Here is a 72,089-nt window from a genome sequence, read left to right as displayed (position 1 = left end):
GAACTCTTAGGGATGCGAGAGCTAAGAATAAATATCGCGTATGTTATTAATTTCCCGCTGAAGTTTTCTAATAACTCTATCATATAAAAGTTAATCACTACCACTGAAGTGTTCTAACATTTGGGTAACTATATACTTAGGTTCTTTTCCGGCTAAATAAAAATAACCCTAAGTCTATGTGGTTTATCTATGTATAACTCTTATAAATGGACTTAAACTTACGATGTCTAGGTGATAAACGCTTTTATTACCTCACATCGTTCATGGATACTCATAAAACTGGGTACCAATGCTCAATTATTTGGCCATAATCCCCAGGTAGGAGGTGTTCCGTAGACCGTCAACTTAAATGCCCCCAACCATTGACATAATTATATATCGGTTGAGTTTATAACCCTAGTTTTACAAGTTTAACGAACTATTTTAACTAATTAAAACAAGTGGTTAACCTACGTGGGCATGCAGTTGTTCTTTGTTATGGATTTTAAATGTCTAACCCAATTTTATAACAGCTTATAAAACTTTAGACATGCTAAACATCCAAAACATACAAGCATTCAATATCTAATATAACACTTATATTAAATATAAGAAACCCTAACATGCATACTATATATTATAACAAATTATAACATACTTTCAATGCATGTTGCACGCTTCCTATAGTGGGATTTTAAATTTAAATGGCAGACTATATGCACATACAAGATTTATTTAATTATAACATGTTGGGTTTTATGTCCTAAAAACTCGCAGTTTGTAAAATGGTAAACATTTTCTATTATCAATATACTTTTATTGATCTCATAAATTGTATGAAAGTCTAAATCCAATAAACTAAGACCCATGACTATTGTAATGAGTACTTGAACTTTATGTGGAGACATAAGAGTGGATCGGGTTCGAGTAAATAGTCAAAATGGATTCGATGGTACATGAATTGAGGTGGTACCTTATTCTTTAACACCCATTGGTATGCGGCCCACTCTGTAGTTGATTACAAAGAGTGTAAGTGCTAAGCATACGATGTAGACTCCTAATTCTACATGTTATGACATGAGGCGTGGGCGTCTCCTATGCAAATGAGTTTGCATAAGACCGGACAAGAGAATAAGCATCTTACATTTATAACGTTGTTTACCGTAAGATTGCTATTTCACCTAGATGACCTAGGTAACTCAATCTTAATCTTGAGCCTAACTATAACTCCTTTTATTCAGAATCTGCCCGTTAGATTTGCATAGATTGAGGGTTGGCCAACAGTGCCAGCTCAATAAGACTCTCATTTCAGAGGTAAGAACCGGAGATAGCTGGGGCATAGGGTGCAGATGGAGTTCAACCCTACCCGATTTAGGATTAGAAGAAAAGGTTGTTCTTAAGTACTGAATCCAAGGTCTGAACTAAGGGCCCCACTCTCATGGCGGAGAGATTTGTTAGGTGATTGATCACAAACCAGTTGATTCATAATAGAGGAATCAGTAGAGACTTGAGGAATAAGACGTAATTCAAGGAGTAAAACAATATTTAACCCAAACCGTATACGAACAACCTATTGTGACAAGGTCGACTTGCTTGATTATGGTTAAATCAATGTGGAACATAAAATATATTTACAAGTGAAGGGAGTGGCACTATAGTGGCTTAATGTAGTGACCCAGTTAACGAATGAAGATTAAATTTTGTCTAATGAGTTTAAGCCAATTAATCTCGGATGTTGCAAGGCCCATGATCTGTTAGGTTCGATCCGCGATGTCCCCTACTAAGCTCGTAACGACTAGCTCAGTTTTTTAGAATAGCGTATAAGTTGAATTTTGAAATGTTCAAATTAAGAATTAAGGGATTAGTAATTATATATGAGTATATAATTTAGTATTAATGTTAGAATTAAACGGAAAAAGGAAACTTATATATTTAAATGTATTTAAAATATAAAAGATGGTATGTGTATAAATTAATTTAATATTGATATTAAATTAATTAAGTTTTATTTAATAATTAATTTATTGAAATGAATGATTTTTCATTTTTAAAATCAAATAGATTTTTAAATAAAAATTTGATTTATAGATAAAATTGAAAAAGGGAAAGAAAACTAAAACACAAATGGAAAAATGGGTTTTTCCATTATCCATCTTTGAAGTAGCTCACACATGAAGCAACCATTTGCCTTGTCTTCTCCAAGCATGAGCTGCAACTCATGCAGTTCTTCTCTTTGCATGTTGATCTGCAATATAATAAGAAGACTGGAGTGAAAATCGGGCATGCAACCTACAAAATTTTGAGTGAAAATTCGGTTTGAAGAAGGGTTCTTCAACAAAGGTTGCTGCAATGAGCTTTTCTCCTTTATCCCTTTATTCAAGCTTGTTTTGAGTCGCACAACTCAATCTAGAGCACCAAGAGAATAGTGGAGAAGATCTTGAGGTGATCTACAATAAGATATGGAAAAGATATCAGCTAGAGATGGAGCTTTGAAGAAGTTCTACAAGAGGTATGTCTTGAAACCCATTTTTCTACAAAAGCATGCTTTATATTTTGCCAAAATTAGTGAATTTGAATGGTTAGATGATCCTTGTGCTTCTGCTGCAATCGATACAATCCTAAAATTGGTATCTGAGCATCAAATAAGCATTCAATTCGGTTTAATTTTGGTTTGGTAGGTGTTTTATATGAGAAATATGAAACTGGTGCACTGATATAGTTTTCTGAGTTTTGACTAGTTAATTCTCTTTAATTTCTCGTTTAAATTTATAATTTTCTCTTGCTTGGTGAGCTTTAATGTGTTTCCAAGAGTCTGTAATTTATTTGGAGTCATTAGAATTGAAATTAAGTTGTAAATCGAAGAAACAAGCGAAGAGGCCGAGTTGCAGTTCCAGAGAAAATCAGCCTCTGTTCTTATTGTCGCTGTGGTTCCAGTTGCTAAACGATCGTCTAGCTCCAGGTGCTACATGATGTGAAGAAAAGCTAGACGATCGTATAGAAATAGGTGTTGGTCGTGGTGATGTTGAATGCTAGATGATTGTGTACCTGCGGGAGCTAAACGATGCGTTCAATTTGATATACGATAGCATTAAGCGATTGTTTAGCTTTGGGTGGGAACTAAACGATACGTTGAATTTACTATACGATGGTACGACATGATCGTTTAGCAACGATGCGCTCTAAGGATTGCGATGAAGTGCTACGCGATAGCGCTAAGCAATCGTTTAGATGCAGAGCTAAGCGATCGTGTAGACGAAGTGCTAAGCGATGCGTTGAAGTTTCTATGCGATGGAACTAAACAAATCGCTTACTTACGATGCTAAACGATGCGATGATGTCCTATACGATGGAGCTAAGCGATCGTTTAGCTACACGACGTATACTGAATGATGACATGCAGCACTAGACGATGGTGTTAAGGAATCGTTTGGTTCTATATGATAGAACTAAGTGATAGTTATAAAGAGCTATACGATAGCCCTGAGCGATCATTTACTACATCGTTTATCTTTGATCTAGAGTTAAACGATATGTTGAGTTGCTATGTGATAGCACTATGCGATCGCATACCTTTGTGCGGCAGCTGGGCGATGCATTGAATGCTATGTGATGGCATTTGATGATCGTTTACCTTTTCGCGCGCTAAATGATCAAGCATTTACTGAACGATTTGGCAAAATGCTAGACGATGGTCGTCATTGCTAAACGATAAGACTTAACAATATGTTGAACATGTGCAAGGGATGTCGGTTTGACCGGTTCTCTTGTGGTCTGGTCTGGTTCAGCTTCAAATGGTTATTGGCTGGTTCGATTCAGACTTGGCTGGTCCGATTCAGACGGTTCGGGTTCGGTTCAAGCTATTTGAGTTTGTTTTGGAGCGGTTCAAGCGATCTGGAATCTGTTTTGTAATAGTTAGGCTTTTGTTTGCTGGTTTTTTTGCCAAAACTAGAACCATATTAGTCTGTATTTAATTATTTATGCATTTGATATATGTTATAATTAAATAAATCTTGTATGTGCATATAGTATGTCATTTAGATTTAAAATCCCATCATAGGAAGCATGTAACATGCATTGAAAATATGTTATAATTGTTATAATATATAGTATGTATGTTAGGGTTTCTCATATTTAATATAAATGTTATATTAAATGTTGAATGCCTCATGTATGTTATGGATATATAGCATGTCTAAAGTTTTATAATGTGTTATAAAATTGGGTTAGACATTTAAAATCCATAAACAACAGCTGTATGCTCACGTAAGTTGACCACCTATTTTAATTGTTAAAACTTATAAAACCTAGGTTACAAACTCAACCGGTATATAATCCTGTCTAAGGCTGGGGGTACTTAAGTTGACAGTTGATGGTTTATGGAACACCTCCTACCTAAGGATTATGGCCGAATTATTGAGCGTTGGTAATCAGTTTAGCAATGATGACCATCGTCATGCAATTGGCTTGATCGGTTTAGTGTTTGCTTGATCATTTAGCAACCAATACCATCGTTTAACAAAGCTACACGATCGTATAGTGTTCGCCTTCTATCGTATAGTGTCATCATCTAGCGCTGGAGGATGCTACACGGTCGCTTAGTGTCAAACACTATCGCATAGCTCCATCGTTTAGCACCGTGTCTTGATCGTTTAGCACGCGCCCGATGTAAGTGATTGCTTAGTGCTATCGCATAGTAATCGATGCATCGCTCAACTGCCGTTCATAGGTAAACGATCGTGTAAGTGATCGCACAGCGCCATCGCATAGCTCTTCGCCGCATCGCTTAACTCCCGAAAAAAAGTAAACAATCGTCTAAGCAATTGCTCAGCGCCATCGCTTAGCTCCCACCCGAAGCTACACAATCGTATAGTGCCATCGCATAGCAAACAATGCATCGTTTAGCTCTCGAGGTACACGATCGTCTAGCGCAAAAGACCTAAACGATTAACGCCCGAAACTACACGATCGTTTAGCTTTTCCTTGATATCATCTAACGCATGAAGCTAAATAATCGTTTAGCTACTGAAGCTTAACAACGATATGAACAGAGGTTGATCGTCTGGAATCTGTAACTCGGCCCCTTCGCTTGTTTCTTCGAATTACAGCTTAATTTCAACTCTAATGATTCCAAATAAATTACAGACTCTTGGGAAGACATTAAATCTCATCAAACAAGAGTCAATTACAAATTTAAATGGGAAATCAAAGAGAAATTAAAGGCCAAAACTCAGAAAATCATATCATTACAGCAGTTTCATATTTCGTACAAAACACCCACCAAACCAGAATTAATCTGAACTGAATGCTTATAAGATGCTCTGATACCAATTGTTGGATGGACACCAGCAGGCAGTGGAAGGGAATCAGGATCCATAAGCATTCTAATTCATTAATTTTGGTTGAAAAGAAACATGCTAAAAAAGGAGTTTAATGGGTTTCAAGAACATACCTTGGCCGAACCAATGAAATCTCCATTTCCAGCTGCAAAATCCTTCGAATCTTTGTGTAAACCACCACAAGATCTTCTTTACTATCCTCTTGGTGCTCTAGATTGAGTTATGGGGCTCAAAATAAGTTGGAATCAAAGGAAATATGGAGAAAGCTCACTAAACCAACCCATTGAAGAACACCTTCTTCATCCGAATTTTTCAACAAAAATTCAGTCAGTTTTTTTTTTCATCTTTTTCACTCCAATCTCTTCAATATATTGTAGACTATCATGAAAAGAGATGTGTTGCATCGGATGCAGCTCATGCTTGGAATAAACCAAAGGAGGAGGTGGTGGGTTTTTTGTAAGCTAGTTGAAGATGAACTTTGAAAAACCCATTTTCAAGTTTTGTGCAATTTTTCAATTTTCAAAATTTATTTTGATTTTAAAGTCATATTTTATTTCTAAAATCAAAGTTTATTAATTTTACAAATTAATTTCATAAATTAATTTTCGAATAAAATTAATAAATAATTATTTGAACAATTTAAATAATTCTAATTAATTTAATATCCAATATTAAATTAATTTTTACACAAATTCATCTTCATATATTTAAATCATATTTAAATATAATTTCTCCAATTTCATTTGATTCTAATTTGAATATTTCAAATTAACTTATCACGCTACTCTAGAGTTAATCCATTTCCAAGCTAGTAGGGGGGACCTCATGGACCTATAGATCACGGGCTCCAACGATCCGAGATTAATCGGCTAAAATCATTAGACCGATTTAACCCCCATTCGTTAATTAATGGGTCACTCCACTAACGCCCATAGTTGAACTCCCCTCACTGTAGAAATATTATGTCCACTCGATATAACCATGATTAGTAAGTTAACCCTTCACAGGTTGTTCGAAATAACGGTTGGGTCAAATCTCTGTTTTACCCCCGAAATTACCTTTTGTTTCTTAAGTCCCTACTGATTCCCTAATAAAATATTGTTTTGTGATCCAATCACCAAACCGAGTCCTTCTCATGCCAAATGAGGGGGCGAGATCCCTTGTTCAAGCCCAGAATCAGCACTTGGAACGACCTCTCTACTATTCCTAAAGTAGGTAGAAGTGAATTCCCTCTTGTACCCTAAGTCCCCAGCTATCTATCCAGTCTTACCCCTGAAATGGCAATCTTATTGAGCCGGCGCTGTTGAGCCAACCCTCACCTATGCAAATCTAAGGGCAATCCCAGATAAATAGGAGTTCATTGTTTGCTCAGGATTAAGGTCAAGTTACCTAGGTCATCGCTTTGAAATAGCCAGTCTTAAAAAGTAAACAATGTTATAAAGTAAAAATGACTCATTTCGTGGGCCGATCTTGTACAAACTCTTTTGCACAAGGACATCCCCACTCCTCATGTCCAACATGAACGAATTAGGATCATTTCGTTTGTAGCACTTTACAATTCCTTATAACAACTACAGAGTAGGCCGTATCCAATAGTGTTACCAGAATAAGCTACCCAACCTTATCCATGTACTATAGATCATTTTGAATATTTACTCGAATCTGATCCACCTTTATGTCTCCACATAAAGTTCAAGTACTCATCCAATAGTCAAGGTACTTTTAGGTTTATTGGATTTCTATTTAAGCAATAGATCTATTCAATAACACCTTTATTCAATTTTCAGAATAAGCTCCATTGTTTACATACCACGAGTTTTAGGACATAAAACCTAACATATGGGATGCCCTAGTTTATTGTATTTCTTTATAAAACTCAAAAACTCAGTCTTAAATTACCACTGGAGTTTTAGTCCAAGTGGGAGTTTGTTGGGTTTTATATCCTAAAACTCGTGGTTTGTAAACAATAAAACTTATTCTGAAAATTCAATAAGTTGTTATTGAATATATGTATTGCTTATTAGAAATCCAATAAACCTAAAATACCCATGACTATTACATGAGTACTTGAACTTTATGTGGAGACATAAAAGTGGATCAGATTCGAGTAAATAGTCAAAATGATCTATAGTCTACGAATAAGGTTAGGTGCCTTATTCTGGTAACACTATTGAATGCGGCCTACTCTATAGTTGTTACAAAGAGTTATAAAGGGCTACAAATGAAGTGATCCTAATTCGTACATGTTATGACTTGAGAAGTGGGGGCGTCCTATACAAATGGGTTTTACAAGATCAGACCACGAAATCAGTCTTTCTTACTTTATAATATTGTTTACTGTTTAAGACTGACTATTTCAAAGCGATGACTTAGGTAGCTTGACCTTAATCCTGAGCTAACTATGAACTCCTGTTTATTCAGGATTATCCTTAGATTTGCATAGGTGAGGGTTGGCTCAACAGCGCCGACTCAACAAACCTCCATTTCAGGGGTAAGACTGGGTAGATAGCTGAGGACATAAAGTGCAAGAAGAAATTCACTCCTACCCACTTTTAGGGGTAATAGAAAGGTTGTTCCTTTAAGTGTTGACTTCGGGTCTTGAACAAGGGACCCACCCTCTCATTGGCTCGAGAGGGATTCGGTTTGTTGATTGGATCACAAATCAATTGTTCATAGAGGATCAATGAGACTTAAGAAAAAAGAGGTAATCTCGAGGGTAAAACAAAAATTTGACTCAGTTGTTATTACGAACAACCTGTGAAGGGTCAACTTACTAATTATGGTTAAATCATGTGGACATAATATATCTACAGTGAGAGGAGTTCCACTATGGGCTTTAGTGGAGTGACCCATTAGTTAACGAATAGGGGTTAATTCGGTGCAATGAGTTTAACCAATTAATCTTGGATCGTTGGAGCCCATAATCTGTAGGTCTACGAGGTCCCCCTACTGGCTCGTAAATGGATTAGCTTTAGATGAACGTGATAAGTTCATTTGAAACGTTCAAATTAGAATTAAAAGAATTAGTAATTATATGAGATATAATTACACGTTTAATTTTAAAAATTAAACGAAATAGAAGAATTAATAGTTAAATATGATTTAAATATATGAAGGTGGATTTGTGTAAAATTAATTTAATATTTGATATTAAATTAATTATAATTAATTAAATTATTTAAATAATTATATAATAGAAATTAATTTTGCAAAATCAATAAAATTTTCAATTTTTTAAAATCAAATTGATTTTTGAAATCATTTAGTAAAAATTGAAAAATTTGAAAAACACAAAAATAAAATTATGGTTTTTTCTAATTACACCTTCAATTAGCTCACACAAAACCCACCTAAGTTTGGCTTCAATAACTCTAAGCATGAGCTGTATCTCATACAACCATCTTCTTTGCATGAAAGTCCTGCAATATATTGAGAAGATTAGAGTAGAATTGAGGTATGCATCTATAGAATTTTTGCTGAAAATTTGAGTTGAAAGAAGTTGTTCTTAAAGTGGGTTGTTGATAACGGGCAGAAATGCACATTATTATAGTGCAAAGTTATAAAATAATGCAGGATTACGATGATAAAAATATACAATATTGCGTCCAAAAGCATTAAGTTCACAACATTGCAATCGCATGCGGTCCATTGCGAGCAAACTTATGTATTTTGTGCAGAAAATGCGTTGACGCAAGGCGGAAATGTGATCCAAAGAAATTAATGTCCGAGCGCATTAAGAGATTGCGATCGCAAGGCTATGTGATCGTTTGCGCTTCGCGAATATCTGCTTAAGAAGGTGGCCGCATCTGGGTGAAAGCTTAATAAATCAAGATGGGACAGAAAGCTGATGACGGCCGATTTCGAATTAAGTTGACAAGCCGTTAATGACCTACTGTAGCAAGTACACTCAACTTTTCGGCGACAAATATTCGGCGCATCAGACAAAGAATTAATATCGTCCCATCAATCATAAGAGAGAAAAAGCTCTTCACCCTGAAGCTCTATAAATACTGGAGGCCATTTGCGTTGAAGAAGTTCGCTCAGTTTACAGAATTTTCCCTATAGATAGAAGTTAGCCTTGTTCATAGTTTTTCTTTTACTTAGAAGGCAGAAGCGAGTAAAGGGAGATTACATCGAGAGATCATTCCAGTGAACTCAAAAGAGTGTTGGGAGCGTCGAAATCAGAGAGAGGGTCAACTCTTGCGGTAGCAAGAACATCTTTTGGGCAGAATAGAGATAACGCAGTGTAAAAGCCTTGGGAAGCAAGGAATTGCTACCAGGCTCTCTACCTTTATTTTCCATTGTCATTTTGTACTCTGAATCTATTTATAAAAATGGAAAGTGCATATTTATATCTGTCCACTCTCTTTACATTACGCATGAGTAGCTAAATCTGTTGAATGGGTTGAGGAGCACTTAGCTAGCATAACCTGGAATCTTCATCCTATACGATCATCTTGTATTATGTATGCGTCATTCGCCCATTAGAGATATTCGGGAGGGTAGTCTAAGGATAGAATGTAGGCTTGAAAAAGTCAGGTTAGAATCTAGGCTCGGGAGATTCAGATTAGAAACGCATAATCAAGAGATATAAGCTTAGAAATAAGCTCTGTTTGCTATTAACGCATCGCATGCACCCTAGAGATAGGTTATCATTGTATGTAGTCACCTTGTCCTTATGTGCATCTTGCATTATCGCATAGGCAAGAAGTAGGGACTTAGGAATAAGCTCTATAGACATTATCGCATTCATCGCATGCATCTTAAAATTATGAGCCATCGCATTTACATTGGAAAATGATTTGCTGTCGCATAAGGGTAGTATGATTGCATAGCTTGAACGCATTCTCAGAAAACGCTAGCTAACGACCTTCTCGACCCGTTTCGCCACATACTCAGTGTATCTTTCGCATAATTACTCTTTTCTCAAATCCGCTGCATACCTTTTATACTTTAAACAACAAACCAACCAAACCATTGATTTAATTGTTACCGCAAAGTGATCTAAAATTACAATCGCATATTGTCTTCCTTAGTCCCTATGTTCGGCCCTGAGCTTACATGGAAACTCAGTAGGATTTATACTTGGGTCTTACTGAGAAAACTTGCGTGCTCAACGCATTTTCCACCAACGCATTCTACACCATTATTTCATCACATAAAATCACGCATCAAGTTTTTGACGTCGTTGTCGGGGACTTCGACAACACATTGTGCTAACGGTAATTTTCTTATTTTCTTTGCAGCTTTCAATCTCTGGCGAAATATGACCCAGAGATTGAAAGAATGTTCCGACGAAGATTAAGAGATAGCCACCAACAACAACAACAAGAGAAAGATAACATGGCAGAACAACTAGGAAATGGAGCACCAAATAAAAATAATGCCATGGCGAATCCCATCCTATTGGGGAACGATTGTAATAGGCCATTCGAGACTATGCGTCGCCCAACCTCTACGATTTCTCCCCAGAAATCATGAGTCCTGCTCTTGATGGATCGAGATTCGAAATGAAGTCAGTGATGCTGCAGATGATCCAAACTGCCGGATAGTTTGGTGGAAGGTGTGGCGAGGATCCACACACCGACCTCCAGAGTTTCATCGAGATCTGCAACACTTTTGTGTTCCTTAACATCTCCACTGAGGAGGTTCAACTAACTTTGTTTCCATTTTTGTTGTGTGACCAAGCACGAAAATGGGCTTATTCTCTCAAGCTAGGGGAGATTACCTCATGGGAGCAAGTAGTAGAGAAGTTTATAAAGAAGTACTTCCCTCCGACAGAGAATGCTAGAAGAAGGAAGTTGATCACCAATTTCGAACAATATATCGACGAATCACTCAACAACCCCTGGGCGAGGTTTAAGAGGCTGGTAAGAGGTTGCCCGCATAACAGCTTACCAGACTGCTTACAGATGAAGATTTTTTTATTACGGATTAAACCTTACATCGCAGACCGCTGCTAATGCAGTAGCAGCTAGAGGTCTGCTGGATAAAACTTATGATGAGGCCAAGAATATCCTTGATCGAATTTCCAAAAATCATGAAGACTGGATAGAAAGCGATCAAAGATTGAGAATCAAGGATAGTGACTCGAACAATGGTGTCATCGCATCCCTTCAGAGTCAAATGTCTGTGGTGATGAACTTGATACAGGGAATCGCAATCAATAGCCCAGCAACGCATAGTGGGAAGTCAACGCAATCAACCAGACGATCGCAAGTTGTGTTACTTGCGGTGAAGGACATCAAATGGAGGAATGCCCGCGAAACCCACAATCAGTCTATTTTGTGAAGAATAATCCGTTTTCTAACACGTACAACCCTGGGTGAAGAAACCACCCCAACTTCGCGTGTAAAAATCAACCGCAAAATTTTCAATCCGTGGCACAAAAAGAAGAGCCACCCGGATTTTTCTCGCGAACCAACGGTCAAACGAATAATCAAGCCAGCAATTTGCAGGCGCCACAATCTTCCTTTTTGGAGAGTTTGTTGAAGCAATATATTGAAAAGAACGAAACAGTGCTTCAAAACCAAGCGACATCTATCCACAACCTGGAAATTCAGATAGGCCAGATTGCGGATGAACTCAAGAATAGACCGTAAGGGGCCCTTCCGAGGTCAACGGAACTCCCACGCAACCTAGGGGGTACGGGTAAAAAGCAATGTCAAGTCGTGACATTGCGGAGCAGAAAGACTATGGCAGGGGAGAAGAAGAAGCTTAGTCGGACTGCTCCAACTGCGCTGGAACCAGAGATCGCGTTAACTCGAGGAGAAACAGAAGAAAAAGGGGCGATGGAACCAGAGATTGCGTCCACCTCAGAGCCGAGAGGACAAGGGACAGTGAGAATACAACTGCCACCATTCCCCCCAGAGACTAAAAAAGAATAAAAATGACGAGGTACAGTATCAACGCTGCATGAATATGTTAAAACAATTACACATTAATATTTCGTTCACTGAAGCAATTGAGGAGATGCCCGCATATGCGAAGTTTCTAAAGGATATGGTGACAAAGAAGAGAGGCACTGGTAAGTTCGCAATAGTGGCATTGACGCAGAGTTCAAAATCTATAATCCCACCGAAAATACGCGACCCAAATTGATGTACACAAAGGAGAGATCAAGCTAAGCGTGAATGGACAGAAGCTTAGGTTTGACATTATCCAAGCCATGAAATACCCTGATGAAGAAGACCTTAATGAATCCGACAATGATCCAAGTTTGAATGACGAAGAGAAGCCTGACGATGAAAATGAAGATGAGGATGCGATCGCATCCATTGTAGCATGCAATGGGATCACAAAAAAAATAACCAAAGAAGATGAGATGATCGCATCCCAAGAAGATAAGTCGACAATGAATGAAGAAAGAAAACCAACAAAACCGCCCTTAGAACAACCACCAACAATAGAGCTGAAGACCCCCCTTGCTAACCACCTGAAGTATGCATTTCTGGGGCAGAATGAAAAGCTACCAATAATCATTTCCTCTGCACTTAATGAAGACCAAGAAAATGCGATGTTGAGCATTCTGAGAAAGTATGTAAAAGCAATTGGTTGGACGCTCATAGACATTAGAGGAATCAACCCGCATACAGTAGGCATAGGATTGGTCTCGAAGAGAATCATAAAGGAAAGATCGAACATCATCGCAGAGTCAATCTTGCGATGAAGAAGGTCATAAAGAAGGAGATAATCAAGTGGTTAGATGCGGACATCATCTATCCAATAGCCGAGACACGTAGGTCAGCCCCGTGCAATGCGTGCCGAAGAAATGAGGGATGACAGTAGTCCCTAATGCAAAAACCAAACTGATATCGCAAAGAACCGTCATCGGATGGCAGATTTTCATAGTCTACCGAAAATTAAATGCGGCAACAAAGAATGATCATTTCCCTTTACCTTTTATTGACCAAATGTTGGATCGCCTAGCCGGAAATGATTTCTACTACTTCTTGGATGGGCATGCCGATTATAACCAGATCATGATTGCTCCTGAAGATCAAGAAAAAACCATATTCACCTGTCCGTATGGAACATTTGTGTTTCAACGTATGCCGTTCAACCTCTGCAATGCGCTGAGCACTTTCCAAAGGTGTATGATGACCATCTTTTCGGAATATCTCGAAGACTCTGTAGAAATATTCATGGACGACTTCTCTGTGAATGGGCAAACATACGAAGTCTGTCTTAACAACTTGGAGAAGATATTGAAAATATGTGAGGAAACGAACCTCGTGCTTAATTCGGAAAAAGGCCATTTCATGGTGAAGGAAGGCATTGTGCTTAGGCACAAGGTCTCCAGGAATGGGTTGGAGGTGGACAAGGCAAAAATTGAAGCGATTGAAATGCTCCCACCTCTAACGAATGTAAAGGCTGTCAGAAGCTTCTTGGGACATGCTGGAATTGCTATGTTTTGTCAAAGACTTTTCAAAGATTGCACGACCACTGAGTGCATTGATGGAGGCAGATAGAAAGTTTGACTTCGATGATCAATGCCTCGACGCATTCGTGATTTTGAAGAACGCATTAACGACCGCACCTGTGTTGATCATACCAAACTGGACACTGCCCTTTGAATTAATGTGCGACAAAAGCGGTTATGCGATTGGAGCAGTGCTAGTGCAAAAGAGAAAAAAATGCTACATCCCATCGCATATATGAGTAAAACTTTGAATCCTGCTCAAACAAACTACACCACCACAGAAAAAGAATTGCTTGCGGTGATATTTGCGTTGGAGAAATTCAGAGCTTATTTGTTGGAAACTAAAGTGTTCATCCACACTGATCACTCTGCAATAAAATATTTGATGATAAAGAAAGATGCGAACCCAAGATTGATTAGATGGGTTCTCCTCGTCCAGGGATTCAATATGGAAATAATTGATTGAAAAGGGACGGAGAACCAAGTTGCGGACCATTTATCCAAATTAGGGAATCCAGAAGTTGACCGCAATCAGTCAGAGGTGAGCGCAACGTTCCCAGACGAGTAGCTATTTCAGATTGAAGAATTGTCATGGTATGTAGACATGGTAAATTATCTGGTTTACGAGCAATTTCTCGAAGATTATACCAACCACCAAAAGAGGCAGCTTAGACATGAATGCAGATCATATTATTGGGATGAACCAAATCTTTATAAAAGGGGGTCAGACCAGATTCTGCGCCTGTGTGTACCGAATGCTGCTCACCAACATATATTATCACAATGTCATGACTCGCCATATGGAGGGCACTTTGGAGGCCAGAGCACAGCAGCGAAAGTATTACAAAGTGGGTATTATTGGCCAACACTATTCAAGGATGCAAGAGACTACGTGATGAAGTGTGACCAATGCCAACGCACGGGTAATATTTCATGGAAGCATGCGATGCCCATGAGCATCATTTTAGAACTAGAATTGTTCGACGTTTGGGGTATTGACTTCATGGGACCATTTCCACCATCAAATGGTCACAAATATATTCTGTTAGTCGTCGACTACGTTTCCAAGTGGGTAGACGAGGTAGAATGCGACGGTAGTCTCCAAATTCCTGAAGAAAAATATTTTCACTCGTTTTGGCTCTCCAAGTGACAGGCTCCCACTTTGTCAATTACCTCGCCAAAAATTTACTACTCAAATATAATATCCTCTATAAAGTTGCCACCGCATACCATCCATAAATGAATGGTCAAGTTGAAGTGTCCAACTGGGAAATCAAGTTGATACTAGAAAAGGTGGTAAAACCTTCATGAAAAGATTGGGCAACAAAGCTGGACGATGCACTGTGGGCATACAGGACTGCCTATAAGACACCTATAGGCATGTCTCCGTATGCATTGGTGGTTGGTAAAGCATGTCATTTACCACTTGAGCTGGAGCACAAAGCGTTGTGGGTGGTGAAAAAGCTTAACTTTGACTTAAAGGCAGCAGGGGAAACAAAAAAACTCCAATTGGTTGAGCTGGATGAATGGAGAACGCAAGCTTATGAGAATGCCAAAATTTACAAAGAATGAGCAAAACGTTGGCATGACAAACAGCTATGCGAGAAGATCTCCACGTTGGACAAAAGGTATTACTCTTCAATTCGCGGCTACGGCACTTTCCCAACAAATTAAAGTCACACTGGTCCGGACCCTTTATAATCAAAGAAATATTCCCGCATGGTGCAGTTGAATGGATTAATGAGGAAGGGACCCACACATTCAAGGTTAACGGGCAAAGAGTTAAGACATATTGCGGGGGTGATTTTCATCGGGAAAAGACCTCTGTAGACCTGAGAAATCCGAAATGAAGAAAAATCGAGTGGCCCCTGCGTTGGCATGCGACAGAAAATCATCAGGGGCGCAAGTCTTTTGGAATATCCTCTTCTTACCAATGATTCGTGAACTCTCACTACTTTTATATTATTTCGATTATCGTTTATTCATCTTTATATATATATATAAAAGATGGAGAAAATTTTTTTGTTAACTTTTTTTTTTTTATTATTTGACCCTTTCAATGTTTTTTTGCAAACGATTGAGGTGAACGATTGCGAAGGCGCCACACGAAAGACGTAACTACTTTATTCCATCACCGCAATCGAAGAGAGCAGTTCACCGCAAAGAAGGATGCGTTCACAAATAATGAGAGTGATAGCGTAAATTTGGGGGGCAAGCCAAAACGAAGTTAAATGCGATGTCTTATAGGCAAAATGATCAAAGTTAAATGCGATGTAATAATAAGGAAAGATACCTTTAGTTATTCCCACAATGCCTTTAGTTATTCTAAATTTTGCACTATGACATCGCATTTAACTTTGATCATTTTAGCATTGTATTTTAGCTTTGATCATTTTTGCATCGCATTTTAACTTTGATCATTTTAGCATCGCATCTTCTTTAGTCGGCGCAATCATTTAACATCGATTGATTTAGTAAGTCACCGCATTATTCCTCTTTGCCAATTATGATTTCAATGATGAAACACATGCTTCTATTTTTTTCGTATATACTAGAGTCAACTTAATTGTAGGACGATCATCTCATGAAATATTTCTAGAAGTTAGTGGTCTGCCAGCTTTCTTTCAAACTTACTTTTTACGAAACTTCCTAAGAGCATCGCATGACTTTTTTCAATCTTTCAGTAATGAGGACATTGCTGCATTTTAAATTTGGGGAAGCGGTATTCATTTTCGACCTTGCTATTTTTAGGTTATATAGAAAATAAAAAAATAAAAAAAATGTTACGATCGGATCCTACTCATAGTTGGATGTCCGCATGACACACGTGGGGGCAAGCCAAAACGAATGTAGGAATCATGCTCAACGCATAAATAAATGATCGCAACTCCGCTGCCAAATGGACATGAGTTTAGACTGAGAAAGAGTGCCTTGCTCGTAGTTGGATGCCCGAATGACACACGTAGGGGCAAGCCAAAACGAAGGCTAGGCACTTGGATCAGCGTAAGGTCATAGAAAAAAAAATATATGTCTAAAATAAGCAAGGATAAAAAAAATCAATTGAAAATACCTCAATGAAAAAGTTTTTTTTTCATGAAATAAATCATGCGATGCCCTGGAATCTAGTAAAGTATTTTTGAAGGTTAAATTTGCGGTCCCTAAATTTTAGAAATATTTTAAGAAGAGACCTGGATAAGAGAATTAAGGAGATTTTGGTGTATAAGATTTGAATAAGGCATCCTTGAGAAATCTAGGAAAGAGAAGGTGGTCGACTTTCTAAAGGAAATCTATAGATTATGCTTGAGGACAAGCATTGTTTAAATTTGTGGGTGTGATAACAGGAAGAAATGCATGTTATTACAGCGCAAAGTTATAAAACAATGCAGGATTGCGATGATAAAAAATATACAATATTGTGTCCAAAAGCATTAAGTTCACAACATTGCGATCGCATGCATCCACTGCATTAAAATAGCTAACTTATGTATTTTTGTGCAGAAAATGTGTTGACGCAAGGTAAAAATGAGATCTAAAGAAATTAACGTCCGAACGTATTAAGAGATTGCGACCGCAAGGCTATGCGATCGTTTTCGCTCGCGAATATCTGCTCAAGAAGGTGGCCGCATAGAGCCGACACAAGAATGTGGGCGTATCTGGGTGAAATCTTAATAAATCACAATGGGACAGAAAGCTGATGATGGTCGATTTTGAATTATGTTGACAGGTTGTTAACGACCTACTTTAGCAAGTACACTCAACTTTTCGGTGACAAATATTCGGCACATCAGACAGAGAATTAATGTCATCCCATCAGTGCAATCATAAGAGAGAAAAAGCTCTTCACCCTGAAGCTCTATAAATACCAGTGGCCATCTTCGTTGAAGGAGTTCGCTCAATTTACGGAATTTTCCCTATAGATAGAAGTTAACCTTGTTCATATTTTTTTTTCTTTTACTTAGAGGGCAGAAGTGAGTAAAGAGAGATTACACCGAGAGATCGTCACGGTGAATTTGGAAGAGTGCCGGGAGCGTCGAAATCAGAGAGAGGGCCAACTCTTACGGTAGCAAGAACATCTTTTGGGCATAATAGAGATAACGCAGTGTAAAAGCCTTGGGAAGCAAGGAATTGCTACCAGGCTCTCTACCCTTATTTTCCATTGTCATTTTGTACTCTAAATCTATTTATAAAAATGGAAAGTGCATATTTCTATCTATCCACTCTCTTTACATTACGCATGAGTAGCTAAATTTGTTGAATGGGTTGAGGAGCACTTAGCTAGCATAACCTGGAATCTTCATCCTATACGATCATCTTGTATTATGTATGCGTCATTCGCCCATTAGAGACATTCGAGAGGGTAGTCTAAGGATAGAATGTAGGCTTGAAAAAGTCAGGTTAGAATCTAGGCTCGGGAGATTCAGATTAGAAACTCATAATCAAGAGATAAAAGCTTAGGAATAAGCTATTTTTGCTATTAACGCATCGCATGCACCCTAGAGATAGGTTATCATTGTATGTAGTCACCTTGTCCTTATGTGCATCTTGCATCATCGCATAGGCAAGAAGTAGAGACTTAGGAATAAACTCTATAGATATTATCGCATTTATCGCATGCGTCTTAAAATTAGGAGCCATCGCATTTACATTGGAAAATGATTTGCTGTCGCATGAGGGTAGTATGATCGCATAGCTTGAACGCATTCTCGAAAAACGCTAGCTACGACCTTCTCAATCCGTTTCGCCCCATAGTCAGTGTATCTGTCGCATAATTACTCTTTTCTCAAATCCGCCGTATACATTTTATACTTTAAACAACAAACCAACCAAACCATTGATTTAATTGTTACCGCAAAGTGATCTAAAATTACCATCGCATATTGTCTTCCTTAGTCCCTGTGTTCGACCCTGGTCTTACCAGGCAACTCAGTAGGATTTATACTTGGGTCTTACTGAGAAAACTTGCATGCTCAACGCATTTTCCACCAATGCATTCTACACCATTATTTCATCGCATAAAATCACACATCAGTTGTTGCAGTGAGTTCTTCTCCAAGTTCCCTTCATTCAAACTTATTTTGAGTTCCACAACTCAATCTAAAGCTCCAAGAGAATAGTGGAGAAGATCTTGAAGTGGTCTACAGCAAGATTTGGAGAAATTTGCAGCTAAAAATCAAGATTTCAAGAAGTTCTACAAAGGTATGGCTTGAAACCCTCTTGTTTATAGTATGAGCATGCTTTAGTTACTGCCAAAATTAATGAATTAGAGTGCTTATTTATCCTTGTTGCTTCCACTGCCTGTTGTTAAACTCCAACATTCTAGTCATTTTTTCTTCGAGACAAGATTCACATAGAGGTAATGAATCATCTTCTAACTTAATGAGAAGTCCATTATTCACCAATCTTTCGATCTTATCGAGATTTATATGGCCTAAGTTCAAATACCAAAGATACATATCATTGTTACTTGAAGAAATTCTTCGTCTTTTTGTTTGAGTATTAGCAGTTTTAAACATCTCGTGATTCAAAAGTGCTTTTGATTCAGTTAGTCTTAACACATTCAAGTTGTCTTCTAGTTGACCTTAACAAATAGTCACACCATTTTTCATAATGAACGCTTCATTTGAATTAAAAGAAACAGAATATGATTGTTCAATTAAAGAGGAAATAGAAACAAGATTCATCCTCATTTTGGGAACAATGTATCAGTTTTCTAAAAACAAAAATCTACTTCCAAAAAACAACTTAACAGCTCCCACTAAACAAACTGAAATGGCATCTCCTAGGCCAACCTTGAGATCATTTCACCCTCTTCGAGCTGCTGGAAGGAATTAATTCCCTGTAAGAATAACAAACGTGGTTAGTGGCTTCTGAATCAAGTATCCAGGCATCATGATCATTTTCTACTAAACAAGTTTTCAAAACAAGTAAATCGTATTTACCTTCTTTCTCTTTCTTCTTCTCAGCAAGGTACGTGGGGAAATTGTGTTTCTAGTGACCATCCACATTACAGTGGAAGCATTTGCCTTTGTGAGCCTTAGCTTTGCCCTTGCCTTTCCCAGCTGCTGGAGCCTTCTCCTTCACACCTTTATTTTTTTGGATCTTTTTAGAACCAGAGGTCGAAGGAACAGACTTAGTTCCAGAGGATGAACCCTTATAGAACTTTTTGGAATGGGCAACATTTGCTTCTCCTTCTACTGGTCCCTTACCTTTCATAAGAGACTCAAAAGTTTGTAACTCGTTTAAAAGGATAGTCAGATTGTACTATATTTTGTTCATAACCGCATTGCTCCGAAATTGAATAAAACTATTTGGAAGAGATTCTAAAATAAAGGACACCCGACTCTGCTCATCGATGACCCCACCGTTCATTTTAGCAACATTAAACTGGACCATCAGGTCGAGAACATGTTCTCACACTAATTGGCTTTCTTTCATGCATACATTGTAAATGTACTTGAGGGCCTCGTGTTAGATCTGAATGGACGGTTGCTCAAACATCTCCTAGAGGGACTCCATGATCTGACATGCAGACATCATGGCCTCATGCTTCTTAGTAAGAACGTCAGACAGGCTTACCAAGATGTAGACTCTAGCCTTATTATTGGCCATCGTCCAATGGTCATAAGCATCCTTCAATGCTTGGGGTGCATTTCGAGCGGGGACTGGAGGACATTCCTCTGTCAAGACAAACCGTAAATCATCAATAACCCAAATCGTATTCAGGCTAGATTTCTACGTCGCATAGTTTTCACTGGTTAATCTCTCATTTTTAAGCAAAGATATGATTGTGGAAGACGTGTTGAAATATACAACAATCAATTGACCGTATTAGTTATATTTGTCATAACTCATTACTTAATAATCCAATCAATTTAGCAAAAAAAATGTGTAATCATATAACCCTAATTAAACTATTAATTTTCATTTTTGCAACGATACTTAAGAGCTTTAGAGCAACAGCCACCGAAGGGTGATCAATTACTCCTCCCCTGAATTGAAACAATCTCAACTGATCACTGATACCAAAATAACTCTCATTCCTATAATTTTTAGCTATCGTTGATTCAATCAAGGATTCATTAACTAACTTAATTCATCTTATAAGTGTAACCCTCCCATTTTCGGATCTTGGAGGTACGCTTCAACAGAATCCATATCCATTGTTGGAGTTTGCATTGTTCAGACCTCTATGATTAGGCCCTCTGAAGGGATGGTCGCTCCAAGAAGACACGCAGGCGGACCATAGGAATCTCACGGTGCAACCTAATGGAGAAAACTGTAGGATATGTCGACACGCGTCCCTCTCCCATTTACTACAAAAACTTTCCCTATTCACCTTGTTATTGACCCATACAAATAATTTTCGAAGGGAGGCCGTGCCCAGGGTGATACAAAGCCAAACATGAATCTCACGGTGTGAACTCTTAAGGACGTGAGAGCTGAAATTTGATATATCACATATACCAATATCATCCCACTAAAGTATTCTAATATTTTTAGGATTTTATTATACTAAGTTAAAACTTGGCTAATGAATTTATCTAAGTCCCTTTAAATTTGCTCAATATAACATTTATATTGAATAATTGAACAATACTTGATTTCATTTATTAAAATATTTTAATAAAATCAATCATTTATTGCATGCTTATAAAATATTTATCCAATTCACCTTCTAGGTCGGTTCCCAGGTTGAGGTGTTCCGTTTCCGTCTGCTTAAATATCCCATCCTAAACAGAACCTTCCTTAGACAAAGATCCCTTATGGGTAATTATTTTATAAATTTAATCTTTTAATTAAATTTATTTTAATTCTATTAAAAACAAATTAAAAAGATTAACTTATTCCTAATCCCATTAGAAAAAACATAAGTCTAGCTTGATTAATTTTAAACAATTGAAAATTAATTTAGACCTATGTTTGCATGCAACTCTTGATTACATATTTTAATCTATCTTATTAAAACTATAACACTTATATTTTAATGATTATATTTGCATCTAAAGACATGATTAAATAAAAAAAAATTATATTTATCTAAGTAATGTCATGCTTAATGCAAATTCAATTTTCATTTGATAAATATAACACTTATATAAATCATTCATGAAAAACAAGCATTCACATACATCATTCCAATATTTATTATAACAATTTTAATATATGGTATGATGCATGGACATGCTTAAGTTGATCACACATCACTAACATAACACTTATATCATGATGCATGAGCATGCTAATTTAATCATGCATCTATAAAACATAACCCTTATATTTAATTATGATGCATGTATATGTTTATCCTAAGGTGGGTATTTTTGAATCTATATAATATACAATATGTATTATGAATTCAAAATTAATTTAAACATACATCCAATGGATAATTAAATTAAACATAAAAAAATTGGACTGATTTTGGCACCTTAATGCAAAATTAATTGATTAAATTAATATAACTATTATATTAATTGAATCATACAAAGGAAACTAGGGTAAACATCTTCAACTGAAGGGTCTCGCGTGCGCCACCTGCTTTCCATCAACATTTGATAGCAGCTCGCAATGCTGAGCAACAGAACGCTCCTGTTCTGCACGTTTTTGGCTCCGAACTTTCCCCGAACACCTCCATTTCTTCCCGATCTTTTCAGAAACCATTGCTCTTTTTATCAACACGGACTTGCAGACTCGAAGCAAGAATTAAATTGCCCAAAAAATACGAGCCCTTACAATTTAATCAAATTAAAAGTAATCTAGTGCCAAAATCGAAAGCATCCAATTTTGCAAACCGACATTCAAACATTCCAAATGCATAATATAAAACACACCTCTAAACTGATTTTGTTTTGAAAAATACGAAGAACGTGGATGCAAGAAATTGACTTTAATACTAATTGAAGGGATCAAATCCCCCAGTGGAAGCGTTGTGAACCATTCTACTTTTGTAGATTCCCAAGCTTCACAAACAATCTTCTTTAAGTTCCAATGACCAACTCCTCCAACGATCTTGATCACAAACGATTTCTTGAACAATCTTGAACACTGCCACGAGAGTAATCTCGTTATTCTCTAGGATTTCAATAAAGGGATAGATGATATCCAACTATTGGGAGAGAGAGAGGAGAAAAGAGTTTCGGAGAGTAGAGAGGATTCTCTTTGTGGCTTAGGAAAAAATTTGCACGATAACACTTGTATGTTGTGTATTGTCAGTGTCCCAAATGGGCCAAAGGGAGGTCTTTATATAGAGAAGGGTCAAACCTTTTTCCGGATCCTTTTCATATTTTCCTTTTCCACAATTAATTAATTAAATAACACTTATTTAATTTAATTTGCACATTAATTAAATAATTGTTTATACGTTAAATCCAATTTAATGTATATGTATATTTAATTATCATAAACATTGTATGTGTACTGTCTCTTATACACATCTAGATGTGTATAAGAGACAGGTATATGTGTAATACTTCTCTATTAATTAATTCTTTGTCAATCTAAGAGTTAATTAATTGATTCTAATTCAAATATTACTTTATAATTTAATTTAAATTATAGATCATATCCATAATCAATTATATATTAATCACATTAATATATGGTTTCCTCAAACTAATTTGAATGATTCAAATCATCCCTCTTAAATATCCTCTAGGAGCTAACAAGGGAACCTGGTGGACTTGTAAATTAGAAGCTCCAACGATATGAGATTAATTGGCTAAACTCATTAACCAAGTTAATCAACATTCGTTAATTGTGGGTATACTCGACTAAAGACCCACAACTGTACTCTTCTCACTATAGATATATTTATGTGTCCACAAATATAGACCAACAACAACAAGTTAGTTGTTCATGAGTGTTTGTAACTCTAACTAGGTTAAATTACCATTTTACCCTTGGATTACCTTTAACTCCTTAAGTACTAGTGCTCCTTTAATGAACAACTTGTTTATGGTCCAACCAATAAACAGAAACTCCTCTCGCATCAATGAGAGAATAGGGTCCTTTGTTCAAGTCTTGGAGATACCACTTAAGGGAATACTCATCTACTTACCGTTAAGACGGGAATAAGTGAATTATGTCTTATACTATTATGTTCCCAATTCCTCACTCGATTTTATCCCCAGAGTGGTAGGCATATTGGGTCGGTGAACTGACCACCCTCACCCATACAAATTAAAAGACAATATTTTGTGAAGAAGAGTTCATAATATACTCAGGATTAAGATTAAGTTGCTTAGGTTATCCTATTGAAATAGGAACCTAACTAGTTAACGGTGCTACATCTAGTAATTATTATTTTGCAGTCCAATCTTATGCAAACTCATTGCATAGGATACTTCCACTCGCATGTCAACTACACGAACACATTGGATGATTGTGTTTGTATCAAATACAAAGTGGGCCATATCCATAATGTTACCAGGAAAAGGTACCCAATCTTATCACTATACTATAGACCCTTCAGGCTGTATCTTGACTATGAGGAAACTTTTTCCCTTGTTACTCTGCTTAAGTCTATAAGAATCCTCTTATCCATAGCCACATATTATGATTATGAGATATGGAAAATGGATGTCAAGTTTACCTTTCTGGATGACAATCTTGAAGAGAACATTTTTATGTCTCAGCCCGAGGGGTTCGTAGACCAAGGTCAAAAGTAAAAAGTTTGCAAGCTGAATCGATCCAATTATGAGTTGAAATAGGCATCTAGATCTTAAAACATTAGATTTGATATTGCGATTAAATCTTTTGGTTTTGATTAAAATGTTGAAGAACCTCGTGCCTAAAAAAAAAATCATGGTAAAGTAGCTTTCTTAGTACTTTATGTGGATGATATCCTACTCCTTGTGAATGATGAAAGATACCTTACTGATATTAAAAAATAATTGGTAACCTAATTCCAAATGAAAGATTTGGGAGAGGCACAATATATACTTAGGATCCAAATTATTAGGGATCGCAAGAACAAAACCCTAGCTCTGTCTTAAGAAACTTATATCAATAAAATGTTGACTCGATATTTGTTGCAGAACTCTAAGAAGGGTTTATTACCTTTCAAGCACGGGGTTCACTTATCTAAGGAACAGTATCCTAAGATACCTAAAGAATTTGAGGATATAAGTGTTGGGATATTTTAGGAACACGTTTTGTTTTGTTTTATTTTTATCATTTAAGGACGGATGGGTTTGAACATGAAATCATGCGTTAGTCATAACTGATGCGTTTGCTCTCATGCGTCTGAGGTCATACATCAGAATGATGATGCGTTAATCTTAGTATACAATGACCACGCGTTCCTATCACAAGTTTTCTTATGCTTGCATCAAGTATAATACAAATGCAAGTTTCTCGGGTAATCCGAGGTCGAACACGAGAACTTGTCACTCAATAATATTTTTGAAGTGATGCGTTTGAGGCGATGAATAAGAATAAAAATAAAGTGAAGAAGGTTTAAATGTTTTACACACTACTCCTACTCCTAACTAAACAGATTGAGCAATAGAATACTTGTAATAAGAATAAGTAGAAACACAACAACCAATAACGCATAGTAATGCTCCGATCGTCACTCGGTCTGGGTTGTGGAGATGAGGAATTCTCACTAAAAATCTCTTTCAGGTTCTCATCTGTGATCATAAACTTCTGCCTTGAGGCAAAAGATCGGATCTCTTAAAATGAAGGTCTCAAGGGCTATTTATAGAGTTTGGACGCCGACAACTGTAATGATGAAGGTATGGCTCGCTGCTGCTTTTATTGCGGTATGGGCATTGTCACATCGCCTTATCTTGTTGATACTCCCAAGGTATGTGTCCGAGCTGAATTCAGCTGAAGTTATCAACACGTTCTACCCATCTTGCGATCTTCTATTATGGTTGTCAATCCGTGGCCGCATTCTCTATTTGTTCACCGCTTTCTCCATGCGTTAGACGCATGTGTTTACCGTAACTTCCATGCATTAGATGCATGTGATTGTCGTCTGCGTCGTCTTTGCGGTAGATTGGCTTCAGCGCATGCGTTTTTCTGTGATTGTTAGCTTCAAACACGTGTTTGATTCCTGCGATAGCTACAAATATAGACACTTTGGCACGGAATAACGCATAATATTGGGTCAGTGAGGATTTAGGTGCTAATCGACGCAAAACTCAATTTTTCACAAATTCTAAGTATTATCACTGCGTTTTCTACCTATTAGCCCTCATAATTCTAAATAAAAAGTTTATAATAATTGGCATCTGCTAGTCATCACCCGCTCAAACTTAGAATCATGTTTGTCTTCAAGCATGCGTTACACTCAAGAAATTCTTAACTCACCTTCCGACGTTCCTTTGCGATGACTAGCTTTTCAGAATATAATTAACATGTACCTCTAACCATGACTGCAATGCTCTCCTTTACTTTGGCTACTTCTTCAAAGAGATCTTTTCTAAGTTGAAATTTGGCAAGCTCTTGCTCAAAAACTTTTTATTCATTTTCCGCAATTTTGCGTTCAGCTCATGAGAATGCGTTCGTTCAAAACAATTCAAGCTTATGCGTTTACTTATTCGAATGCGGTGTTGAACCTGGTTATACTCTTCGTTTTGGCTTACCCCCACGTGTGTCATGCGAGCATCCAACTTCGGTGGCGTTCCATATTTAACTCAACTCATGTCTTGCTTAATTTGGCTTGCGCCAGACAAAGGAGTTGCACCGATGCTCGATCCTAACGATTTACCTTCGTTTTGGCTTGCCCCCACGAGTGTCATGCGGACATCCAACTATGGGTAAATACCTTTCACAACTTAGCACTTATCAACATGGATTTCCCCATTGCATTGATAGTGGAGTTGTTATTTTCAAATTTTTTCTTTTGAAGGAAATGACCGCAGTGTGATGAACGCAATTCTCTGAGACTGCTGCCACCCCCCAAACTTAGAGGGTGGCAGCGTTTTCACTGCAAGATGAAAAAAAACTTAATAGGAATGTGATAACAAATGTTTAAGCAAAGGTTTGCACACAATGCAACTATAGACTTTCACAATTTGAAGAAACTATTAAAAATATGGGGTGCCTTGCGATACTAGTTAGAGGACGTGGTGAATTATTTGTATCATTATAAACGCATCGCAAAGAACCGCAGTCAGACAAGGAGAATTCCAAAAGGATAATGCATAAAAGATAACAAGAAAAGAACCTTAAGTAGAATAACGCATGTGACAATATGTTGGAGTTCATGCGATTAAAGCCATGCATTTGAAAGATGTGGAAGATGCTTCCGTTGTAACTGCACACCGAGGAGAGTTATTATTGCACCTACAAGGAGCAAACACACCACAACCAAGGAAGCAGCCGCATATCCAAAATAACAATAAATAAAAATAATAAACTAAATTAAGAAAATAATGTAAAAGATAGAGTAGAAGATGTCTCTGAAGAAATTGGAGTTTTGTCACCGTAAGGAGTCTCCCATGCAGAAGATGGTTCTCAACTGCTTGGGTCAAGGGGGCTCGCCCTGACCATTGGAGCTTCCAGCAATTGTTGGACGCATGATGGTTGACATACGTCTAAGATTGCTTCTAGCTCATGCAACAGATAGTCTTTCTATCTCAAGGTCAATATTTGACTTTCGACGCATCGCCTATACTTCAAATATTGTTTGCAGCTTGGTCGCACAATCAACAATACGTCTAAGATTGAAAGGGTGCCTGCGAAAACACAAAATCTTCACAAAACATTAGCTGCCAAGTCCCCGGTAACGGCACCAAAAACTTGTTGGGATATTTTAGGAACACGTTTTGTTTTGTTTTATTTTTATCATTTAAAGACAAATGGGTTTGAACATGAAATCATGCGTTAGATATAACTAATGCGTTTGCTCCCATGCGGCTGAGGTCATGCGTCGGAATGATGATGCGTTAATCTTAGCATATAATGACCATGCGTTCCTATCACAAGTTTTCTTACGCTTGTACCAAGTATAACACAAACGCAAGTTTCTCAGGTAATCCGAGGTCGGACACGGGGACTTGTCACTCAATAATATTTGTGAAGTGATGCGTTTGAGGCGATGAATAAGAAAAAATAAAGCGAAGAAGGTTTAAATGTTTTACACACTACTCCTACTCCTAACTAAACAGATTGAGCAATAGAAGACTTGCAATGAGAATAAGTAGAAACACAATAACCAATAACGCATAGTAATGTTTACTATCTTAAATCGCCCGAGTAATCCCATCTCTTTGCACTAACGCATCACACCTCTCGGTGGTCAGCTGCATGACTATATCTCTATAATGCATGGTTGCATCAACCATAAGATTGTGCCTATCTCTAGGAATAATGCGAACCTTGCTTAGTGCGTTCCATCTCTTACCTTCTTAGGCAGTTAGAAGCGGCTATTTAACTTATAGACAAACAATGCAACATCCCATAGACAAGCATTGCTACAGCTTTTCACCAAGCAAAGAGGATTAACTCACTATACTCGCACAATGCACACCTCTTGGTGGGTTGCTTCATGCGTCCTATCTCTTGGCTACACGATTAAGCATGCGATTGGCTTTGATAAATGAACGTTGAAGATAAAATATGGTAGAAATGAAGATGATGAAGAATACGATAATGGAGGAATTAGGATTTGCATTTATCACAAAATATCTTAATATCTCAAGCAAAAATGTAATACAATACAGAGATTAGAAGGGAGATGAAGAAATCTGCGTCAAGGCTACCGATGATGCCATGGTTGAATGGTGGAGATGTCTCTCTCGAGCTCTATCTCCGACGAATGCTCCGATCGTCACTCGGTCTGGGTTGTGGAGATGAGGAATTCTCACTGGAAATCTCTTTCAGGCTCTCATCTGTGATCACAAACTTCTGCCTTGAGGCAGAAGATCGGATGTCTTAAAATGAAGGTCTCAAGGGCTATTTATAGAGTTTGGACGCCGACAACTGTAATGATGAAGGTATGGCTCGCTGTTGCTTTTATCGCGGTATGGGCATTGTCACATCGCCTTATCTTGTTGATACTCCCAAGGTATGCGTCCGAGCTGAATTCAGCTGAAGTTATCAACACGTTCTACCCATCTTGCGATCTTCTATTATGGTTGTCAATCCGTGGCCGCATTCTCTATTTGTTCACCGCTTTCTCCATGCGTTAGACGCATGTGTTTACCGCAACTTCCATGCGTTAGACGCATGTGATTGTCGTCCGCGTTGTCTTTGCGGTAGATTGGCTTCAGCGCATGCGTTTGTCTGTGATTGTTAGCTTCAAACACGTGTTTGATTCCTGCGATAGCTACAAATATAGACACTTTGGCACAGAATAACGCATAATATTGGGTCAGTGAGGATTTAGGTGCTAATCGACGCAAAACTCAATTTTTCACAAATTCTAAATATTATCACTGTGTTTTCTACCTGTTAACCCTCATAATTTTAAATAAAAGACTTATAATAACTGACATTTCTGCCAGTTATCAATAAGCGTATTCCTTATGCCTCAACTGTGGGCAGCTTAATATATATTATGCTTTACACTAGGCCATACATTTGTTATGTAGTGGGAATAGTCAATAGGTACCAATCCAATAGACCATTGATGTAACGTCGTTGATTAGTTAAGTTGTTATTTCAATAGGATGACCTATACAACTTAGTTTTAATCTTGAGTGTATTATGAATTCTTGTTCACGATGGACTATCCTTTGATTTGTATTGATGAGAGTTGCCAATTTATCGACTCAATAAGCCTACCATTTTAGGGACAATAACGAGTGGGGAGATGAGAACATAATAATACAAGATAAAGTTCACTCCTTCCCGACTTTAGGGTAAGTAGATGAGTGTTCCTTTAAGTGGTGTCTCTGGGACTTGAATAAAGGACCTTACCCTCTCGTTGGCCTACGGGAGGTTTCTGTTCAATGGTAGGACCATAAACAGATTGTTTATAGAAAAACATTGGTACTTAAGGATACAGAGGTAACCCAGAGTAAAACGATAATTTGACCTAGTTGGTGTTACGAACACTCATGAAAGACTAACTTTCTGTTATTGATCTATATCCGTAAACACCAAAATATATCTATAGTGAGAATAGTGCAACTGTAGGTATTTAGCGGAGTGTACCCACAGTTAACGAATATTGATTAATTTAATTAATGAGTTTAACCAATTAATCTCATATTGTTGGAGCTTCTACTTTGTAGGTCCACCAGGTCCCCTTGTTAGCTCATTAAAGAATATTAATGAGGAATGATTTGAATAGTTCAAATCAATTTAGGAAATTATATATCAATATGATTAATATATAATTAATTGTAGATGTGAAATATAATTCAAATTAGGTTAGAGATAAATATTTGAATGAGATTTAAATATTTAATTCATGTGAATTAGATTCATGAAAAATTAATTAATTATATGTAAGAGAGGTGGAAGCATATAAACATGTGATGTTTATATATTAATTAATTATCTATATATAAAATTAGATTTAATATGTGATTATTTAATTAATGTGCCAATTAATTAAATAACCTTATTTAAGTAATTGACATCAAGGGTGAAAAAGGAAATACTTAGAGAAGGGGTAAATCCTTCTCCATATAAATCCATCCTATTAGCCAATTTAGGGCAAGGATTCATTTTTGTGCAAAAATACCTTAGCCTCCAAAATAATTCCTCGCCACACTCATTCTATAATCTCTCTACCTCTTCCTCTTCCGAGTGTTGGAGACAACTCATCCAACTCTTAGAATCATAGAGAACAACAAGATTATTCTTATAGTAGTATTGGTGATCGTTGAGAAGATGTTCATGTGAAGAAGAAGAGGAATTTCAAGAAGTTTGGGAATCTACGAAGGTGAGAATCATTCATTCCTTTGTTTCTCCTATATAATGCATGTTTGTTATGTTGCTTATCCTTTTCCACTATGTTTTAGTATGCTATCTTTTGTCTTTTTAAAATGGAAAAATCGAATGCAAGGCATTCTCACGCTTCCACTTTGGATTCGATCCCTACAAATGCAACATAAGTCTAAAGCCCTTGAAAAGTTCAAGGAGTACAAGGCGGAAGTTGAAAATGCATTAAGAAAAACAATCAAAACGCTTCAATCTGATCAAGGTGGAAAGTATATAGATTTGAAATTCCAAGAATATTTGATAGAACGTAGAATTGTATCCCAAATCTCAGCACCTGGTATATTTGCAAAATGGTGTATTAGAAAAGAGAAATCAAACCTTGTTGAATGTGGTCCGGTCTATGATGAGTTACGCTTCTTTACCTGACTCGTTCTGGGGTTATGTAGTACATACTGCAATTTATATTTTGAATTGTGTTCCATCCAATAGTGTTTATGGAACATATTTGGAGTTATGGAATGGTCGTAAAGGTAGTTTATGCCATTTTAGGATATGAGATTGCCCAAGACACATGTTTGAGGCTAATTCTAAGAAATTGAAACCTCGTTCAAAATTATGCCTATTTGTAGGCTACCCCAAAGGAATAAGAAGTGGTTACTTCTATGATCCTAAAGATAGTAACGTGTTTGTATCGAAAAATGCTACATTTTTAAAAAAGGACCACATTTGGGAGCACAAACCATAGAGTAAGATAGTATGAATGATGTTTCTAATGAAAATACCGATCCTTCAATAAAAGTTGTTGAAGAGCCAAGTAGGTCACATCCACCTCAATCATTGAATGAGCCTCGACGTAATATGAGAGTTACGAACCCGCCTATTCGTTATAGGGTTTAACAAAAACCCTAATCGTCATAACTAATGACAACATTGAGGATCCATTGTCTTATAAGAAAGGCAATGGAAGATGTAGACAAAAATAAATGGATCAAAGCTATAGATCTCGAAATGGAGTCTACGTGCTTCAATTCAGTCTGGGATCTTGTAGATCAACCTGATGGGGTAAAATCTATAGGTTGCAAATGGATCTACAAGAGGAAAACGGGTGCAGATGGTAAGATGTACACCTTCAAGGCCAGTCTTGTGGCAAAGGGCTATACCCAGGTTGGGGGAGTTGACTATAAGGAGACTTTCTCACTTGTTGCCATGTTGAAGTCTATCTGGATACTCCTATTCATTGCCACATATTATGACTATGAAATTTGGAAAATGGACGTTAAGACTGCCTTTCTAAACGGTAATCTTGAGGAGACCATCTATATGTAGCAACCAGAGGGATTTATAACCCAAGATCAAGAGCAAAACTTTGAAAGCTTAATCGATCCATTAATGGATTGAAACAAGCTTTTCAATCTTGGAATATAATGTTTGATACTACGATCAAATCTTATGGCTTTGATCAAAATGTTAATGAGCTTTGTGTCTACAAAAAAATCATCAACAGTTTAGTAGCTTTCTTATTGTTGTACATAGACGATATCTTACTCATTGGAAATGGTGTAAGTCTACTAACTGATATTAAACAATGACTGACGACCCAATTCCAAATGAATGATTTGGGAGAGATGTAGTTTGTTCTGGGTATTCAGATCTTTAGGGATCGAAAGAACAAATTTCTGACCTTGTCTCAAACATCATATATTGACAAGATGCTTGTCAAATATTCGTTGCAAAAATCCAAGAGAGGCTTGCTACCTTTCAGGCATGGAGTTTCTCTGTAAGGAACAATCTTTTAAGACACCTATTGAGAAAATAAAGAACTCTCATGCATTAGCTATTGGTAGCTTGATGTATATGATGTTATATACTATACTTGACATTTGCTATGCAATAAAGATAGTCAGTAGATATCAGTCTAATCCAGGATTAGATCATTGGACTATCGTTAAAACCATCCTCAAGTATCTCCAAAGAATGAAAAACTACATGCTCGTGTATGGGTCTAAGGATTTGATTCTTACAGGATACACAAACTATGATTTTCAGATTGATAAGGATTCCAAGAAATCTACTTCGGGATTAGAATTCACTCTTCATAGAGGAGTTGTAGTCTGAAGAAGCACCAAGCAATGGTGCATTACTGACTCTACCATGGAGACAGAATATGTAGCAGCTTGTGAAGCTACCAATGAGGTTTTCTAGCTCAGGAAATTCTTGATTGATTTGGAAGTAGTTCCAGGCATGTCAAAGCCCATCACCCTTTATTGTGATAATAGTAGTGTTGTGGCTAACTCTAGGGAGCCTAGGAGTCATAAGCGTGAGAAGCACATAGAGCACAAGTATCACTTGATACAGGAGATTGTACATCGAGGGGGTATGATTGTCATGCAGATCGCTTCGGTACATAATGTTGCTGATCCATTTACAAATGCTCTCACGACTAAGGTGTTTGAGTGTCACATGGAGAGTCTGGGTCTACGAGACAGGTCACATCTAGTTAGGGCAAGTGGGAGCTTTTGTACTGGGCGTGTATTGTATGCCATAGTTTCTTGTTTTTATGTACTGTTGTAATAGTTTGACTTTTATGATGTACACTCAACTAGCTTTAGGACAAGTGGGAGATTGCTGGGGTTGATATCTTAAATCTCGTGTGTCTTGTAGTTTGTAATTGTACTGTACAAATAATTTATTTAACTAATAAAATAAGCAGTATTTTATTTAACGTTTAGTAGCATTAACCCATAAAACCAATAAACTAAGATCAAAGGTTATCTTTTATAACTTAAACATGTATGTGGAGAAATATATTTGTAGTGCGAAAAGTGCAACTGTCGGTCTTTAGTTGAATGACCGATAATTAATGGAAGTTGGTTAGTTTAATTAAAGAGTTTAATTAGTTAATCAAGTTCCATTGGAGTTTCAATCTATAGGTTCATAAGGTCCTCTCGATAGCTCGATTGGGATTAATGAGAATCAAATTAATTTTGGATTAATTTGAATTGTTCAAATTAATTCAGGGAATTGATTATGTACGACATAATTAATATAATGTATTTGATACATTATAATATAAAGTTTTATTTGAGAAAGAAATATTTGAATTTGATTCAAATATTAATTATATGAATGTGATTCATATATGAAAACTATAGATTATAATTATATGAATTTGATTCATATTGATTACTATAGGTTAAATGCGAGAATGTTAAATTATAGGTTATATTATATGTGATATGATGTAAACTATAGATCATATGGTTTAATATATGGTATATATAGTACATATAGTAAGGTAGTTATTATATATATTTATACATTAAATTGTTTTAATTTTTTGAAAATTAGTTTTAAATAGTTTTTTTTTTAAATTATTTTTTAAATGAATTAAAAGTGATAATTCTCTCCCCTTAATTCTCTATTTACATGGAAGCGGAGAATTTGATTTATAGGGATTCATCTTCCCACTTCATTAAATGCAGAAGAGTATGTGCTCTCCCAGACAATCCTTATGCAAAAATCGCTCTCTCAAATTCCCCCTCTTCCCTTGTTAAAATTACTATGAGAAGCCCATAAAACTCTCCCTGATTCTCAACTTTGAGAATACCTTGGTTTCGTTGTGGTGGTGTCTATTTTGGGGTTGCTATAATTTTTGGCATGTTCGTATTCCACGGAGAACGTGGAGATCATTTGGAGAGGAACTGTGAAGAATTATGGATCTTCAAGGGTAAGCGTTCTCCAACCCTAAGTTTCTTATCATTTTCATTGATTAAAGCATGTTGTATTAAAATACGTATGAATTGTTTTCGTCCTCTGTAGTTTTATGTTTCTGTAAAAATAAAAATTGGCTAGATCCACTTCTACATCAGATGTTCACGCATCCTTCGGTTTGTCCTATAGTTAATGAATGGAGATAACTAATTAAAGAGTTTAGTTAATTAATCTTATATTATTGGAGTTTATAGTCTATAAGTTGGTCCATTGCTAACTCACAATGGACCAACATGAATCAAATGTATGGAAATAAAATTTGAAATGTTCAAATTATTGAAGGAAAAATATATTTGTTGTATTTGATACAATTAATAAGCATTAATGTATTATGATACATTATTATTATTATAAAGTTTTGAATTAAATTCAAATTTAAAACTTTATAATATGAGAGATTAATGTATTTGAATATGTTTCAAATAATTAATTAAAATTATATAGTAGGGGATAATTGAATTATTTGAATATAATTCAAATAATTAGATATTTTTATTTTAATATGAGATATTACAAAATTAATATAAATAATTAAGATTGACACTAATTAGAATCTATAAATAAGACTTTATAGAGGAAGAACTCTTTGCCGTTTATATACGTCCCCCGAAATCACGGAGAAAGGTTCTATGTTCTCCCAATTCCTTCCATTATTTCAATTCATGAAAAAGAACTTCAATTGGAGAAGAATTTTGTTGCAACTATGTTTCTACAAAGGTATGAATATCATATGTTAACCCTTTTAATGCTTATGTATGTTTTTATTTCTAATAAGAAATCAAAGTACGCAATTCCATCATTTTCGCTGTGGAATTGAAGCGTCCCTTCAATCAATGCAACTTTTTGAAAGTCTATGCATAATATTAAGGAGGTGTCTAACTCATTAATATGAGTTGGGTCGAATTAGTAAAAAATACCAGCTCAATGTTTGACCCACTACCTTTAAATATTGATAGAGTTAAGTTGGTTATTTTAACCAACTCACCCCAAACATCCCTCCTGTTTTCAATGATTCTATTTGTTGGCAACTACTGTTGTCATACTCTAGCGACCACTCAACGATCAACCCCCAACTCCGACAACCACCCATAACTTTGGAAAATACCAACTTTTTTGTTTCTTTAGTAAAATATCAACTTAATTAATAACGATATAAAGTTTTTTGAGGTAATGGTATAAACTTTTATTTAACGAGGATGGGAAAGTATTTGAGGTAATTGCCCAAAAGACCCATTTTAAGGGTTCAAAATGACAAATGACCCAGTTTTTGAAAAAATGTCAAATGTCTATTTGTTGGTGTCATGACCATGTGAAGTTACAGTATACTTTTTTTTTTTTTTTTTTCTTTTTCCTTCTTCTCTGGTGCGAGAAATCTTCCCGTGCATGTCATCTTCTTCTTTTCTGGCTTCTTCTCGTATGTACTTCTTCTTTTTCGACATGACGAGTCCATGCGAGCAACTTCGATGAGCAAGAGATGAGAGAGAGGAGTGATTTTGTGAGTGAGAAAATGAAGAGAGAGTGAGAGACACAGTGATTTGTGAGTGAAAAAAAAGGAGAGAGCGAGATGAGCGAAAGTGAGACTATTTTTTCGTGTGTGTGAATATATTATGGTAATTTCACAAGAATTTGATGTCATCAAAAGGGTCATTCAACCTTTTTTTTCTTTTCAAAAATCGAATCATTTCATATTTTTTTTATCTAATTTTTGGATCATCCAGCCGGTGGACCAAAGTATTTTTCTCGACGAAAAATAACCCAAACTTAGAATAGTTTCATTTTTCTTTTTATCCGAAACTTATAATAAAGTTAATTATGTCATTCTTGGCAATTTCCGAAGGTTATGGTTTTTGGGGGTAAAAACTTTGGAGGACTTCAATTAGTTTTGTGAATGAATCGGAAGAGAGAGGTGTTGGCTTTCTAAAATCACTGATCTGTCTCCTCTCTTCTCTTCTATCTCTCACTTGCAGGCTTCCGATCCGCCCAGCTCTTCGATCCCACTGTGTTTCTCTCTGCTTGCAGACCCTTCTACACAAGGTAACTCTCTTTCCCTCTCCCTTTTTCGATTCGCCAATTCAATTCAATTCCACCGCACCCATGGCCATCTTCATTGCCTTGCTTTGCTTTGCCTTGATGTGGGAGCACTTGCTTCCGACTTGATTCCCTTGATTCCCTTCATTGCAATTGTGTTTTAAGAACTTCCTTGCTTGGGCTAGATCTCTTTTCTTTTCACGCAATGCAAGCTTCGATTTCATGCTCCAATTTGACTTTCCCGGAATCAATTGACCATTTTCTCTCTCTCAAATCTTGTTTCCTCTACTGCAATTATTTGCGAACCCAATTGACTTGTGAATTAGTTTCAGTTGTGTATGCCTTTTTCGAGTTATGCTTCCTCGATGCCTGCCTCTGCTTTCGGAAATTCTTCTGTTTAGCTAAAGAATCATTTTGAACAATAACAAAGACGGAATCTGGGGGATTGTTTTGCCCCCATCCCATTTCATCGTTCTATTGTAATTTAAACGCGGTTTCGCGCAGACTTAGCAGATGTCTGACTTTTTAGTAAGATTTGTGTCATGGAAGTCCTTATTATTTGCGCTTTGATTGGCAATTCATTCCTCTTTTCTTTAAGAATCGTCTTGATTTTTGTTTTCTTTACCTGTTGGCTGGACAGGTCTGCGTCATGCTAGCATCCCATTAACTCAAAGGGCGTGAGAGTGCGATAATAGAACCCATGGGGACTGAAAATCCTGCTCATCAGAATTTTCCTACTAGACCTGCCGCCACACCTTTTGCTGCCACTCAGACCACTTCACCATTTTCATCTTCTGGTCCTGTAGTTGGATCAGACAACACTCGTTTTAGACCTGCCTCTCCTGCTATGCCCCCAAACACAATGCCTTTTCCTCCATCCTCGGGTCCTGCAGTTGGATCAACGGTTCCTGGGTTTAGACCTATGCAACCGAGTAGGTATTCTGATCCATCCGTTCCACCCCCACCAACATCAAGCGTCCCAGCAACTGCTGGACCTTTCCAGAGTTTCCCAGCTCCGCAGTTTACTTCACCATCTCAACCACCTCCTTCACGAATTCCACCAATGGGGCAACCCCCTGCAGCTTATGTACCACCACCCCCAGTTTCCTTTCACCAGCAAAGTCAGATTCCTTCAGTGCCTATGGGATCACCTCCTCAAATCTTAGGTCCTCCCCCAACAAATGTTCCACAGCCTATGTCAGATCCATCTTTTCCATCAGCCAGGCCTAATTTTCAGTCCTCTTTGCCTGGTTATGTCCATAAGCAACCTAATGCAGATTTACAGTCCCAACAAATGCAACCTCCTCCTTTTGTTAGTCACCAAGGGCAGTATGTTCCTCCTTCAGCACCAGCTTCCCCTTTCCTTCGTCACCAAGGAGGTTATGTCCCCCCTCCTCCTGCTGCAGCCTCTCAAGGTTTGCTGTCTACGGACCAAAAGCCCTATCCAGGCACTGGACCTCCTCTTGGTTCCATTCAAGGATTAGCTGAAGATTTCAACTCGCTTTCTATTGGATCTATTCCTGGATCAATTGATGCAGGCATTGATCCAAAAGCACTTCCAAGGCCATTGAATGGTGATGAAGAACCTAAACTGTTTTCCGAGATGTACCCCATGAACTGCGATCAAAGATATTTACGTTTTACAACCAGTGCTATTCCCAGTTCCCAGTCATTGGTCTCAAGGTGGCATTTACCTCTCGGAGCAATTGTTTGTCCACTTGCAGAAGCTCCTAATGGGGTTAGCGTCTCTGTTCAATATTTTGATTTCTGAGCATGCTGAAGTTACCTTATGAAATTTCTCTTATTTTCCTACAGGAAGAAGTGCCAGTTATCAATTTTGCTTCAACTGGCGTCATCCGCTGTAGGAGGTGTCGCACTTATATAAATCCATATGCCACATTCACAGATGCTGGAAGAAAGTGGCGCTGCAACATTTGTTCTCTGCTCAATGATGGTATGATAAATTATAATTCTCTTGGCTCCTGGACACTTGAATTAGAAATATGACCTGGTGCAATAGGTAGTCACATTTCTTACGTGGAAGCCTAATGCATAGGAAAAATGTTTTTAAGAGTCAAAGTTACGTCCTTTCTTTTGAATTTTAGCCATAGGCTGTACGCTGTATACAGTTTTCTTTTTATTTTCTCCTTCCCTTTCTTGGACACACAATTTAGTGTTACCGTAGAACTCGTGTGTAAACATTCACTTCATTAGCTTTTGTTTTCTTTGGGAAGCGGAAGATATACCTCTTTGTATTATTTGCTGAGAAAATGTAATTTCTTTTTGTATATCACTATATGCACTGTTGAATTATATTCAATTAGGCTGCTTCCTTATTCAGTTCCAGGAGATTATTTTGCCCATTTGGATGCCACTGGTCAGAGAATTGATTTGGATCAACGACCTGAGCTCACTAAGGGTAGTGTGGATTTTGTTGCTCCAACCGAGTATATGGTTCGGCCACCTATGCCTCCACTATACTTTTTCCTTATTGACGTTTCTATAGCTGCAGTTAGAAGTGGGATGTTAGAGGTAAACATTTCTATACAATTTTTTCGACTATTATTATTTATTTTTTTTTCTAAAGAAAACAGAATCACTCATTGATCAAATGAAACTACAGAATGGCGAGATCATGCCAATGGACTACAATTGTTACAATTATTATTGGTTTATTTTCTTCATCTTCTTCTCTTTTTGTATATTTTTTTTATTTCAATGTTTTTTTTTGAAAAGGATACCAAACTTTTCCTTACGAATATGAAGAGACTAGTGCTCCAAAGTACTGAGAAATCATAAGATAATTCTATTTTGAGAATTGTTCTTCCAATCTAAAAGAATGATCACGATATGGAATGAAAGATACCTTTTAGGTTGTGGTATTCTTACCATTATTATAACCAACTGAAATTTAAGCCGATAACAACTAACGGTCAGTTTAACTGGTTTAAAACTAACAAACAACCTAACAACCTACTAACAAGCAACTCATGGCCTAGAACTTATGCTACATCATTTTGGCATTCATGAAGAGTAATTTACCTTTGTGGTAAAGTTTTTTGTCTGGCAGGTTCTCCATGGTAGAATTAATATCTTAGGTAGGGTTTTGAGGAGGGTTTCCAACTTGGTGAGGCCTTCGTGTTGTGTCCTCTACAGCAGTGCAGAGGACCTGAACCATATTCTTTGGTTGTATGATTATTGGTTTGCAGTTTGGAGCTTTTTATTTATTATTATTTATTATTATTATTTTTAGCTTGGTTTGAGTTTGGCTAGACACAGGGGCTGCAACCTGCAGAGATGTGATTGAGAAATTCTTTCTTCATCCTCCTTTTTGCAAGAAAGGAAGGCTTTTGGGGCACATTGAGGTGTGCGTTATTGTTTGGAGGCTTTTGGGAGAAAGGAACAACATAATTTTTAGAGAGTTTGAAAGACTCTTGAGTAAAGTGTGGTCCTTTATTAGGTTCAAAAAATTAAAGAAATTTTAAATGAAGATTTTGAAAGGCCAAAGTCTCAAAAAAGTTCCTCTCCTCTCTTCCTTTGATGGGTCAAACTCTCTTCGAAGAAGTTGTGGGAGGAGGTTTGGAGGGCAACTCATGTCAATGCCTTGACTTTTCTTTTTTGGAAAGGAAATAGAACTTTTCATTCAAAAAATGAAAAGAGACTAATGCTCCAAGATACAATAATCTTCAAGAGCGGAGATAAAAAAAAGTACTACAAAGGTAGACAATAATATTGAGAGACAATAAAAAGAAAACCCCAAATGAGCAAACTCTTAAAAACCGAACAAACCAACACCCAGATCACAAAAACTTTTAATCCAATGCCAACAAAAGACCTGCGAGCAACCAAGGAAAATACTCCTTGAAGACCAAAATTGTGAGCTTCATTCCACAATTGAATGGGAGCAAGATATCTTGAATAAACGAGGAAATCGAGACTTTACATCAAGAGAAAACCAAACCAACTGCATTTCAAGTGCCGCTTCCAAGCTTGAAAACTGCTAGAAAAAACACAACTTCTTTAAAGCAGAACTGTAAGGCTTAGTCTCAAGGCCATGAGAATTCCACCATATTAGTTCCATCCCTGGACATAACCACCAAGCTAGACTTTAACTAAAGAAAAACAAGGTGGTATTGATTTCTACTGCAAAGCACATTTTTCAATTAGTCCTCCGGATTACTATGCTTATAATTTTTTTGTATTCTTGAATTTGGAACTTTGTATCTGGAGCATTATTCTCTTATTTATATCAATGAAAAGTTTGTTTCCGTTTTAAAAAAAGAAAAAAGAATAGAATTTGGCAGGAATAATGAGTGACTTATTTGGTCGATCATTTTATCCATTCGAAAATAAGGTATCAAAACCGTTTGCAAAGTTAACCTTTGAATTATCCTAAGAGTCTATAGTATCCTCATTACTTACACTAACTACTGATTCTCTATCTGAATCGTAAATAGAAGGATTGTTCTTCGGGGTGAACAACTTGAAACTTCTTTAACAAAATGAATATTTGATCTCGGGATATTGATGACCGTTTGGTTGAAATTCATACCAGGAGGCCATGGGTGTAGTTTGTCTAGCGATTGAGAATCTGCTATTAAGAGACGTGCACAAGACTCCTCAAGAGGATAAACTACTTTAGAAGGTAGAAAAGCTTGAACTTTTCATTACTTACCTCCACTAGACCAAAAGAACTGGAACCAAATTTAAAAAAATAATAAAAAAAGACACGCAAATTTGCGTGTCTGACACCTGTAAGGTGTGTGTCGGTGTCGGACACATGTCCGACACCGACACTTCATCCAAAATAAAGTATATGTGCTTCCTAGTTCACCTTGTTAACTGTTATCAATAATATAAACCTCATGCATGTAAGGGAACGTAAGTTTTTTTTTACAAAAGCCAACCCCTATATCCAACAATAAACTTCGATGAGAATGTGCTTTGTAAGACCAATTTTCAAATGAAAGTTACCATTTTCCTCCATTTTCCATCAAAATCCATATCACCAAAGCTATCATCAAGTTTTATCAATGCCGTATCAACCATAAAGGGATTGATTAAAACTTTAGACTGAAAATAATCTTCCAAACGGAACAAATATCCTTCCATGTATAGTAGGCAAGCACTCTAAAAACCACATAACGATTGTTGCAGTTCATATCCAACACTTCCTTATCTCTCCTAACCCAAAAAGAGGAAACATTGTCAGGAGGAGTACTACTAAAAAAATTATTAAAAACCCGCTGAGGATTGTCCTCAAAGTTTCTGGGCACCTTCAAATCATCTGCGGAAATTGAAACTAAAGACTCACTAATCCCATTCAGAGGAAACACTCCAAACCCAATCCGGGGGGAGGACAACAAACATGACTCCACTTTGATGAGAAAATCTCTAATCATCTCCCAGAAAATCATCCAACCTTTCTTCAAGAAACCAGTTGGAACATGTAGATTTTTCCTACCACCCGGTGGGGGGCCAAATAGCACATTCAAAATATCTTTCAATAATGATTTAAACTTAGACAAACAAATGAAACTAGAGTCATTTGATATTTTTTGGAGAAGAATAGATGAACTGAATTCTGTAATAACTCAATCAAGGATAAAACCGAAGAATATAACTCATCATCTCTATTGAGTTAAAAGTCTTATGGCATGAAGAAAATTGAAGGATGCCTAGCAGCATGACAGCAAAAAACTGTAACCCACTCAAGAAAAGCAAAAATAGTTGAAGGAGACAACCTAGGCCGTGGAGACAGTGGCCGGTGACCGGAGGAAATGATGGAGACATCGACTAGAGGCAAGAGAAGGCAGTGGAAGAAAGAGTGGTTAAAAGACCAGAGGTGGGTGAAAGAAGAAGCAAAAACTGTAGAGAGGTAGGTAGAGAAGGAGAGTCGAGAACGGCCGATGACAAAGGAGATCGATGACTGAGGGTGAAGGGGAGAGGTGGACAGAAATGTCTGCATAGTCGGCAGCAACCGCAATGGATGTTGGTCACTACGGATTCTATGAGAGAGAACAATGATGGTTTAGGATTTTGACGAAGAAGGCTAGGGATTTGGACGAAGGAGGTGGAGGATTAGGGTTTCGGCAAGATGTAGTCGGAGGTGACAGCCATGGATGGAAGTGACTAGGGTTTCGATGGGCTAGGGTTTTGGTGGGTTGGAAGGTCTATGTAAAAAAAAGAAAAAAACAAAGTTCCATTTCAATGCCTTGACTTCAGTGATATGCAAAACTAACTGAGATTTGTGATTTTGTGTGAAATACCTTTCCCTTGTAGCAAGGGGAAGTGTTAAGCGGCCTTACAGTGATCATTCTTACTGCTTCCAAGAAACTTTTGTCCTGAAATTTGAGGGGTATGAAGTTAGGAGGTTCCTCAAATCTTTGTGGATCTCTAAAGACATTACTTGTGTAAATGTAGAATCCAATGGTTGTTAGGAAAGCAAATTGAAGATTTTGGAAGTCCTCAAAGGAGGTTATACACACAATCAAAATTTCCTTCCATCTATGATCCTTTGATTTTCTTTTTGGGCCCGAATCACACTTGGGGCAAGTTTACATTTCTTATGGCTTGAAGGTTTGAAGTAGCTAATGGTGGTTTCTTCAACATTTTGTTCGCAAGCTCTTAATCATTCAGGCGCAATTATTGGATTAGTTCTTTGTTTTTTAATGTTTATTTATTTTCATGGTAATTCTCTATATGGTTGTATTTTCTATCTTTGTTTTTTCTCTCTTTTTCACTCCCTTTGGGAGTTTCTTTCCCTTGAACATTTATCCATTTTCATTATATCAGTGAGAAGTTGTTTCTTGTTCAAAATTACATGAGTATAGAATCCAGACGTTTAAGGGTGTGTCCTTCCGAACACATTACAATGATAACTAACTTTTCTTCTCTAACTTCCTTTCTTATATGCACCTGCTACCCAACCACTCGCACATATTCTTTTGTGAGGTGGGAGACAAATACCTATACCATTGGGCCCAAAACCACACACACATATTTTTCCTGAACATAATTGACTTTCTACGCATACCCTTCCTCTCATCAAAAGTTGTGTGTGTATATATATATATATATATATATATTGTTTTTCCCATTCTTATTCTCAACATTGGAGCAATTCCTTGTTATTTTCATATTTTGTTTCTGTGGTTTGCTCCTCGTTGGGTATACTATCATTTTTCTCCATGATAATTGGTTTATTATTATTATTATTTTTTTCTAAAATCTGATCAATATCTCCCGGAAGAAAGTGTTTCAAATTCAGTAATACTTAATTGAGGGATTATCAAACAATGAATGCCTAATTTTCAGCATGTCAAAATTTTATTTCCTTGTGCAGGTTGTGGCACAAACAATTAGGTCATGCTTGGATGAGCTGCCTGGTTCAACTAGAACACAAATAGGTTTTGCGACTTTTGACAGCACAATACATTTCTATAATATGAAGGTAGGAAGGATAGGTTCCTATTGTATATTTACCCCAATTTTGATACTTCATGCTAAAAGTCCTGTTTCTTTTGCAGTCGACTTTGACTCAGCCGCAAATGATGGTGGTTTCCGATCTGGATGACATATTTGTACCCTTGCCAGATGATCTCCTTGTCAATTTGTCTGAATCAAGAACTGTGGTGGAATCATTCCTAGATAGCTTGCCGTCCATGTTTCAGGACAATGTGAATGTTGAATCTGCCTTTGGCCCGGCCCTTAAAGCAGCATTTATGGTTATGGTGTGTTATTTACACCTTTTAAATCAGTCACCAATGTCATATTTGTATTTCTAGTTCTATCATGTAAACATTGTTAGTTCCTTGTCATTGAATTAAAATATAAACATGTGGATAATATTGTAAATTCATCTACGACCTTACTTGAATAGGATTTGTTCTATAGGTTGTACAACTGTGTCCTTGAGTTCTAAAAAATATTGTAAATCCATCTATAATCAAATTGATCTAGAATAAAGAGTTTTATATGACCATTGGTTCATCTTTTCATTTCACCTTCTTTGCAGAGCCAACTGGGGGGGAAGTTGTTAATTTTTCAAAACACGTTGCCATCTCTTGGTGTTGGCCGCTTGAAGTTGCGTGGAGATGATCTTCGTGTTTATGGAACAGACAAAGAACATTTACTAAGACTGCCAGAGGATCCATTCTACAAACAAATGGCTGCTGAATTTACCAAGTTCCAAATTGGGGTCAATGTCTATGCATTTAGTGACAAGTATACAGATATTGCTTCCTTGGGTATGCCTCAGGTTTATCATCTCTTATTTATTTGTGTTTGATAAGAAATGGAAACCTTTCGATCCAAAAGATCAAGAGGAACAGACTAATGGGCCAAGGGACAAGGAATCCCTTCATATTGTCTCTGGAGAATGTATTTGTGGTCACATGATTGAATTTGAATCTTAAGAATTTGTTGGGGGTTGTCCTCTCAAATCCTTTTTTCCCTCTTTCAAAAAAAAAAAAAAAAAAGTTTGACTGGGGCCTGCTATGATTGTTTATGCCTTTTCGTAATCACCGTTGAACATCTAAGAATTATATTTTTTTTGAGCTTCTTTGGTCTAGCTTTCAAGATCATTGTGGTCACTTCTTTTCATTTGGGGGGATCCAATTAACTCATAGAACAATTTATGTTGTCATGTTTCTTCTGTGAAGAATGAGGCCTAATGGTTATTTGTTTATTAAGCAAATAACTTTTACACAATAATCCTGGTGCATTCAAATTTGTTATTTCAGTCAGCTTCATGGGGAAACTGAAATTTTAGGTCTACATTTTATGTTTACTGCCACCCATGTACGTTACAACTTGGTGCTTGACATTTCCTTCCTTTTATTTAATTACAAATTTACTGATTATTGTGATGGATCTAATGACAATCCTCACAGTACCCATCTTTATCTTTTTTACATGACATGCAAATATTGCTTCTGGTGCACTGACAATTTGTTTATTATCTTTGTTTCTCTCTTGTATTTAGGGACTTTGGCAAAATATACTGGAGGCCAGGTGTATTATTATCCAGGCTTCCAATCATCCTCTCATGGGGAAAAGTTGAGACATGAGTTAGCAAGGGACTTGACCAGAGAAACTGCCTGGGAAGCTGTAATGCGTATAAGATGTGGAAAAGGTGATCTTTTCCTTTTAAATTGATTCTCATAGAATGCCCGTCTTCTTCATCACTTACAGGTCAACACTTTTCTTCTCATTATTTGTATTTGTTCTCTTAGGGATCCGCTTTACATCATTTCACGGAAATTTTATGTTAAGAAGCACCGATTTATTGGCACTTCCAGCTGTAGATTGTGATAAAGCATTTGCAATGCAAATTTCTTATGAAGAGACCTTACTAACAACTCAGACAGTGTACTTCCAAGTTGCCTTGCTGTATCCTTTGAGTAAAATGTTTGGGACAACACCCATCTAACATCTATTAATTCCCCTAATAGTTACCCTCCCCCCACCAATTTTCTTTTCTTAATATTCATGCATTTGGTCATGGAGATCAATATTGTAGTCCAGGTTCGCAGATGTGAGAATGAGTATCAGCCAGATTTCAAAAAGAGTTTTGCATATAAGATTTTCCTTCTGATCTGTAGAGTACTGTCAGTGTTTCTTGATAGATATAAAAACACATAATCTGTATTCAATCTTAATGTTCTGTCATAATTAATGAATATAGGATAGCGAGTAACCCATTTTTAGGCATACAAATAAACTCATATGTTGCACTTTTGAAAAATTACCTTAACTAATATCAAATTTTCAATCGGTAATAACTAGTTGCACTGTGACCTTGATCTAAACTAGTAACCTCATGAAGATTGTGTGCATGAAACTGTTGTTTTTTCTCATGAGATTGCTTGTTTCCTTTTACCTAGCACATGTATTTCTTTGATCTTGATTTGGTTGAGTTCAATGATATTTCCAAAGTTGGTGGTGTCTAGGGAAGGCTTTTGCAGTGAAAATTGACTTATTTTCTCTACCTTAAGGGTTCAACCGATAAGTTTGTTCTTTGACGATAAAAAGATATACTGCATCTTGTGGAGAGAGACGTATTAGAGTGCATACAGCAGCAGCACCTGTGGTTACAGATTTGGGTGAGATGTACCGCCAGGCTGATGTTGGTGCTATTGTTTCCTTGTTTAGTAGGCTAGGTATGTTAAGCACAAACTTCTATGTATTGGCATGTGAGATTTTGATAGCCTCAATTATTAAGATTTATCCTCTGTTCACTTTATTAATCTCTTATTCTAAATTTTAACTGAAACAACTTGCAGCCATTGAGAAAACGCTGTCCCATAAGCTGGAGGATGCTCGCACTTCAGTTCAACAAAGAATTGTTAAAGCCTTGAGAGAGTATCGTAACCTCTACGCTGTACAGCATCGCTTGGGAGGCAGAATGATATATCCAGATTCTCTTAAGTTCTTGCCTTTATATGGATTAGCATTGTGCAAATCAGTGCCTCTTCGAGGGGGTTACGCTGATGCTGTGCTTGATGAACGATGTGCATTAGGCCTTGCAATGATGATTCTTCCTGTTAAAAACCTATTGAAGCTTTTATATCCCTCATTAATTCGACTCGATGAGTATCTATTGAAGGTTGCAAATCTTATATTTCATTATATATAAAAAAGAAGTTATACATTCTCATGCATTGATTTTACAGAATTTATGAGGTTTATTCTACTCTAACTTGCAGGCATCTCCCGCTCAGACTATTGACCTTAATAGCATAGAGAAAAGATTGCCACTGGCCGCTGATAGCTTAGATTCCAGAGGCCTGTACTTGTATGACGACGGCTTTCGCTTTATTGTTTGGTTTGGTAGAGTGCTTTCACCTGATGTGTCTATGAATTTACTTGGGGCAGACTTTGCAGCAGAACTATCAAAGGTATGTAGTTGTTTTAAAATTTAAATAATAGAGTTCCATAGTTGAATAGGAGTAAAGAATATTTGTGTTAAAAATAAAGAATAGGGAAGAGAAGAACAACAAAGATTACGTGGAAACCCTAGTATAGGGAGAAAAACCACGATATAAAGACTTTCTTATTTTTTTAAATTTGATTCAATGAATACACAGGGATACACTGTATAAATAGACAGTAGAAAACCCTAGGGGTCTACACAATTACATAAATGCCCCTAGGTTAATAACCCTATTTTCAACACTCCCCCTCAAGTTGGAGCATAAATATCGATAAGGCCCAACTTGCTTACACAATAATTAAAATTTTGTCTCAGTAACCCTTTTGTAAGTACATCTTCAACTTGTTGGTTTGAAGGAATATAAGGGATGCATATGTTTCCACTGTCCAACCTCTCCTTAATGTAGTGTCTGTCTATCTCTACGTGTTTAGTTCTGTCATGTTGAACTGGGTTGTTTGCAATACTGATGGCAGCTTTATTATCACAAAACAATTTCATCGAAAGCTCATTATCTTGCTGGAGATCTGATAATACTTTCTTCAACCAGATTTCTTCCCAAATCCCTAGACTCATGGCCCGATACCCAGCCTCAGCACTATTTCTAGCAACAACTCCTTGTTTCTTACTTCTCTAGGTGACTAGATTTTCCCATACAAATGTACAATACCCAGACATCGATTTTCTATTAACAACAGACCCTGCCCAGTCAGAATCAGTATAGGCTTCAACAGATCGTTTATCGGTTTTCCTGAACATTAGGCCTTTACCAGGAGTTCCTTCCAGATACCGAAGAATACGTTCAACTACTGTCATATGATCCTCACAAGGAGTTTGCATAAACTGACTCACAGCACTTACTGCATAAGAAATATCAGGTCTTGTGTGAGACAAGTATATCAACTTTCCGACTAACCGCTGATACCTTTCTTTATTAACAGGAATTCTATCATTCTTATCACCGAGTTTCGCATTGTATTCTACTGGTGTGCCAACAGGTTTACACCCAGTCATACCTGTTTCTTTTAGCAAGTCCAGAGTATATTTTCGTTGAGAAACTGATATACCTTCTTTTGAGCGAGCCACTTCCATTCCCAGAAAGTATCTTAGCTTCCCGAGGTCTTTAATTTCAAACTCTCTGGCCATCTCTGTTTTTAGCCTCATGATCTCTACATCATCATCTCCAGATAAAAAAATGTCATCAACGTAGACAATAAGAACAACTATCTTCCCTGATGTCGATTTTTTTTATACAAAGAGTGTGATCAGAATGCCCCTGAACATACCCCTGTGCTTTCACAAAAGTTGTGAACCTGTCAAACCAGGCCCTTGGAGACTGTTTTAATCCATATAGTGACTTCCTCAATCTACACACCTTGTTTTTGAATTGACTCTCGAACCCGGGAGAGGGACTCATATAGACTTCTTCCTCAAGTTCCCCATTCAAAAACGCATTTTTAACATCAAGTTGGTGTAGAGGCCAATCTTTATTCACAGCGACTGACAAGAGCACTCGGATAGTGTTAAGTTTAGCCACAGGTGAAAAAGTTTCAGAATAATCTACTCCATAGGTTTGAGTAAAGCCTTTTGCAACGAGTCTAGCCTTGTACCGGTTAATCGTCCCATCTGACTTGTACTTTATAATAAACACCCATTTACATCCAATTGTCTTGTGTCCTTCAGGCAAAGTCATCGGTTTCCAGGTTCTATTCTTTTCTAGAGCTCTTATTTCTTCCATAACAGCAGACCGCCATTTTGATTTTTTCATTGCAACACTTATGTCATCTGGAACCACCTCAGTATCCAAACTAGTAGTGAATGCTTTGAACTCGAATGCTAGATTACTATACGTCATGTAACTATGCATAGGGTATTTAGTACATGAACGAGTACCTTTCCTTAGAGCTATAGGAAGATCAAGTGATGCATCACGTTCTTTCACCTCTCCAGGCTCCTCACCATGATCGACTATCTGTGTATCAGAAACTTTAGTAGTATCTTCCACATCATCATTAGCAAGAATCATTTCATTCTCTGCAGTTTCAATCATTTCATCCTCTGCAGTTTCCCCTTCTGTTACCCTTTTAGTATTACTGCTACCTTCTCCCTTGTCTTGCCTGCCTTCATCAGTCTCCATACATGTATCAACATCATTAATTTCAGGAATATACGTACTTGGACCTGATGGCGGGTCTGACTCCTACACTGGAGCCAACAGTTCTAGTTTAACAGGTGACACTGCTTCCTTCTTGAGATTCTTCCAGTAGTAAGTTTTCCAAGGAACTTGATTGGTAGGAAAGACCAGACTATCATGCTCAGAACTAGGGTTAGACAAGGTTTGAATGGACGCTGACTCTAAAGGAATAGCATAAGATGACCAGTTAGTCTCTTCATTTATATTCTCCCCCTGAAGATGACTAACAGGAAAAAACGACTGATCCTCGAGAAAGGTGACATCCATGAAGACATAGTATTTCTGAGACGACGGGTGATAACACTTATATCCACGTTGATGGAGTGGATATCCAACAAAGACACACTCCTAAGCACGAGGAGTAAATTTCGTGCGGTTTGGACCATGGGAGTGAACAAAAGCAACACAACCAAAAACCCGAAGAGAAACATCAGAGACCAATCGAGTAGTTGGAAATGACTCTTTAAACAATTCTAAAGGAGTATGAAGATTAAGGATACGAGAGGGCATCCGATTAATGAGGTGGGCAGCAGTGAGAACTGCATCTCCCTAGAGGTATGACGAAAGAGTAGCAGATAACGTAAGAGACCGGGCTACTTCAACCAGATGCCGATTTTTACGCTCAGCTACTCCATTTTGTTGTGGAGTGTAAGCACATGAGCTCTTGTGGACAATACCCTTAGAAACAAGGAAATCCCTGAAGGAGGTATTAAAAAATTCTCGCACATTATCACTTCTTAAAATCCCAATCTTTGTTTTAAATTGAGTTTCGACAGTTGTATAAAACTGTTGGAAAACAGAGGACACTTTAGATTTTTCAGTAAGAATGAAAATCCAGGTGAGGCGGGTGTGATCATCTATAAATGTGACAAACCACCGTTTTCCAGTGGAAGTAGTAATCGGTGAGGGACCCCATACATCACTATGAACAAGAGAAAACGGACTCGAGGGTTTGTAAGGCTGAGAACGGAAAGAAACACGATGTTGCTTGGCACGAATACACACATCACAATTAAAAGAAGAAGTACTAACATTGCGAAATAAATGGGGAAATAAATACTTCATATATTGAAAATTCGGATGTCCTTAGCGGAAATGCCATAACATAACATCATGTTCAGAAATAGAGAAATTTAAAGACATAAACCCAGTTTGGTAATCATTCCTAGAGGAAGCTTCATCAGAAAGGAAGTATAGTCCCCTATCGTGCCGGGCAATGCCAATCGTCATCCCCGATTTCAGATCCTGAAACAAAACGGAATCTGGTGAGAAAATCGCCTTACACTTCAAATCTCTTGTTATTTTACTGACAGATAACAAATTATACGATATTTTAGGCACATCACGTAGAATTAAACCATTAAACGGAGAGATATTGTCTTTTCCCGCAACAATGGCAAAAGACCCGTCTGCAATTCGAATACGCTCATTACCAGCACTTGGGTTATATGACATAAATAACTCTGAGGAACTCGTAAGATGATCGGTGGCCCCTGAATCCACAATCCATGGTTTTTTTACGGAAATTACCTAACTGTGCCATCGCACTCACCCCAACCGTACTCAAGTTGTGCTTACTGTCACTGGAAGCTTGCTTCTGAGTTTGTTCATCTACTGAGTCACTTACCAGGGCAAGACTAGTATTAGATTTGTCATGAGACTATCGTCGCCTGCTGTTTGGGGGCTTTCCGTGTAATTTCCAACACTGGTCCTTTGTATGCCAAAGCTTCTTACAATGTTCATAAACAGGTGGGGGGGTTTTTATCACCATCAGCACCGGACGACTTGGCGACGAAGGCTGCTGCGTCAGTAGTAGGAATGAGATTATTCATGGTACACGACCGATCCTCTTCCAGCCGTATTTTAGAGCAGACTTCTTTGAGTGAAGGAGTCGGGCGCTGGCCCAATATCCGACTACGGACACGATCAAAGTTAGGGTTTAATCCAGCCAAGAACACATAAACACGATCTGCCTCCTCAATCTTCAAGTATTGGGCCCCATCCTGTGGACAGTTGCAGACAATCTCTCTACACAAGTCCATCTCCTGCCACAGCATTAATAGTTTGTTAAAATAAGAAGTAACATCCATGGACCCTTGTTTGCATTCATGGACCTGTTTGTGGAGTGTATATAGCCGAGAGACATTCTGTCTTTTAGAGTATAGATCTTCCGTTGCCTCCCAAATATCCTTGGCGGTTGCAGCATATAGCAATGGCCTTCCTATCTGGGGTTCCATACTATTTACCAAAACAGAACGTAACAACGAATCTTCTCCTTTCCAAATTTGTTCTTGTGGATCACCTGGGGCCGACTTTGGAATTTCCCCTGTCAAATATCCAAACTTGTGATGCCCTTCCAAGGCCATTCAGATTGATTGGGACCAGGAGAAATAATTCTAGCCATTTAATTTTTCCCCTTTGATAAATCCTGCAGAATTACCCATCGAACCAGATAAGTAGGAAACATTAGGCACAATAGGTAACGAGTTTACCGGATTTTCTGAATAAACTGATTGAGGATTTGTATCGAACATTGTATCCAAATCAGAAATCTATTGTTGTAGGTAAGCCAACCGTTGTCTCACATCGTCTGGGTAATGGGTTGAACTACAAGCGGCTGGAAACGGTGCTGGTCGGCTGGGCTGTTCAAGATATCCAGCCCGAAGTCATTCCTTGCAGCAGCGAAGGCCTTGTCGTGGAAGGATTGGCCGGCGCAAAACCCACTGGATTGGAGCGGAAGTCGAAGGGTCGGGTCTGCCCATTGCGGGTCTACCCTTGTTCAACCTGGAATGATCCGATCTGCCCTTGTTCAACCCGGAACGACTCGGTTCGCTCCAGACCGGTACCCGTTCTGCTTAGATCGGACCAATGAGCTTGTTCTTCATGTCCAAGGCTGCCGATTCTGCCTAGATCGTGGTCGATTCTCCCACCGATTCTGCCTAAATCGTGGTCGACTCTCCCCAGGTCGTAGGTCGGTTGTTCTTTGTGGCCAGCTCCGATCGCGACCGGACACTCCACCTGCTGGTCGATTCTTCCCAGATCATTGTTTGTCTGCTCTTCTCGGCCAGCTCCGATCGCGACCGAACGGTCCATCTGCTACTCCCGAGTTCAGCTCGTTTCTGCGTGGAGAAGCCCAATCGGCGCGATCTGATGTGGTGGCTCCCACTGACGGCGACTCTCCAATGACTGTAATTGGACAGCAGAAAGTAACTTCAGTAGGGCAGCCTGAAAACACTCTTTTACAGCTGCTCGGATAGCCGTTTTCATGTCAAAACTTGAAGACCCATCAACAGAAGAAGATTGAGATTGATTATCTTCTATAACGGCTAGGGTTTCGTCACCGAGCTCTGATACCATGTTAAAAATAAAGAATAGGGAAGAGAAGAACAACAAAGATTACGTGGAAACCCTAGTACAGGGAGAAAAACCACGATATAAAGACTTTCTTATTCTTTTAAATCTGATTCACTGAATACACAGGGACACACTGTATAAATAGACGGTAGAAAGCCCTAGGGGTCTACACAATTACATAAATTCTCCTAGGTTAATAACCCTATTTTCAACAATTTGAACCATAACAAGTTGGTTAGGATAACTCGTGAGCCTGCAATAAAAACAAATAACAATTGAACCAAGAAGCAATTCAGAAATTCTCCATCAAATATGCTTTTTTTATTAAAAAAAATCAAACTTTAATGAGATGTTTTTTTTAAAGATGAAAAATAGGATTTAAACAGCATATGTTCGGTTGATGATCGGGGAGTCCCATATGCATTTCAAAGAGAAAGGCCGTTTTCGTTGGTTTTCCAGGGATGTGCTTTATTGTGGGATCTTTGGGGGGAGAGAAACAATAGAGTGTTTTAGGGTGTGGAGGGGGACCTTAGCGAGATTGGGTCTTTGGTGATGTTTCATGCTTTTCTTTGGACTTTAGTTACCTAGACTTTTTGTAATTACTCTCTTGGCAATATCATACCTAGTTGCAAACCTTTTTTTAGTGGAGTTTTTCTTTGGTTTTATTCTGTGGACTTGGTTTTTGTATATCTTTGTGTTCTTTCATTTTTCTCAATGAAAGCTATTGTTTTTATAAAAGAAAAGGTTTTAAACAACATAGCCCAATGGTAATTGAGTATTACCTCCCTTGAGATTGGAGGTTTAAATCCCCACTCTCCTTGTACTTAAAAAAAAAAAAAAACTATTCCAAAGTACCTTAATACCTTTATAAAAGTTACTTTTATGCCGCACTTCCACTAGAATGTTACTTGGAATATCATTCAAGGACCGAAAAGGTCTATATTCTTTCTTGAAAAGAGGTTATCACCATGGTTAGAAATTTTGCTGCTCCAGCTCCACCATATCAGACTTGTTGAGCTTTTAGCATCTGTGTTTTCCAGATGCAGGAAGATTACTCAGCACTTATGCTTTCTCTCTCTCTAAAAAGTTCACCTTTTTTCTTTTCTAGATTCCACATGGTACCTTGGTTAATTGCTTATTTTGTGTATTATTGAACTGATTATTTCTACTCCTTTTGTTTTCTCTATGTTCAATTAATTAGCTTAATTGTACTTTGCTTCTCTGGTGTTATTAATGGTTTTCGTTTTTGAAAATTCAGGTCATCCTGAGTGATCATGATAATGTAATGTCAAGAAAACTATTAGAGACGCTCCAGAAATTTAGAGAAACTGACGCTTCATACTATCAGCTATCTCATCTCGTTAGACAAGGTGAACAACCTAGAGAAGGGTTCCTCCTTCTAGCAAATCTTGTTGAGGACCAAGTGGGTGGCACGAATGGTTATGTTGATTGGCTTCTACAAATACATCGGCAAGTTCAGCAAAATGCTTAATACAAGGTGAGGAATGTCTTGCGCCTTGTTGTAGTTGAGTTTTAAAATCTATTTCTTTTAGTGAAAGACTGTTTCTATATAATTTTTTTAAACCTGATATTCCCTTGCTTTTATCTAATGATTGTTTTTTTTTCTTTTTCTTTAGAACATTACTTTTATCTAATGTAGTTTCTTTCTTCTTCTTTAGAAAGCATTGTCTGGTGAATAATTATTTAAATGCAAAATGATATTATGTTCTGCAATGAATTTGTTAAGTTTTGTACAAGAGATGTGTAAACATTTTTCATAAACTGTTATGCAAAAACTGCCGGTTCACCTCATGGAGATCAATAAGGGCCATGCAAATAATAAAGAGCTTAGAGGGAATTAGTTCAAGTCATGGTGACCTAGAATTTTCTACTCTATGAGTTACCTTGACAATTAGATGTAGTAGGGGCAGGTGTTAGTCCCATAGGAATTATTAAGGTGTGTCCAAGCTAGCTTGAACACTCACATGTATAAAAAAGATAGAAACCGTTACACAAAAAAATTACCAAGAAGATGACCATCGTGTTTACGTTAATTCGTTGTGGCTATAAATGAAAAACAAGGCTTTCAGGTATAAGCGAGGATGTGGATGTGGAGTCATATGAGAAATGTTGGTTATTTTTTCCTCATTAATGGTTACCGTAGGGGTAAAGTTTTGGTTTCATATGAGCTTAGACTGAGAGACCCTTTACCCTTCTTTCTTTTCTTGCTTGTTGTATATGTTCTAAGCAACTCGTTTCTAGGAGCGTTGAAGGGAAAACCATTGAGCTTTTTAAGGTTGGAAAGGAGAATGTGGCTCTTTCTTACCTTCAATTTGCCAATGACACTATTTTCTTTTGCTTTGGCAATGAAGTTCCGTTATCATACCTTGACGTTCTTTGAAGATTTGTCTGGCCTTGAGATTAACAAAAGTAAATGCCAGATTATGGGTTTCAATTGTGATGATGAGAGGATCAGGAGTTGTGTAGAAGTGGTGGTAATTGTGAAGTTGGATTCTGATAAAGTGTTGTTGTAATTAAATTTACCATAACCCATTACCCATCAACTTAAGCTTTTGGGTCAATCAATGATTTAACATGGTATCATAACAAGGGATCTTAGTGTCCAAATCTTTGTAATGCTGTTTCTCCATTTCCACCCCTTCTTCCCCATCAACCATCGAATCAGCTGCCCTTTTTACTTACATACCAAACCCTTTACCTGTGGAATTGGTGTTTAAACCATTTCTCAACCCTAGGTAGAAAATCCGATAATAAAATTTCTATTTAATATAGCGATTTGGGCAAGTATTTTACGATTAATAAGGAACTACGCGTTCTATGAAACGAGAAGCAAGAAAGAGAAAAAGCTATTAAAGTGGTTCAATCCTCCCTTTATTTATCTTTTCCTAATTAATATTGATTTCCACTTGAGTCTTCTACAAATTTTCAAGCCCACAAGTGAAGGAGAGTGTGTTAGTTACTTAAGCACCTTGGGGAACCACACCCCAAAAGCTAGATATTGAGGTGAGAGAGTCAAGCCACTTAAGTACCACATTGGTCATCCCATTCTAACCGATGTGGGACAAAGGTAGCCCCTTGGTTCCTAACAATACCCCATTCTGCGGCTAGAACGACGGTACTTCACTTGGAAACACTCGGTCAGGACCCTTCGCTGGTGCTCCTCTCCGGAATGTCAACAACTGGCTCTAATACAATTGTTACGTATTTAAACTCCTTGGAGAACCACATCCCAAAAGCCAGCTATTGAGGTGAGAGAGCCAAGCCACTTAAGTACCACATTGGTTATCCAAGTCTAACCGTTATGGGACAAAGGTAGCTCGTACTACCTTGGTTTTGTTTACCGACCACTTCTCTTTGAAGTTTTTGCATATTCAAAAGAAATTAGTACACATGGGATTACATTCATTTCAACGGTTTGATTTTGTGATCAAGCATTGCTCTGGTGTAACTAACAATTCTGCTAATGCTCTTAACCGCAAACATCACCTACTGCGCATTGTAAAGGGCGAAGTCCTTGCTTTTGAACGGATTCCTACTTTATTCTACTGACCCTGACTTTGCAAACATTTGGAATTCTTGTTTTTCACATACTAATGCGGGTGACTTTCATCTTTTAAATGGCTCTCTTTAAAGGTGACCAATTGTGTATTCCATATGGATCTCCTCGAGAGGCTTTGCTTAAGGATGTTCATGCTGGTGGCCTTGCAGATCATTTTGGCCAAGAAAAAAGCACTTGACTTCTTGTCTAAACGGTTATTTTGGCCTAAAATATGATAGGATGTTAAGAACTTTGTCAAAAGATGTACTTATCAAATTTCGAAAGGAATTTCTTAAAATACAGAATTATATACAGTATTACCTATTCTGCAAACCATCTGAGAAGATCTTTTCATGGATTTCATCCTTGGACTTCGTAAGACACAACGTGGGCTTGACTCGGTCCTTGCTGTAGTTGACCATTTTAGCAAAATGTCACATTCTTTTTTTTTTTTTTTTTTTTTTTTTTTTTTNTTTTTTTTTTTTTTTTTTTTTTTTGCAAAAAGACATCTGATGCAGTTCATATAGCCTACTCTATTATTTGAAGAGATTGTCCAACTTCATGGGATTCCTAAATCCATCCTGTCTGACAGGAATGTAAAATTCCTTGGCCACTTTTGGAAAACTATATGGAAAAAGTTCGATACAAGTTTTAAATTCAGCACAATGAGTCATCCCCAAACAAATGTTCAAACTGAGGTGACAAATAGAACCTGGGGCAATCTTATTCAATATTTGGGTGGCACTTGCCCTAAACAAGGGGATATTTCATTGGCACAAGCTGAATTTGCTTTCAATAACATGAAGAGTCGGTCTGTAGGGAAGTCCCCTTTTGAAATAGTGTTTATATCCTTGCCTCAATTGCCTATGAACCTAGCTAATTTACCATCTTCTATTGATTTTGGTGGAGAAGATGAGGAGATGGCCGATTGGATTGGTGACCACTCGGTGAAGTTAAACCTTGAATACAAGACTGCGCTGATACCCATCTTTGTGACAAATCTTTTGCTGTTGGAGTTTTGGTGATGGTCTATCTACGTAAGTCACGACTGCCTTCTGGACATCACTACAAACTTGCCCCAACGAACATTGGTCCAGTACACATTCTTCAAAAGATTGGAGCTAATGCCTAAAGGTTTACACCCACATCCTACTTCCAACGTAAATGACTTATCCGAGTTCCATGCTTCAGATTCCTTTTCCTTGGCTACTTGAACTTGAGGACAAGTTTAATTCTTGGGGGTTGGTATTTTATGTACTTTCTTGAGGATCTTTTATTATCTTTAAAGATCTTTCTTTGATCTTTATCTTTCTTGTACAATCTTTGCAACTCTTTAAAGAAGTTGTTATAATCTTGAAAGTGAGATGTTCTTTGTTTAAATCTTTAGTTATTTCTTTAGTAAGGATTTTTTTTTTTTTTAATAAATAAAATGGAGGGGTAAGACTTAAGGTGTTTTGAAGTCTTGAGTTGCTTTTATTTTTACAGCTCAGGATATGGTAGTTACTGTTACAACTACCTCTTGGTCACAACAGGCTCTAAAATGGCTGGTTTGTATTTATTTTAGGCCGATTATCTAATAAAGTTGAATACTTGAGGTTTTGTTTTCATCTGAAAATATTTTTCTTTGGATAATTGTCTCTCCATATACCTCTAGTCAAGGATGTCTCCAAAATATTACTTTTATCACCCATATCAACTAAGAGGGATTTGGATGAGAAATGCCGATCGAGATTGAGAGCCCATTACTGGGCTTTGCCTGATTGAGAGAGGGTGATCAGTGCCTAGCTCATGCTGAGGTTAGCCCATTCCAAGGCCTCCTCGTCCTTCAAATTCCTCACAAGATTGAGGTCCCAAAAACTATGATTAACATTCCAAGTCTCTTTCACAGTGGCGGTTTTCTGTCTGGTCAATCTATAAGGCAAGGAGAAGCATGGACAAGGGTTATTTGATAGGGCCAATGTGTTGCATCCTCGATAGTAGGAGGGAACAAACCAAATCAAAAAACGGAGGCTACTGTGAGTACCGACTTGGTTCAATCAATTTTACAACTTATGCAGTCGGTGGTCGGTCGGTTGGTGTGTCCAAGAAAGGCTCAAACCGACTGACCTATTGAATGTCATTTTAAAAAATAATAATTAGTTGTTCATGCAACCTCAAAACCAGTTGTTGATTTTTGATAGGTAATGGTTACCTATTTTAAATTATTATTTAAAGATTTTCTTTTAAAATTTTTTCCCCTTCACGGACCAACAAAGAAGATGGGCAGACTCAGCATTTTTATGTTGGATTTACATATATACTAAAAAAAGAATGTATCCCCAACCTGCCGGTATCCTTATTTGTTAAAAATTGACGTATTGCTATGTCTTGCCTGTGTCCTGTGTATTTGTGTTCTCTAGATTTTTGTGTTCAGCAATTCTTTCCCAAAACGATGCTGTTTTAGGCTTGCCATCAATTTTACTCAGAGTGATGTTGAGGCCTGAAGCTTATTCCAAATATTTTTACTATGTTGAAGAAGTTTGTGTTTAGTCACTTGCAAAGAAAAAGAGTGGGACGACATTGTCTGTTAATAAGATAAATGATTATGGTTGTTGGAAGCTGTACTTTTGCCTGTAGGTCGTGGAATTACTTGGCTGGCAATTTGGGAGTTTGTTTTTGCGTCCCTAAGAAAGTGGAAGATTGACTTAGGGTAGGACTAAATGCGTGAACTTGAAAGGGAATGCGAAGGTTGTTGGAAGTTGTGCCTTTATGTCCTCCTTTGCATTGAGAACTCTATTGAAATTGAGATTCCACCTTAGCATCCTTAAAATTCCACAAGAATTAGAACTGCTTTTTCTACCAGGGTTATGTTGAAAAAGCCTAGGGTGTGGAGGAGGTATGCTCATGCTGAGTATCTTCTTCAACTTTTCCCCTGAATTTCTTCCAAATTTTATAAGTGAACAGAAAATTAAATGATCTTTCAATTTATTTATAAAGAATCAATGTGGCTTTTAGAGCTAGCATGTGAGCGTTGCCCTTGAGCGTCAACAAGTCATGTAAATCCCATAGATGCTATTGGTCTCCTTATGCCATCAGAAAGTAGGTTCATTCAGAAATCTCTAAGTGGAGCACAAACAATTAAAGCCTAAACCTTTCCCATGGGTATTTCACAGTCCTAAAAGTTCTCTCATTTTTGTAGCATCGAACAACAGAAGTATGATCAGTTAACTTAAAACAAATGTATTATCTCAACTATGATTGACCATTTCATCAATTGTGAAATAAATTTATCTTTTTTAAGTTTGACTTCCGAGGAATGATATTCCCTTTCTTAGTTATTATTATTTTTTTTGTCATTTATTCATTTATTTATTTTTGTTTTGTGAAAGAAAAGGAGAATTATTGAGATCAATGGCAAATGTTCTTCACCAGGCCAAGGCAGAGTTGAGTTATCAAGGTGAGTTTAGGCGACATTAACTCTACTTTGGCCTGGTGAAGGCAGTTGCTGCTTTAAAGTATCGATGTTACATAAATATAGTCTTATGATGTCATCACATAGGGCATTTGTTGCATTGCACGTCTTTTTACTGTTTCAGGTCTTGTTGGTTGAGACTTTCGGATGACCTAGCTCAATATTCTGTTCAATATAGATTCATTTTTATTGAATATATCAGTTCATGAAGTTCATGTATTAGGATGATGGATGATGAAACAATTTTACCGCGAAAATTTCTACATGACCAATGAAAGCCATATGGATTCTTTTTCTAAATCAGTTTTAAATCTATCAGGACAAAATTTGGCATAAAGTAGCGCGTTGTCTCGGAAACAATGGAAGATTTTACTGGATGCCACGAGAGGGATTCAGCTTCAACAACTAGCTCCAGGAAGCAACATGGATTTGGATTCGGCTGCTTCATAAATTTGTTACCAGATAGATTTTTTTTTGGTCTTTTAACAATAATTTTTCCCCTTCTTGAGAGGTTGTCACCAGTATAGGGATATCTACATCAGATGTTACTTTATTTTTCTTAATCTATTATGTTGTCTATATCTCACCCCTAGATTTGGGTAGAATTGTTGCAAAAGCTTTGGCCACTTCTTTCGATTTTTGTTTGGTTATACAACTTTAATTTTGACCTAGTTCTTGAGATGGTTGTTTGAAGGAAGTTCTGTAATTTTACAACTGGAACTAGATATTATTTATTATTCATATTTATTCAGCCAATTTTGAACTCCTAGGAAAGTGGGTCACAGCCTAATCTTCACATGGTTTTGAATTTCTTCTTTGGTTTCATGCAAATGGTGGCCTTCTGCCATTCCATCTCTACATTACTTCTATTTCTAGATTTATTTGCTGCTGTCTTTTCGATCTTCCATTTTTAGGCCCCAACCAATCTCCCCTCCCATTTCCTTTTCAATAGACCTTTTGGCTATCTCCAAAGAATGCCTATTATTGTAATTTCAGATTATTTTCATTTTCCATAAAGAGAAGAGATTATTAGTTGTTTCAATCACGTCAAGTACTCTAATTATTATGTAGATCAATAAAATGAGCATAGTTCAATGATGAGCACATGTAATAACTTGCTCGAAAGAAATAGTCTATCTCTTGCAATTTATTATGGAGAAAATTACAAATGCTCCTTGCACGACGAATTGAATTGAATGGGTTTTAGAAATCATGGGAAAAGGAAGCAAAAAGAAAAAGTGGGGTTGAAAAATAGGGGAACTAACTAATTGAAGTCTAATAAATCAGAAAGTTTATGTAATCAAATAGGGTTTTTTTTTTCCTTGGGGAAAATGAGGTGCCCACAGAAATAAGGAGAGGGGTTCTCTTCATCACCCTTGAAATTCCTCAAAAAGATTTAGAAAGAGAGAGAGTAAAGGAAGGTTGAATGGTCAAAAGAGAAAGGCAAGCTGGACTTAGCTCAGATTTTAATCTTAATTTTCTTAATCATTAAAATAGTCATAAGTTTATTTAATTAATTTACTAATAAAGAAATGTAAGGACACCTATTTCCATTTTGCTGGGCTCTTCTTTTTCTTTGACTGTCACCAGCGCATTATAGCACATACCATTGCAATACAATAAAGTAAAAAAATAAAATAAAAACTCTTTCTTTCCATTCCATTCCATTTCTTCTCTCTCTCCTAACGCAAAATCCAAAAGGGAAAACCCAGTTCTTCACATCGCACACCTTACGAAACTTTCTCGCGGATCTGATTCTGACCCTTTGATTTTCTCCCACGAATCTGCTTCTCTGTTTTCTCCTCCATGTCTGAAGATTTTACATTCAATCGGTAATGGGTTTCTTATTTTGATTCTGTTTTTTTTTTTTAAATTTCTCCCTTGCAATGGGTTTTCTTTATCTGGATGGTGATGTTCTTGGGTAGGATCATTTCGAGTCATTTATCTGGATCACCCACTTGTTTGTTGTTTTTCTTTCTCCTCTGCGTTTATGTTCGTTTTTGGTCCGATGGTTTTTGCAGCTTCCGATGGGATTGGTGGATTGATTATCTAATATTTTATGTTGTATTTGCTTTTGTATGACCTCCGTCTTTAGTTTCGAGTTTTATTTCTCTATATATTGCGGGTTTTTCCCTCCAGTTTCTGTTACGTTGACCTATACCCTTGTTTTGAAGTCAGATCGCATTTTGTTTCTTGCGAGGATTTCTTGAGAAGGTTCTTTTACCGTTTAGAGATGGTTTGGATGAATAATGGTTTGAGTCGAAACTTTATAAAGGCGAGAGAATGACAGATATGAAGATGAACACCTTTTGGGTACTTGGTTTCATTTTCTGCAAAATGGTCAATGAATAGAAAAGCAGAAATAGTCGAATGATTTCTGTGGGCTTTGTAGTGGATTAATGTGCCCGATTTAGCATAGTGTTTTTCTTCTTCTGGGTCCTAGGAGCTGTGAATTTCCAGGAAAGTGCAACGTGGAATGTTAAGTCTAAACTGTAGTGAAGTAGGAATTATTCTTCCCAGCCAGGGTTGAATAGTTGATGCAGATCATATTAATATTTCGCGAAAATTGTGTCAAAAGGATTGAATAATGTGGTAGACGTTACTGGAATGAAGATATATGATTAAGTGATAGCTTATCTGATTTGATTTCAACAGGTGAATGGTTAGTTTTATAAGGATCATTCACTGAAGAAAGCTCGTGACAATTTCAAGAAATGGCTTCTATGGGTGTTGTTTCTACTTCAAGTTTGAGAGAACCAGCTGGTCATAATGTTGGTGTCGATAAGTTACCTGAAGAGATGAATGACATGAAAATTAGAGATGACAAGGTACGCTTGGATCCTTTGATGCCCTTAAATTTTGTTTCTAATTGCTATCGTTTACCTGAATTAGTTTTGGACTTCGTTCTCGTTCTTTTCTATGAGTTCTCATGAGTTGAAACAATGGCTTAGGAAGTGGAGGCAACTGTTGTAGATGGCAATGGGACAGAGACTGGCCATATAATTGTGACAACAATTGGTGGTCGAAATGGCTACTCAAAGCAGGCATGAAATTTATGATATTCAATTTCTTGTATCACATTCTTTTTAAGTGTGTGCACTCATCTGAGCGGGCTGACCAACATTTACTAGTGTGAGATTGCATATATTATATGTCGGTCAATTCTCTTTGCTTCTAAGTGCTGCAATTCATTACATTTTGTACCTATGTTTTGAATCTGAAATATAAATTATTATGTCGTTAGCATGGGTTTTTTACTTATTATCTTTTAGTCATTGTTTCTTGTGCCTCTAATAGTATGTGGTATTACAATGCAGACAATCAGCTACATGGCAGAACGTGCTGTTGGGCATGGATCATTTGGAGTCGTGTTTCAAGTAATGTTTGCAATTTTTTTCCCAACTGATGGCGGCTTTTACCTTTTCATGTTTCTAAAAATTTACCTTTTTAGGATTTTCAGATATTGAGGATGCGTACTTTGTACATGCATTTATTATTTTCTGTATCTTGTTTAGGCAAAGTGCTTAGAGACTGGGGAAACTGTGGCTATAAAGAAGGTTCTCCAAGACAAAAGGTACAAGAACCGTGAGCTGCAAACTATGCGGCTTCTTGACCATCCAAATGTTGTTGCATTAAAGCACTGCTTCTTCTCAACCACCGAAAAAGATGAACTGTATCTCAACTTGGTTCTCGAGTATGTCCCCGAAACAGTTCATAGGGTGATAAAGCACTACAACAAGTTGAATCAGAGGATGCCACTGATCTATGTAAAACTTTACATGTACCAGGTATTGTTCTTCTGAATATCTTTTCAAGAAACGTAATATAAGCCAGTTAGTTAAGGAGAAAGAAAAACCATATTAGATCCATTCCATTCCATTCGGTGGTTTGAAGTTGAACATACCATTTCTTTTTCACTTTTATTACACATTAGTTTTTCTTGTGTATTTTTCTTTGGTTAATGAGTTTAGAAAGTAATGGTGGATGATTGATTGGCTTAAGTTTTATCTCTCTCTCTCTAAATGTTATTATCACAGATTTTTAGAGCATTGTCATATATCCACCGTTGTATTGGGGTGTGCCATCGGGACATTAAACCTCAAAATCTTTTGGTAAGTTGAGAAAAGCAAAAATTAGGATCCTCATTATTTTCTCTCGACACCATATACATAATTTGTTTCTTCTTTCTATCAATTTATGCAGGTGAACCCACATACTCACCAGGTTAAACTATGTGATTTTGGGAGTGCAAAAGTCCTGGTATGTTCTTTCTTCTTTTTCTCATAATAAAAGGTCATTTGGGTTGATTGTTGTCTGACCAAGTAGATGCGATTATGTTTTTTGTGGTGTACAGGTAAAAGGGGAGCCAAATATATCCTACATCTGTTCAAGATACTATAGAGCTCCTGAGCTTATTTTTGGAGCAACAGAGTATACTACAGCAATTGATATATGGTCTGCAGGTTGTGTTCTTGCTGAGCTATTGCTTGGTCAGGTATTTGGTTGTATGTGTTTGCTATTTTGCATGTTTTTTAGTATGAAATTTATGGAAAATAAAGATTTATTTATTTATTTTGTACCAGCCTCTTTTTCCTGGAGAGAGTGGAGTTGACCAGCTTGTTGAGATCATTAAGGTAGCTTCGACATTTCAAATTTCTGAGTAAATATTGCAAATCATGCTCCTAACACTTCCCAATGATGTTTACAGTGTTAAGCTGTCTTTTTTACATGATTTAATGTAGGAAATCCAAAGAATCAGTCAAGATTGTGCTGACTGAGTTTTATAAAGTAAATTCACTGTTAGAATTTTCCGAACCTCAATCTGCTTATCACATTTTTCTTTTCCAAGAAAAAAAGGGAGAAAGTAAATTTGCTATTGTGTTTTAAATGTTTAATGTATATCTCTCCACTGATTTGTATTGGCTGGTTAATTCTTAGAACTTTTCTTCATTGATTTGTATTGGCTGGTTAAATCTTGGGACTTTTCTTGGATGACAAAAAACCACCTATTTTTAATATTGCAATCCTGAGGATGATTACCATTTTCCTTCCTACGGTTTTTACTTTATCCCTAAGTGTTGTTCTAAGCTTTATGTACTTCTTGTATGTAATAGAACTGGTATTTGTAGGTTTTGGGCACTCCTACCAGAGAAGAAATTAAATGCATGAATCCCAATTATACAGAATATAAATTCCCTCAAATTAAAGCCCACCCATGGCACAAGGTAATTGTATATGGAAATGTTGCATGTATATGTATTTATTTATTACTTTTTCTGAACTATGTATTTAGGTATTGACTTATCATGCAGATATTTCACAAACGTATGCCACCAGAAGCCGTTGATCTTGTGTCTAGACTATTGCAATACTCTCCTAACCTAAGGTGCACAGCGGTAAGTATCTGGTCTTACTGCAGACTTGCCATGTATTCCCATGCTAATACATAACGTTTATATTCTGTATTTGGGCTGTACAGATGAAATGAAAATTAGATATACTGACTGCCATTATCTTGATCTGCTTTAAAATTCTGATGGTATTGTGTCTTTTGTCCTCATCGTCTTCTGTTATCAACTTCTACAACATTTTTTCTAATTTATTTTTATTTTTTGTTTTTTAAAATACGCTTGTATATTAGTGTTTTGGTTCCCAACCTTGGACTATTTAAGCATTTTACTTTTTCATTTTTTTGTATTTGAAAATGCTCTATCATTGATTGGAGAAGAAACCCTTCAGTAAAATGGTTCCTTCTACCAATTTTAGATTAGCTGTGCGTAGTGCATGAATCAATAATATTAGAGAATAGGTGGCTATCAAAAAGTGATCTTTATATGGGTTGTCCTGTTGAGCAATATATATTTCCACCTAATGAGAAGGACCTCTGAAATTCAATCTGATAACATCAATCTTTTGACTTTTAGCCCTTTGGGGTAGCATGGTTGTTGACTTGTTGTCTTCATGTGCAAGACATCTACCTGTTCTCATGTTCTCATATCTGCATTTTGTTATAATAGGTTTCTCAATTGTAATGTTAGAATTAATTGATTCCATTTGACATATGATACAGTTGGATGCCTTGACTCATCAATTTTTTGATGAGCTTCGTGACCCGAATACCCGATTGCCTAATGGACGCTTCCTTCCACCACTATTCAACTTTAAAGCTCATGGTATGGTCAGAGATAATATGTTTTTATTGAAAAAATGAGTGCAAACTATTTTATTCCAACTATTATCCTAGTTGACATGCTAATTAATTTTCTGCATTTAATGTTGTGGCTACTGCTGCTGCTTCATTTGACTAGAATTGAAGGGTGTGCCTGTTGAGATATTGGTGAAATTGATACCAGAACATGCAAGAAAACAGTGTCCATTTCTTGGGTTATGAATTGATTAGAAACATAACCGTTTCACCGGTGGTGTTGTCTTGACAAAGAAAGCTACGGGTGTCCCAGTCTGTGCTATTCCTTCTGTTTGCTATGAGTATATCTCTGTATTACCTACTACCTTGTTTTGAAAGAGCAGATCTAGATATGTTCTTAATGAATGGGTAACAACTCTATCTAATGTTCCATGTGTATTGAATTCGGGTTCAAAGTGTTTTAATTTGTATTAGGATTTGGATGTAGTTAAGGTGAAGTTGGCAGCGGATTTCTTGGTCCGGCTGCCCTCGACGGAACTGGCTTACCTGGCTACACAGTCTAGTTATTGGAAAAACATGTGTGTGCCAAGTATGTATCGACCTTTTATCTCCATGTGCAGATGATGATGTATCTACTTCCACTTGTACACTTTTATGAACACGAACTTTCATCATCTTTCTGCTCCACATCTTTTCTTTCCCCCCTTGCTTACACCCTCAATCAGAAGGGTCCATATTGTATATATTTTAGTTTGGATTATATTTAAGAATCACTTTCCCTTGATCAGATTCACAGTGAGATGAAGGACAGGGGACCCTTTTGGCCTTGCTTCTGCTATTACTTTGCTTGATACAGAATGAGGCTCATTGCTACTGGGAATTGTAAGGAAACAAGAAAAATTCATTTGACTTCTTTTTTGAGTGCTCTCTTTTTAATTCCTTGAAACTCTGGTTAAATCCACCATTATGGCAAAGCTTAAAGCTGTCAATTACATGGGGAGTATTCATCCGACGTATTGAAGTGATTTTGAACATAGCTTATTCCATTACAAATTAATCTTTTTGGTGTATTCATCTCTCCCTTTGAGAACATTGATCTTTTCTGGCCTAGGAAGATTGTGTATGCTAAAATTCAACGTTGTTTTGGAGGATTGTTATTATGGTCCAATTTAGATTCTTTGATACAACATAATCGATTACTTTCTGTGGTGGGTTTACTATGGAAGATTTCTACCACTCGTCTGAAATCTATATCAATTCCATGCCATATCGAACATTGTTTCATCACTAGGTATTGGTTGTAGTTCAGGAAGATCTGTCCTTGTGAAAAAGTTTGTGGAGCTGTGAAAGCAGCACAAAAAAGAAACCATTATGAACTTTGTCATTGATTACTTGATTACTTTCTCAAATGTCTTGTGAAAATGGAAATCTCTCTCAATTTTAAAGTTTAAGGCCATTTGGATTGATTAGAGAAAATAAATATTTTTTTTAAAAAATAGTTATTATTTAAACTCTTTTGATAAAAATTGTTTAAAACATACTTATCTGAAATTATTTAAAAATATTTGACATAATACAGCGTGTATAAATTAGGTGTCTTTAAAGTCAGAATTCACAGCTTCGTAAATAATGTAAATATAACAAATACGAATACATAAGACAATCAAGCACTTGCAGATCTCCATTTTGTCTGAAGCATTTGGAACATGCTAAATTGCGATAGCATAATTTGTTGTAGCTTTATCTTGTTCATATGTGACAAAACAAAAAATAGATTTTGAGGGACCATGTGTTATTGTTGAGCAATTGGTCGTGCTCCTCATGGAGGATCAATTCCAGTGGATCCGTCTGAAATTCTTGCAAAAATAGTTTTTCTATGTTTTCTTATGCACTCGATTCTCGCTGCTCTCTAACCTTCCTCGTTTTCTCCTTATAGCACTATCAAATAGTTTTTTCTATCGATGGATTCAGACTAAAAGAACAAAACGCTTCGTCCATGCATCAATTCTTACGTGCAAAATCTTGCACATAGAGCTTTATTGCTGTATGATTTATAGGAGTTATATCATCCAGATCTGGCTATTGAGGTTCACCTTTTCATCATCCAGCACTAGTGGACTTATCATATTGACAATAGGGCTAACGAGAAGAATAACATATTTTAATTTTTTATTTGTAAAAATAGCAAATCATAATTTCATTCATAAAAATAGTAAAACAAATTATAAATAAATTATAAATGGATTTATAAAAGTCTAAACTACCCTTAGTCATACAAATGAGATTGCAAATGATTTATTAAAAAATATTCGTAAGTAATTGTAATTAAAACAAACATCTACATACTGTTGATTGGCCAGATTTTGCACCGACCTCTTTTTCAACCAAGTTGCCGTCATTTTCCTCTCCAAAATTGGCTCCTCTGCGTCATGAATAGAATCCCAAAGTTGGTTAATGCCAACACCTTCCATATGCTTGGCATACTTTTTCACGATGGCTCGAAGAGACTTTGTGACTTGAACTTTTGGTCAATGGTCGAATAAGTCGAGCTTTTCATCTATTCACCAATGGATTTGATTGGTTAAGTCAACCCTCCAAAGTAGACTTGTCGTCTATTGAGAACAAAAAATAAAATCAGTAGAAAATAGATGAAAATTGAAAAATAGATAAAATAAAATTTGAAATTGAAGATAAGATGAAATATGATATTTGGAAAAAAAAATTATATTCGATTTTTAAAAAAGATTACATTTGAATTTTAAAATTCAAAAGTGTAGGGAGATAATTTAGGAGAAAATCGGAATTTATGTTAAAAAATCTACAAATGGGAGAATTAGTTGCAGCGTAACTGAAAATCCAGATGGGGCATTTTAGGGTTAAAGTAAAATTAATTACATTGTTACTCTGACGAGGGTTTTGTAGTCATCAAATATCTTTTGAAAGTTTTTTGCAATACTTCTGATGAAATATTTATGTGACCTACAAATACAATGTAGTTTCTAAACTACGCGCAATAAATACAATAAACTTGAAAAAAATACATCGCAATTGAAAATCACTTAACCAAACCATCTACATCGCTTTTAAACTTACCCAAAATTCTGTAACAATACTTTTTCTTGGTTGTAGACCAAAATATTAGTTTAGAAAGTGAGGGCTGGATTGATAAAATTTTTATCTAAATAATTGCATTCATGAAGAAAAAAACCGAGATTTAGAATGAAGTATGAAAATCCCAATTAAAAATATTAATCAATCATGATGTGGTATCTATGTCAATTGTGGAAATGTCATGAATAGAAAAGAAACAAACAATGTTCGATGATGGTACATCCTTCCTTGATTGAATTGGTCAAGGTGGGTATAAGACCCCAAGGTAAACATGTTAATACAATACTGTCTATATGCTTGATCTACCTTTTCACAATGACTCGATAAGAATCACTTTGAAAAGAAGAGACTCTGTGACTTGAACTATTGGTTGTGGTCGATTAAGTCGAGCCTTTCATCCTACACCAATGGATTTGATCGATTAAGTAGGGCCTCCAAAATAGATTTGTCGTCGATTGAGAATAAAAAATAAAATCAGGAAGAAAAAATTAGATAAAATAAAATTTGAAATTGAAGATAAGATCAAATATGATAATTGAAAAAAAATTACGTTCGATTTTTAAAATTCAAAAAGTGTAGGGAGATAATGTAGGAGACAATCAAGATTTATGCTAAAAATTCTACAAAGGACAAAATTAGTTGCAATGTAACTAAAAATCGATATAAAGGCATTTTAGGGTGAAAAATGAGAATACACGAGACTGTATTTGCTATAAATTTGATGAAATTTATGTTTTTCTATTATTCTCAATTGAATTTTTTTTAAAAAATAGTATGATTCAATTTTTTTTAAAAAAAACTAATTAATAAAAATGAGATTTTTTTTCTATATTCTATGTTTAAAATATATTTATAATAAAGATAATCATAAATATAATTTTAAAAATGTATATTTAGATAAAATCTTTACTCTTTAATAAAAATTAAGTTTAGATATAAATATAAAAAGCTAGTTACGAAAACTTATATATATAAGATTTAAAAAACCCAAAATAAGATAATTATAAAAATAATTTAAAAATAAGATATTATAATATTTTAATTTCAAGCCAAGATTTGAAAATTAGTTGTTATAGAAGATTGAAATATTCAAACTAACTATTAAATTTGATACAGAAATTCAAAACAGTTGTTTAAATCGCAAGATTTATTGAAAAATTATCCGCTTGAAGTAATGATGTTAGTTGGCGTTGAAAGTCTAATGGGATGTCAATTAATTACACTGCAATTAAAAGAGACGATTAGGGCATTTTAGAATTCAAAAAGTTGGACTCATGTTGATATCCATGGTTTTTGCTATAATTCAAAAGTACTCCGTCTTTTGCTATTTTTTCAAATATAGTGTAATTACTCTATATGCTGTTGGGATTGGTGTCCTAATTCTCTCGAGTCTCGTTGTTTTGTAATTATACACATTGTTATGAATAAAAATAAGAGTTATTTCATTCTGGCATTTACTCATATCCAATAAACAAAGCTCCATGGTTATTGTATGTAAACTTAAGCATGTATATATGAGATATACAAGTGGACCATGCCTTAAGTGATAACCTAAATAGGTCTGTAGTATAAAAATTAAGGTGAGATACCTGATCCTAGTGACACTACGGATACGACCACTACTTTGTAGAGGTTTGTAAAGTGTTGTGCATACTAACATATGGTAGATCCTTGACTATTCAGTATGTCTAAAAATTCTGTTTAAAGACTAGACCACGAGATGATTCTTCTCTGTATATAACGTCGTTGATACTAGAGACTTACATCTCACCTAAACAAACATAGTGACATGACCTCAATCCTAAGTGTTTTGGAAACTCCTGCCTTGAGGACGGTCCTCGATTGTATGGGTGAGAGTGGCCAGATTGCCAACTTAACATGCCTACCTTTTTGGGAACTGTTCTGATTTGGGAGCTGGGGGACTTTAGTTACACAAGATGAAATTCACTCCTTCCCCGAAGCAGGGGTAAGTAGATAGATTTCTCCCTTAAGGGCTGATTCCGGGGCTTGAACATAGTGGCCACGGCTTCTCTTTGGAAGAGAGAACTTAGTCATAGTAGGACTATGATTTATGTTCATTAGAGGAATCAGTGGTACTTAAGGAGTTAGATGTAACTATAGAAGCATAACGGTTATTGGCCGAGCTGTACTTACGAACGATCTGTGAAGAATTATCACACTGTTGATTGGTTAAGATGGACACATAATATATCTGTAGTAAGGAGAGTTCAGCTATCGGTCTTTAGTGGAGTGCCTGGCAGTTAACGGATGGTGGATCCTGTGATTAAAGAGTTTAGTCAGTTATTCACCTACCGTTAGAGCTTCGAGCTACAGATTCATAAAGTCCCCTTAGTAGCTCAATGGATTCAAGTTGAGGATCAGTTCTTGATGTTGATTTGAAATATTCAAATTGATAAGAGGTAATTCGATTATATATGATATGATTGGTGTGATGTATGAGATACATTTAGTGGAGGATTAATGTAAATGAGATTTACATTAAGGACCATGAAAGAACAAAAGAGTTATGGTTTATATGTTTCATGAGATGAAATATCAAAACTATAGGTTATAAATATAGTATGGTAAGTTGGTTATCATTTATATTTATAATAATATTAATTATTGGATAATTATCTCTTCTTCTCTAATAACCAATTGAATGGAAGGTTATTGGTGGTTTCATGGTAACCGTGAGATAAAAAAGAAAAATGTTTTCCTAATTTTATTGATGTTATTTTGAGATTTCCATTCTCGAAAATTACTCACGGAAAGGTTGTCAAGTAACTAAGATTTGCTAAATGACAACTTGGAGAGACTAGACGATCATGGAGTGCAGCTGGCCGATGAGCCAACGATCACATAACTTTTGCTAAACGATCGCATAACTTTTGTTAAATGATTGGGCATCGTCTATATGATAGAATTTGACATCTCCCAATCGTTTACACGATTGTTCTC

At 36.7% G+C, this 72,089-nt stretch overlaps 2 protein-coding genes across 4 annotated transcripts; both read left to right on the top strand.

Moving 5' to 3' along the window:
- The first annotated feature begins 36,210 nt into the window (after positions 1–36,210).
- Positions 36,211–60,628, top strand: LOC120071056 (protein transport protein Sec24-like At3g07100). 3 transcript variants are annotated; one of them, XR_005480113.1, is made up of 15 exons: positions 36,211–36,387; positions 37,022–38,119; positions 38,197–38,335; positions 38,723–38,913; positions 43,727–43,834; positions 43,911–44,114; positions 44,399–44,630; positions 45,368–45,517; positions 45,618–45,774; positions 46,417–46,544; positions 46,668–46,990; positions 47,091–47,282; positions 54,121–54,360; positions 59,795–59,857; positions 60,192–60,628. XR_005480113.1 is itself a non-coding variant. In XM_039023063.1 (14 exons), the coding sequence occupies exons 2-13, from the start codon at positions 37,082–37,084 to the stop codon at positions 54,352–54,354; spliced, it is 3,096 nt and encodes a 1,031-aa protein (XP_038878991.1). In that variant the 5' UTR covers positions 36,212–36,387; positions 37,022–37,081; the 3' UTR covers positions 54,355–54,360; positions 60,192–60,628. The 3 variants fall into 3 exon arrangements, 1 of the variants encoding a protein (XP_038878991.1); XR_005480112.1 differs by having other exon boundaries at positions 59,790–59,857; XM_039023063.1 differs by lacking the exon at positions 59,795–59,857 and having other exon boundaries at positions 36,212–36,387.
- Positions 60,629–61,516: 888 nt separating this feature from the next.
- Positions 61,517–67,053, top strand: LOC120071057 (shaggy-related protein kinase alpha). The gene is made up of 13 exons (XM_039023064.1): positions 61,517–61,704; positions 62,528–62,700; positions 62,824–62,916; positions 63,190–63,249; positions 63,388–63,660; positions 63,910–63,984; positions 64,076–64,132; positions 64,227–64,367; positions 64,456–64,506; positions 65,002–65,097; positions 65,185–65,268; positions 65,943–66,045; positions 66,181–67,053. Exons 2-13 carry the CDS (start codon positions 62,587–62,589, stop codon positions 66,261–66,263), a joined length of 1,230 nt encoding a protein of 409 aa, XP_038878992.1. The 5' UTR covers positions 61,517–61,704; positions 62,528–62,586; the 3' UTR covers positions 66,264–67,053.
- The last annotated feature ends 5,036 nt before the right edge of the window (positions 67,054–72,089 follow it).

Source organism: Benincasa hispida, chromosome 2 (assembly GCF_009727055.1).
Source record: "Benincasa hispida cultivar B227 chromosome 2, ASM972705v1, whole genome shotgun sequence".
Taxonomy (NCBI): domain Eukaryota; kingdom Viridiplantae; phylum Streptophyta; class Magnoliopsida; order Cucurbitales; family Cucurbitaceae; genus Benincasa; species Benincasa hispida.
This window is presented reverse-complemented; position numbering and strand designations above follow the sequence as displayed.

Excerpts from the sequence above, each read along its gene's own strand:
- LOC120071056 (XM_039023063.1), top strand. The coding sequence starts at position 37,082 with ATGGGGACTGAAAATCCTGCTCATCAGAATTTTCCTACTAGACCTGCC. Across the intron at positions 38,336-38,722 it reads TTGTTCTCTGCTCAATGATG|TTCCAGGAGATTATTTTGCC; the intron begins GTATGATAAATT and ends TTCCTTATTCAG. Across the intron at positions 38,914-43,726 it reads TTAGAAGTGGGATGTTAGAG|GTTGTGGCACAAACAATTAG; the intron begins GTAAACATTTCT and ends TTCCTTGTGCAG.
- LOC120071057 (XM_039023064.1), top strand. The coding sequence starts at position 62,587 with ATGGCTTCTATGGGTGTTGTTTCTACTTCAAGTTTGAGAGAACCAGCT. Across the intron at positions 62,701-62,823 it reads TGAAAATTAGAGATGACAAG|GAAGTGGAGGCAACTGTTGT; the intron begins GTACGCTTGGAT and ends ACAATGGCTTAG. Across the intron at positions 63,661-63,909 it reads TAAAACTTTACATGTACCAG|ATTTTTAGAGCATTGTCATA; the intron begins GTATTGTTCTTC and ends TTATTATCACAG.